This window comes from Spea bombifrons, chromosome 11 (assembly GCF_027358695.1).
Source record: "Spea bombifrons isolate aSpeBom1 chromosome 11, aSpeBom1.2.pri, whole genome shotgun sequence".
NCBI classification, from domain to species: Eukaryota; Metazoa; Chordata; class Amphibia; order Anura; family Pelobatidae; genus Spea; species Spea bombifrons.
The window spans coordinates 4,892,405-4,963,693 of record NC_071097.1 but is presented as its reverse complement, the minus strand read 5'-3'; the positions used below and the strand labels follow the sequence as shown (position 1 = coordinate 4,963,693).

Below are 71,289 nucleotides of genomic sequence, written 5' to 3'. Positions count from 1 at the left end.
TTATACAGAGGTCAGGAGGTTTTGTATAGAAGTGAGGCTGTGTGTTATTATAAAGAGGTCAGTCTATATGATCATAGATGTAAAGCTGTGTGTTTCAGGCTCAGTGTGTTATACAGAGGTCAGATTGTGTCAAGCTTTGTTTTGTTATACAGAGATCAAAACGTGTGTTATTCAGAGGTAAGATCATGTTATACAGAGGTCAGGCTTTGCTTCATAGAGGTAGAGCTGTGTTTTAATATACAAAGGTGAACCTGTGTTATATAGAGGTCAGACTGTGTGTTACTATACAAAGGTCACAATATGTGGTGCTCTCCAGAGGTAAGACTGGTTCGCAGGGGTCAAACTACTTGTTGTAATCCAGAAGTCATCATATATGTTATACAGAGAGATACAGAGAGGTCAGACTTTGTGTCTTTATATAGAGGTGCAGTTATGTGCTGCCATTCAGTCAGCTTGTGCTGTTCTTATACAGAGTCCAGCCTATGTAATGTAGAGGTCAGGTTGTGCTATTGATAGGTCAAGCTGTTTTTGTTATTATAAGAAGGACAGGCTGCGTGTGTTATACAGAGGTGAGGCTGTGTGTGTTACACAGAGGTGAGGCTGCGTGTGTTACACAGAGGTGAGGCTGTGTGTGTTATACAGAGGTGAGGCTGCGTGTGTTATACAGTGGTGTGGCTGTGTGTGTTATACAGAGGCGAGGCTGTGTGTGTTACACAGAGGTGAGGCTGCGTGTGTTACACAGAGGTGAGGCTGCGTGTGTTACACAGAGGTGAGGCTGCGTGTGTTACACAGAGGTGAGTCTGCGTGTGTTATACAGAGGTCAGGCTGCGTGTGTTATACAGAGGTGAGGCTGTGTGTGTTATACAGAGGTGAGGCTGCGTGTGTTATACAGTGGTGTGGCTGTGTGTGTTATACAGAGGCGAGGCTGTGTGTGTTACACAGAGGTGAGGCTGCGTGTGTTACACAGAGGTGAGGCTGCGTGTGTTACACAGAGGTGAGGCTGCGTGTGTTACACAGAGGTGAGGCTGCGTGTGTTATACAGAGGTCAGGCTGCGTGTGTTATACAGAGGTCAGGCTGTGTGTGTTATACAGAGGCGAGGCTGTGTGTGTTATACAGAGGTGAGGCTGTGTGTGTTATACAGAGGTGAGGCTGTGTGTGTTATACAGAGGTGAGGCTGTGTGTGTTATACAGAGGTGAGGCTGCGTGTGTTATACAGAGGTGAGGCTGCGTGTGTTATACAGAGGTCAGGCTGCGTGTGTTACACAGAGGCGAGGCTGCGTGTGTTACACAGAGGTGAGGCTGCGTGTGTTACACAGAGGTGAGGCTGCGTGTGTTACACAGAGGTGAGGCTGCGTGTGTTACACAGAGGTGAGGCTGCGTGTGTTACACAGAGGTGAGGCTGCGTGTGTTACACAGAGGTGAGGCTGCGTGTGTTATACAGAGGTCAGGCTGCGTGTGTTATACAGAGGTGAGGCTGTGTGTGTTATACAGAGGTGAGGCTGTGTGTGTTATACAGAGGTGAGGCTGTGTGTGTTATACAGAGGTGAGGCTGTGTATGTTATACAGTGGTGTGGCTGTGTGTGTTATACAGAGGTGAGGCTGCGTGTGTTATACAGAGGTGAGGCTGCGTGTGTTATACAGAGGTGAGGCTGCGTGTGTTATACAGAGGTGAGGCTGCGTGTGTTATACAGAGGTGAGGCTGCGTGTGTTATACAGAGGTGAGGCTGCGTGTGTTATACAGAGGTCAGGCTGTGTGTGTTACACAGAGGTCAGGCTGTGTGTGTTACACAGAGGTCAGGCTGTGTGTGTTACACAGAGGTCAGGCTGCGTGTGTTACACAGAGGTCAGGCTGCGTGTGTTACACAGAGGTCAGGCTGCGTGTGTTACACAGAGGTCAGGCTGCGTGTGTTACACAGAGGTGAGGCTGCGTGTGTTACACAGAGGCGAGGCTGTGTGTTATACAGAGGTCGAGCTGTGACTTGTTTGATGAAATTGATGGATCTGTTAACCCAAAGAGGACTGTGCTGATGCAGCAAAGCGTGGATTGGAAGGTATTACAGTTGAAATAAGTCTGTATGTTTTACTTTCCGCCTCTATTCTTTGAGGGCGATTTGCTGAGGTTCCGGCCGCATGAATTGATGTTTGAGGAGCCTCCACTCCCCGCTCTTTTTGTGCAGGGCCGGACTGGCCCACCGGGATACCGGGAAATTTCCCGGTGGGCCGGAAGGTCCGTGGGCTGGGCGGTCGGCAGACTAACCATGAAGACAGACGCTGAGCGGCTGCAAATGGCATTGAACGCCTCCCTCGGTGCCAGGGGCGGGCTGGGCAGGGGGGCACTTGCCCCCCAGGCTGCCCGAAATCTAATCAAAGCGGTCGCTGGGTGCTGATGCGGCCAGCCGGCATCAGCACCCAGCAGCCGTGTGCGATGGCCGTCTAGTGATGGGAGCAGTGTGAGGGGTGAAAGCTCCGCCCCCTCACACTGACCTTTCACCCCTCACGCTGCTCCCATCACTATGCGGCCATCAGATTGCTGGGAATGTAATCTGAACAGCCGATGCGTGCTGATGCCACCGACCGCCTCTGCTTTAATACTTTTTTTTTTTACTTTATATGGCGAGCCGATCCAGTTTACCATATAAATAAAAAAAAGTGTTAAAGTAGCTCCGGCCGGCGGCATCAGCACGCATCGGCCGTTTAGATTACATTCCCAGCAGTCTGATGGCTGCATAGTGATGGGAGCAGCGTGAGGTGGAAGCTCCGCCCCCTCGCACTCAGACTGCTGCAGCACCGGATGTCAGTTCAGTGGCATCCTGTCAGCATAGAGGAGAACAGTGTGCAGCTACCAGGAAGTCAAGAGAAGTAGAAGGTGAGTAAAATAATGTATTTTTTGTACTGTATAATGTTTTTTGTATTTGTTAAAAAAAAAAAAAAATCGGCATGTGTGTATGTAAGTGTGTCCCCCTATATGCCACTCTGCCTCCAGAAATGCCTTATACCCCCCTCTATGCCACTCTGTCCCATGATATGCCTTTTAACCCCCTATATGCCAGAGTTGCATATAGGGGTATAAGGCATTTCTGGATGCAGAGTGACATATAGGGGGTCAAAAGGCATATCTGGAGGCAGAGTGGCATAAAGGGGGTTAAAAGGTATATCATGGGGCAGAGGAGCATATAGGAGGGTATAAAGCATATCGGGGAGGCAGAGTGGCATATAGGGGGCATAAGGCTTTTCTGGAGGCAGAGTGCCCCATGATATGCCTTTTAACCCCCTTCATGCCACTCTGCCTCCAGAAATGCCTTATACCCCCTATATGCCACTCTGTCCCATGATATGCCTTTTAACCCCCTATATGGCAGAGTGGGCATATAGGGGGTTAGAAGGCATATCATGGGACAGAGTGGCATGTATTATTTTTATTTAATATGGCAAGCTGGATCGGCTTGCCATATAAAGTAAACAAAAATGTCCCATGATATGCCTTTTAACCTCCTATATGGCAGAGTGGCATATAGGGGGTTAGAAGGCATATCATGGGACAGAGTGGCATATAGGAGGATTGAGGCATTTCAGGGAGGCAGAGTGGCATATAGGGGGGTATAAGGCTTTTCTGGAGGCAGAGTGCCCCATGATATGCCTTTTAACCCCCTTTATGCCACTCTGCCTCCAGAAATGCCTTATACCCCCCTATATGCCACTCTGCCTCCCTGAAATGCCTCAATCCTCCTATATGCCACTCTGTCCCATGATATAAGAGCTTCACCGTGAGATAAACTATATATGGGGCTGGTCTCCAAATTTTTCCAGGGCTGCTTTTCAGTCCCAGTCCGGCCCTGTTTTTGTGTAACGGTTACAACACAAACGACATTCTCGACACACATCGGTCACTGATTTTTATATCCAACTACTGCCTGTAAATTGACAAATCACATCAATATTTCTCCTCAGCACTTTGACGCACATATGCACAATGTAACATAGCTTTCACGCACCACCTACTCGTTTAGTCAGTCATACCGCTGACTCTGGCACTCATACACAGCTATCCACTACACCTTTGGAGCACATTTTCTTGCCGTTTTTTCAGCACATGTGGTCGCTGCACCTCAGTTTTGAATAGAGCTCGCCCTCAATACAGCAGGTTATCATGAGGAACACATTACACCAGGAACAGGCTACACGACCACGTCCTGCACAGGTTAGTACACTTCACTTTATTTATTCCGTTCTAAAAAGAAGACTCGCTGAGTTCATCAACTTTAGGTTACATACCATATCTTTTTTTTATGTGTGTGTGTGTAAATAGGGGAATCGAAGGCATATCAGGGGGGCACCGTGGCATATAGAGGGGTATAAGGCATATCTGGTGGTGTGGGTTGCATATCAGGGGGCAAAAGACAAGCTGGGGGTATGTGGTATATCTGGGTGGGTGAAGTGGCATATCTGGGGGTATAAGACATATAGGGGTACAGGGCCGGCCTTTGGGGTGTGCGAACTGTGTGACCGCACAGGGCGCCACACTCCAGGGGGCGCCGCCGCGGGGTTCGACGCCACCGTAGCGTACCGCTGCCGCCAGCAGCGTACCTAGCGGGGGGGGGCGGTCATCAGGAATCCTGAAAGGTAAGTGAACATCAAAGAGGGAAAGAGTAGATAGTTAGGAGGGGGTGGATAGGGAAAAGGAAGTGAGACAGGGGAAAGGGGGTAGATAGGGCAGAAGAGAGTGAGAAGGGGTAGATAGGGCAGAAGAGAGTGAGAAGGGGTAGATAGGGCAGAAGTGAGTGAGAAGGGGTAGATAGGGCAATCATACTCCTATCATGCTAAGTCTGCGAGTACATCCTGGAATCTGGGTATGCCTGGGCTTGATAGGAATGTGATTGCTGTTAATCATATATATATATATATATATATATATATAATATTGTTATTTAATTGTTTTGTCCTATTTTGGTGTGTTACTTACTTTAAATAAAAGTGTTAGATTTTTTTATGGTGTGGGGGGCGTCATATTCGGTTTTGGCCAGGTAAATGCACTTTCGGTTTCAGTCCAGAATTCGTTTCGGTGCATCCCTACTACTAAGCCAGACCATGAAGTGGTAGGCCTACACCACATCAATGTTTGGCGTAGTATATAGTGATTGGGGTTTTGTTACAAGTTTTTATTCCTTTCTTTTTTTGGGATGGGGGGGCGCCAGAGGAGTAGTCCGCACAGGGCGCCAGAACACCTAAGGCCGGCGAAACAGCTGTCCATGAGTGGTGATCTGGCTATTGTACCTCTTCCCGAGTTTTGTCTAAAGGCTGTCTTGTACTGCGGGCAATTACTTTCAAGGGATCCATGTATAAAGTGGATATAGAGGCAAAGGTGATAATTGTTAACCTTATTTGCATGCGCCTACCCAGAATCCCTTGTGGTTGTGAAAGCACCATGAGCTGTCTAAGGGAAAAACAAGCCTTCTGGCTTGTCTGGTGTCTGTTGATGAGTGTTTAATAATACTTCTACTACCCCTTAAATTAAAGTGGAAGGGTTTCCATCACCTTTTACCCACCATAACTTATGTAATGGTACTGCAGATATCTCAAACACATGCCCCTCTATTATTTCTGAGAATATGGTACATTTTTACTGTGGAAATTTAAAGCTATAGTGCCCCAAATATCAGAACGGTAGACAGCAACTGGCATTTTTCAACATTCTACAGAGGGTTAAAAAAAATTCTCCAATTGGACCAATATATTTACACTTCACATATCTCAAACACACCCCCTTCAATTACTTCTGAAAATATGGTGCATTTTTACTGTGAAAATGTAAAGCTATAGCGCCCCAAATATCAGCCCAGAAGACAGTAACTGGCATTCTTCAACATTGTACAGAGGGTTAAAAAAAATTCCCCCATTGGACCAATACAGTTACACTGTATATATCTCAAACACATAACCCTCTATTATTTCTGAGAATATGGTGCACTTTTACTGTGAAAATTTAAAGCTATAGCGCCCCAAATATTAGCCCAATACATAGCAAATGGGATTTTTCAAAAATCTACAGGGGTTAAAAAAAATTCCCCCATTGGACCAATACAGTTACACTGCAGATATCTCAAACACATACCCCTCTATTATTTCTGAGAATATGGTGCATTTTTACTGTGGAAATTTAAAGCTATAGCGCCCAAAATATCAGCCCTGTAGACAGCAACTGCCATTTTTCAACATTCTACAGGGGCTTAAAAAAATTATATCATTGGACCAATACAGTTACACTGCAGATATCTCAAACACATGCCCCTCTATTCTGAGAATATGGTGCATTTTTACTGTGGAAATTTAAAGCTATAGCACCCCAAATACCAGCCCAGTAGACAGCAACTGCCATTTTTCAACATTCTACAGGGGGTTAAAAGAAATTCCCCATTGGACCAATACAGTTACACTGCAGATATCTCAAACAAATGCCCCTCTATTATTTCTGAGAATATGGTGCATTTTTTACTGTGGAAATTTAAAGCTATAGTGCCCCAAATATCAGCCAGGTAGACAGCAATCGTCATTTTTTTTACATTCTACATGGGGTTAAAAAAAATTCCCCCATTGGACCAATTCAGTTACACTGCAGATATCTCAAACACATGCCCCTCTATTATTTCCGAGAATATGGTGCATTTTTACTGTGGAAATTTAAAGCTATAGCACCCAAAATATTAGCCCAATTCATAGCAAATGGGATTTTTCAAAAATCTACAGAGGGTTAAAAAAATTCCTCCATTGGACCAATTCAGTTACAGTGCAAGTATCTCAAACACACCATCCTCTATTATTTCTGAGAATATGGTGCATTTTTACTGTGGAAATTTAAAGCTATAGCGCCCCAAATATTAGCCCAATTCATAGAAAATGGGATTTTTCTAAAATCTACAGAAGGTTAAACAAAATTCCTCCATTGGACCAATTCAGTTACAGAGCAAATATCTCAAACACACCATCCTCTATTATTTCTGAGAATATGGTGCATTTTTACTGTGGAAATTTAAAGCTATAGCGCCCCAAATATCATCCCAGTAGACAGCAACTGGCATTTTTCAGCATTCTACAGAGGGTTAAAAAAAATTCCCCCATTGGACCAATACAGTTACACTGCAGATATCTCAAACACATGCCCTTCTATTATTTCTGAGAATATGGTGCATTTTTAATGTGGAAATTTAAAGCTATAGCGCACCAAATATCAGCCCAGTAGACAGCAACTGCCATTTTTCAACATTCTACAGGGGGTTAAAAAAAAATTCCCATTAGACCAATACAGTTACACTGCAGATATCTCAAACACAAGCCCCTCTATTATCTCTGAGAATATGGTGCATTTTTACTGTGAAAATTTAAAGCTATAGCGCCCCAAATATCAGCCCAGTAGACAGCAACCGTCATTTTTCAACATTCTACAGGGGTTGAAAAAAATTCTCCCATTGGACCAATACAGTTACACTGCAGATATCTCAAACACATGCCCCTCTATTATTTCTGAGAATATGGTGCATTTTTACTGTGGAAATTTAAAGCTATAGCGCCCCAAATATTAGCCCAATTCATAGAAAATGGGATTTTTCAAAAATCTACAGAGGGTTAAAAAAAATTCCTCCATTGGACCAATTCAGTTACAGTGCAAATATCTCAAACACACCATCCTCTATTATTTCCGAGAATATGGTGCATTTTTACTGTGGAAATTTAAAGCTATAGTGCCCCAAATATCAACCCAGTAGACAGCAACTGCCATTTTTCAACATTATACAGGGGGTTAAAAAAAAATTCTCCCATTGGACCAATACCCTCTGTAGATTTTAGAAAAATCTCATTTGTTATGTATTGGGCTAATATTTGGGGCACTATAGCTTTATATTTCCACAGTAAAAATGCACCATATTCTCGGAAATAATAGAGGGGTATGTGTTTGAGATATCTGCAGTGTAACTGTATTGGTCCAATGGGGGAATTTTTTTCAACCCCATGTAGAATGTTGAAAAATTATGGTTGCTGTCTACCAGGCTGATATTTGGGGCACTATAGCTTTAAATTTCCACAGTAAAAATGCACCATATTCTCAGAAATAATAGAGGGGTTGTGTTTGAGATATGTGCAGTGTAACTGTATTGGTCCAATGGGGGAATTTTTTTTAACCCCACGTAGAATGTTGAAATATGTAGGGCTGCAACAACTAATCGATAAAATCGATAATAATCGATAATGAAATTCGTTGGCAACGAATTTCATTATCGATTAGTTGAATCGATTATTATCGATTATAAAATGAGGGTTTTTTCAGAGCAAACGCTCTGAAAAATCCCCCTCATTATATAATCCGTTTAGTCTGACTCACCGTCTCACAGCAGCAGCTCCTACTTACTCCCCCTCCCTGTAATCACTGTGACAACTGGCCCCGCCCCTTCCTTCTCCAGGCCAGAACCACATGGCTGTGACACTCATCTAACTGTAAGTATATGTACATTATATATATATATATATATATATATATATATATATATATATATATACACAGACAGATACACATTATATATATATATATATATAATGTGTATCTGTCTGTGTATATATATATATATATATATATATATATATATATATATATATATATATAATGTGTATGTGTGTATATATGTATGTAATATATATATATATATTTGGGCTACTGAAAGTTAGGGGAGGTGGGGGTTAATTTAGGGGCAGTTATGGTTAGTGGGGTGTTTAGGGTTAATTTAGGGGCAGTTATGGTTAATTGGGTGTTTAGGGTTAATTTAGGGGCAGTTATGTTAATAGGGTGTTTAGGGTTAATTTAGGAGCAGCTGTGGTTAATGGGGTGTTTGGGGTTAATTTGAGGCAGTTGTGGTTAATGGTGTGTTTAGGGTTAATTTAGGGGATGCTGTGGTTGATGGGGTCTTTAGGGTTAATTTAGGGGATGCTGTGGTTAAGGGGGTGTTAAGGGTTAATTTAGGGGCAGTTATGGTTAATGGGGAGTTTAGGGTTAATTTAGGGGAATCTAAATCCTGGGGGCAGTGAAGTGACATATCTGGGGGTATAAGGCATATACAGTATATAAGGCATATGTTGGGAGGCAGTGTGGCATGTCTGGGGAGGACAGAGTGGTGTATCAGGGTGTATAAGGCATATCTGGGGGTAGAGTGGCATATCTGGGGGTAGAGAAGTGGCATGTCTGGGAGGCAGGGTGGCATGTCTGGGGAGGATTGAGTGGGGTATCAGGGGATATAAGGCGTATCAGGCACAGTGGCAGATGTGGGAGGCAGCGTGGAGTGGCAGATGTGGGAGGCAGCGTGGCATATGTGGGAGGCATTGTGGAGTGGCAGATGTGGGAGGCAGCATGGCGTGGCATATGTGGGGAGGGCAGGGTGGCATGTCTGGGGAGGATGGAGTGGTGTTTCAGGGGGTATAAGGCGTATCAGGCACAGTGGCATGTGGGGGGTAGAGTGGAGTGGCAGATGTGGGAGGCAGCGTGGCGTGGTATATGTGGGAGGCAGCGTGGAGTGCTGTGGTAGGCAGCGTGGCATATGTGGGGGGGCAGCATGGCATGTCTGGGAGGCAGCGTAGCAAGCCTGGGCTCAAATGTGCATATATTGGGGGGCTGGTTGGGAAATAAAGACAAGAAATTTATTATCAAAGTTTTTTTATTCTGCTGTTTGTATTTAACATCATTTGTTTAGTAAATTATTTTAAATAAATGAAAAATTTACATTCATTTTTTTTATCCGATTAATCGATTAATCGAAAAAATAATCGGCCAACTAATCGATTATTAAAATAATCGTTAGTTGCAGCCCTAGAAATATGACATTTATCAAGTACTAGGCTGCTATTTGGGGTGCTATATCTTTAAATTTCCACAGTAAAAATGCACCATATTGTAAGATATTATATAGGGGTGTATGTGTGAGATATGTGCAGTGTAAATGTGTTGGTCCAACGGTGGAATTTTGTAATATATGCAGAAATGTTATAAAAGGTAATTTGCTAGATATGAGCGGATATTTACCTTTAATTTGTTTAATAAACGTATGTAATTTTGCAGGGAGATATATTTGTGTGAGAACTCTGCAAAATCCACTAAAATTGTAACATTATATGATTATTATCACATTTCCAGGTCTAATGCACCTTTTGCTATTCTAAAGAAAAAGTGTCTGATGGCATGACCACTGATTTGAAAGTGTCTGATGGCTTGACTCCAGTAGCTGCCAGGACGTCACTACGGCCCAAAGAGAAAGAGCCCGTGGAAGAAAAGTAGCCTAGAATCTGATAGCAGAAGCTTGCCTTGCGACAACTAGATGATGGGAGTGAGCAGACCCCTAATGGCCTTAATATAACCAGACAGGTCTGATTATAAGACAACCCTGATTATAAGACGAGGGAGTATTTTTCAGAACATTTGCTCTGAAAAAAACTTGTCTTATAATCAGGCAAATACGGTAAATTAAAACATTAAAGGTCATTTAGGTGCAACATGAGTTCAAAGTGAGTGCAATGGAAAGTATTTTTTCCATTAACCTTCTTTCTTTCGCTCTCTTTATTCTGTCTCCTCCACCGCTTCATTTCTTCCTCCTTTTCCTTTTTCTTCACAAACTCCCTCATACCTGCCGTTCCTCACTTCCAGCACACCTCACTCTAATCATACCTCATTCCAGTCACACACCACTCCTATGACCCCCGGCCAGCACATCTAATACACATTACACCATGGTACCACACATCACTACTCACTCCTATGACATCCAGGCATCACACATCAGGCCTATCGTATCCAGTTATCACACATTACACCTCACTCCCATCACACCTAGGCACCACAAATCAGGCCCATCATACTCAGCTATCATACATTACACCTCACTCCCATCACACCCAGGCACCACATATCAGGTCCATTATACCCAGCTATTACACCTCACTCCCATCACACACAGACAGCTTCTTCCTTACTACTACTACTCCTCCTCCTCCTCCTCCTTCTTCTTACCGTGAGCAGAGCTAGAATCTCCATACGGCGCAAAACTGGGCGGGCGGGCCGTCCGGAAGAGCGGAAGCAGGAATGGAAAGGAAGGGGCGTGCCAAAACAGAGACACTCAGGGGTGTGGGTGGGAGAATGAGAGAGATGGTAGTCGGCAAGATTGCCTCTCACCTATCTCTCCTTATTGAGTCTCCGTTGGAAGCCTTACCGGTCACGGCAGTATCGGGTGTTGAGGGTAGACAAGGGGGGGCGGACAGGAGCTCAATCTTTGACATATTGCTCTAATGTGCTATATATATAGAAATGCTGTTTGTTTCTCACAAATGCAGACCACAAGAAAGAGGCTTAAAGAAGGTGTTCTAATTAACGGAGCTTTTCCTCTGGATACGCCGGGTGCTCCCGGGTGACCTTTCTTCCAGTGTCAGAGCATCAACGGTGTTAAGAGCGTCGGATGAAGTGAAATATTTAATGTTTTATAACAAGAATTGTATTAATTTTTACAATATTTACTGTAACTCAAGCATATAATGTACACTAAGGCCCCATGACCTGATACTGACCCTTCCATAACTGCCATTCACACCAACCAGCAGCTTCCGCTCCCCGATACCAAAGAGCCTTAAGCGGCAGCTGAGCCCGTCAGCCATACTTCCGGTTTGTTGGGATGATGTTAACTCCCGTCAGGCCATAGTGATAGCGCTCTTCCCCGGGTAAAAATGGCCGCGCTTTTATTGAGACGCCACACAAACGCCTTCCGCTTTAACCGCGCACGCTGTCGGTTACTCGATAATGTTACAACATTATGTGCATATTATTTTTCATCCGATTAATCGAAAAGATAAAAATAATGAAAATAACCGCCAGTTGCAGCCCTAGTTACGTTAGATAGCACAATCCTTGTAGGTAGTTCTTACTGTAAAGAAGCCTTTTTGCTGCTTTAGGTAAAGTTTATTTTTTCTCAAGTCTGAAGGGATGACCTCTTGTTAATTGTACAATACTATTATTATTATTACTATTATTATCCTGTATTGTTTTGTTTTATATATCAGATTCCGCATCGCTGTACAAATGGTAGATATGACATAACAATTAGTATATAACATAACAAGATGACATCGAGAAACAACTGGTGAGTAGTGCCCCGGTCAACTGAGTTTACAATCTATTAATGAGCAAGTAATCAGGGAGCAGTTTCTAATACAATTGGCGTTGTACTGTTTGCAAAATCCAGCAAAGAGTTAACCTGTTTTTTTGGTATTGGTATTGTGAAAATAAATTTGTATTTTGCCAATTTATAGACTGAATCATAACCTAAGACAAAATAGGATACAAGATGATGTCTCAGTGACAAACACTGATAACTGCTGCAACATTCATTTTACTCCTTAGACACGTCTGAGGTTGTGATGGAGCTTCACCTGTACTAAGGGTTCTGACACCCATCTCAATGGCAGAAAGAGTCCCGCTTGGATGTGTCTGCAGACTCAGAGCTTGAATACCTGAAGTCTAGCTTTGGAGGTTTTCGCAGTTACTCCCGTACCCTTTCTTGGAGATCGGTGCTTCCACAAAAGGAAAGACTACCCGCCTCACGCATGCTGCTTTGGGAGGTAATAAGGTGAATGTTAAGGCTAAATATACTTACAAACTCTGAGAGATAATGAGGGGAAGGCAGGCGACAGCAGACTGAGGGGCAGGGACAGGCAGGTGTCAGCAGACTAGTAGGCAGAATCTGGCAGGTATAAGCAGACAAAGGAACAAACAGGGGGAAAGGCAGGCAGCAACTGACTGCAAGGGGTGGGGGCAAGCAGGTGGCAGTACACTAAGAAGAGAAATAGACAGGCTGCCCGCTACTAGAAGGTGAACAGGCAGGAATAAGCAGGCAGCAAAATAGGGGTGGACCAGGCACAAAGGAAGAGGCTGCCAACACACAAGTCAGTAAACAGGCAGTCTGTTTCAGAGTGATGGGGTTAAACAGGCAGGCGACAGTAGAATGGGCAGGAGAACTGGGTGGAAAAAAGCAGGCAGCAGCAGACTGCTATGTAGGAGAGGCAGGAGGTAGCAGCAGAAGGTGGGTAGAAGGGGATCAGACTGGAAAGGGTACAAGAAAGTGACACTTGACCGAGGGAGGTACAGCCAGGAGGCAACAGACTGGAAGGGGATTAGGCATTCTGTAGCAGGCTAGGAAGAGAACAGACAGTTGGCATCAGACTGGGAGAGCCAGAGAAAAGTGGCATTAGACTGAGGAGGAACACAGCCAGACAGCAACATACAGGGGGTGTTAGGCAGGCAGTAGCATACTGGGAAAGGGGAACAGGCAGGTGGCATCAGACTGGGAAGGGTAGAGGAAAGTGGCATTAGACTGAAGAAGGTAAACCCAGACAGCAGATGACTGGAGAAGGTGAATAGGTAGATAACAGCCAATGGGTTATTTAGGCAGGTGGCAAAAGATTGCGGGAAGTAACAGACAGGTGGCAGCAGAGTGTGTGTGTGAATAATTGGCAGCAGGCTGGAGTAACTGGCAGATAACAGACTAGGAGGGAAAAAGTAAGGCAGGAACAGGCAGGCAACAAAAGGGGGAGGAAGGTGGCAGCAACAGAATAGGTGGAGAACAGGAAGGTGGGAACATGTATGCAACAAACTGGGAGGGCAGGAATCAACCGTTGGCAGCAGTCTTGGGGGGGCAGCAGCAGACAGCAGGGGAACAGGCTAGCAGGATCAGACTGATGTGACAGGCAGACTGAAAGGGGGATCAGTCAGTCAGCAGGGGAAAAGAAATGAGGGAATATGTATGCAACAAACTGGAGGTGGCAGGCAGCAGTTTTGGGGAAAATGCATCAAAGATTAGGCAGGTAGGTGAAGAAGGGGAAGGCAGGCAGGAGCAGACTGGGAGAAGGAGGAAGAGGCAGCAGAGGGGTGCAGCCAAGTGGCGAAAGACTGGGGGAGTAGGCAGGAGCAATGGACCAAGGGGATGGTTGGCAGAAGGCATGTAATAACTTACTAGGTGGGAACAGGCATGCAGCAGAAAACTGGGGTAATAGGCAGACAAGAGACTGGGAAGTGGCAGGCATCCAGCAGATTGGGGGAACATGTAGGAAGGAATAGGCAAGCAGCAGAATGAGGGGAAACATGCAGAAATTAATAGGCAGATAGTAACTGGGGGAGGCAGGAAGTCAGCAACAGACAAAACGCAGGCAGAAGTGGACTGGCAGACAGCAAACTAGGGGTGAGATAGAAAGCTCCATCAGGGGCAGGCAGGAAAGAATAGGCAAGTGGCCTACTTGGAAGGGAACAAGAAGGCAGCAGAATGAAACAGAGAGAAGAGGCAGGTAGCAACAGACTGGGAGGGGGAAGAGGCAGGCAGTATCGGACTGGGAAAGGTAGCGAACAGCGGCATTAGACTGAAGGAGGTAAAACCAGGCAGCAACATACTGGTGAAGTAACAGGCAGCAGACTAGGGGGGGGGGGTGAATAGATAGGTAACAGCCAACGGTTCATTTATCAAACAGGTGGCAAAAGATTGTGGCAAGGAACAGGCAGGTAGGGGGCAGGGGATAGGCAGATGGCAGGAGGGAACAAGCTCCCTAGCATGCAATCACTCCCTCCGCTGCTGCACCACAAAATAGGTATAGATCAAATAAACAACACATAAAACAGCACTTGCATGTATAGATCAACTGAATAAGACATACTAACCTACATAACTACATACATAAATCATTTATGGAAACATCGCATACCTCGTGGCCCCCCTCTCCACTTCTGATGTCCCATTCTCCTCTCTGGTTGCTTTAAGGTTTTGAAGTAAATGGGAAGATTCTCAGGATTGTTACTTCAGGTTATTTACACAAGTATCAGGGTCTTGGGGTGAATATGATGATTCTGAAGGTTTTTACCCACCTCTCAGGGTATCGGGTTTAATGGGCAGTTTCTCCGGATTTTAACCCCATACTCTGAATCTAAGAGTGAAAGGGCAGATTCTAAGGGTGTTCTTAATGGGCAGAGTGTCTGGGTTTTATACCCCAGTGTCAGTCTCGGGGTGAAAGGGCAGATTCTAAGGGTGTTCTAAATGGGCAGAGTGTCTGGGTTTTATACTCCAGTGTCAGTCTCGGGGTGAATGGGCAGATTCTAGAGGTTTTTGACAACAGTCTAAGCGTATTGGAGTGAAATGGGCAGATTCTCAGGGTTTTTATCCCAGTCTCAGGGTGAATGTGCAGATTCTAAGGGTTTTTGCCCAGGTCTCAGACTCTGGTGGGAAATGGGCAGGTTTCTGTTTTGAATCCGTCTTAGATTCTCAGAGTGAATGGGCAGATTCTCACGGATGTTCCCCAGTCTCAGAGTTACGGGGTGAATGGGCAGAGTCTCGCAGTTGTTTCCCAGTCTCAGGGTCTTTGGGTGAATGAGAAGATTATTATTGGTTTTAGCCAAGTCTGAGAATCTTGAGGTGAATGGGCAGCTTCTCAGGGTTAGAACATACCCATTAAGATAAGATTAATAACTGTTTTTTTAATGCAGTCTAAGAGTCTTGGGCTCCTAATTCCTCGATTTGGCTTAGAAATAAGCCTGAGGGCATGTATAAACGCGGGAGATGTAGAGTCTGCCAATATATTAAGCCAACTCACTGTTTTAAAGACACGACGGGTTTAAAAACTTTTGGAATCAGGTCCTTCATAGATTGGCGTAGGGTAGGTGTTATATACATGACCGATTGAGCTTGTGGGAAAAAATACATTGGGAAAACTTTTAGAGAACTCGGGATAAGAGTGCTCGATTCGGTTAGAGATACGAGGGACACCCCAGTCTCCCGTCATGAAAAGCATCGTAGCTATTGAAAAGATCAAACAATCACCAAGAAAAAGCGATATTAATGTGAAATTACTAAGGAGTGAGTGTTTTTGGTAGTTACAGACCCTCTCCCCCAAAGGGCTGAATGAGGGGTTTTCGTTTGCTCCATTCATTGAATAATATAAATATACACATCCAATTTTGTGGTAATATGTGATAAACATATTACCGTATTTGCTCGATTATAAGACGAGGTTTTTTCCAGAGCAAATGCTCTGAAAAATACCCCTCGTCTTATAATCGGGGTCGTCTTCTAATCAGACCCCAAAAAAATGGCTGGGGCCATGCTGCTTACCGGTCGCGAGCAGCGTCTCTTCCGTTAGAAGCAGGAGGACAGGAAGCTTGTAGCTTCCTCACAGAACTCTATCTCCCCCTCCCTCCTCTGGGGGCGGGGCCAGAGCAGTTGTTCGTACAGCCGGTCCCCTGCAGAAGTTTTCGAGTGAGAGATCTGCAGTTCAGGTAAGGGGGTGGGGGAGGGTTTTTGGGCAAGTATGTGTGATTAATGTGTGAAGTATGTGTGATTAATGGAATGAATGAGTATTTAAATGTTTGTGAATGTGTGTTTGTGTGTGATAGCATGGATGTGTAAGGGGGGTGGGGGTTGTAGCATGGCATAGGGAGGCTGTAATCCCACTACTATCATCCCCAGGTTCCAGCATGTACTGGCTGCCTTGGCTTGATAGGAGTGTGATTGCTGTTAGCAGCAATCACACTCCTATCAAGCCAAGGCAGCCAGTACATGCTGGGTTAAAAGGCATATCATGGGGCTGAGTGGCATATAGGGGGTTAAAATGCATTTCTGGACCTCCAGAAATGCATTTTAACCCCCTATATGCCACTCAGCCCCATGATGTGCATATATACCTCCAGAAATGCATTTTAACCCCCTATATGCCACTCAGCCCCATGATATGCCTTTTAACCCCCTATATGCCAGAGTGGCATATAGGGGTATAAGGCATATCATGGGGCAGAGTGGCAAATAGGGGGGTATAAAGCATTTCTGGGGGCAGAGTGGCATAACTGGGGGGGGCAGGTTGGCAAATAAAAGGAAATTTAAAAAATATATTTACATGAATTAATATTTACTGGTAAAACTTTTTTTCCTATAGGGTCGTCTTATATTCAGGCTTTTTGTTTTTTTTCCTAAATTAATATTTTGATTTTGGGGGGTCGTCTTATAATCGGGGTCGTCTTATAATCGAGCAAATACGGTAATTTTTATTTATTTTTTCCCCCCGTATTAATAATTATGGCTCCTGGTTTCCTTTTGGGGGGTCTCCGTGGTTGCGGTACATCTATATGTGCCAAATGGGATATATACATTTTACCTGTAACTATACACAAAGATCTAGTGCAAGTATATCATTATTATGAAATTGGTACATAATGACTCTGTGAGGAAGTTGAATACATGAGTTGGGGCAGGACATAAACCATCATGATTTCCTGACTGATCTGTCATTTAAAATATCATCAGGTACGGGCTATTGATGCTCTGTTTGGGGGCATTATCAGCCACGCGATGATAAGCGTTGGTACTTCTTTTGATATGTGATGCAGAAGTGGGGAGCCCCACTCCTGGATGGAATGATGCAATATGCTGCATTTATTTTTCTTTTTTCTCTTTGATGCAGGCAGTCCTAGGATGTTTGTAGGCGAGACAGACTGACGGATTAGGGCACTGTCTACATCATCTGATACGGAGAATGTCACTATGGGAGAGTAACTTTATTAGATGTAGGCGGTCTGGGATGTAGGGAGGAGCGATAGGGTGAATAGGAATACATAGTGTCTGTCGTTAGGAGTCTCTATGTTGAGCGGTCACTGACACTGTTTAGATAATTTGTATTGATCTCATACGTTACACTTACTAATAAGAGTTACATTTTGATGGTAGGATTTATTTGTTTGACTGGATAGTTTCTCAGGATTTTTCCTCCTGGCCAGGGTCCCCATTTCCCCTCCTACTTCCCGCCCACTTATGCCTATGCACAGATACCCCCTCCCCCATGATGCCATCACTACCAGAAGGAGGAGAGCGCCTGGTACTCTACAGCAGGAAGTTCCCAGGTATGGATATAAATCAGTAAATATACCTATGTAATGATGTTTATAGCGCCATCACATTCTGCAGCGCTGTACAATGTGCATGTATATGTATTAGAACCCTGTATTATGTGTATACCATGGGAGCCACCATATTAACTTTGTGTTCTCATAATTTGCATCATTGTACTGTTACCCTTCTCTTTGTAGAAGGTTTCACTTCAAATTTATGACCCCCCCCATTTTCTGTATAATAAATGGTATGATCCATACTAGATGTTAAATTTTATTGCCAAATTGATTAATGGTTGGGAATTTGTGATTCGAGATCAATGGAAGAAATCACAGTACAGATGGAAACTTGTGATGTTCTTTGATTGGCAACTGGTGACCAAGGGAGCATCCTCCTGAAGACGGTTAAGAACATTGAAGAGATCTCAGAGGTTGCTCCATTGCCGTGGCCAGGCAAGAATCTAAGGGCTGGGTGATGGTTCCCTAGAGAGCAGCCTGCTTGGTGGTGAGGGCCACGTACAACATGAAGGGTCATCAGTTATTGGGATTTGTGTGGACCTGAAGCCTTGTGTTTCGGAGAGCAGTTGCTCCATCTTCACACGAAGTTGAGTGCTAACTGGATTGCTCAGCTGTTCATCTCTTAGAAGAGAGGCTTTCATTGCTCCAACAGCATCTTCAAGCTTCTCAAGGTATTTGGCCACATTCTCCCTGTCCTGTTTCTCAGCAGATAGCTGTTGGTGTAACTCAATGTTGTCCTCAATGAGGTCCTCATTGGCGTATTCAGCTTTGAACAGTTCAATCGTGAGGTCTTCAGCAGCATCAAGATGTTCAGATGCGGACATCTCCATGGCATAAAGTCTCTTTTCCAGGTCTTCAGTCTGTAAGTCTTTGGAATTCTTTAGTTCTTGAAGAAAAGTGACTTTTTTGCTCATGTCTTCTAGGCGCTCTATCAATTCTTCATTCTGCCTGCGAAGGCTGTTGATAACTGCCTGGAGCTCTTTTTTTCTCCTGAGACAGGCCATAGTCCTTTTCCTCAGCCAGGTTGAAATAATTCCATGATATGCGATCTGGTGACACCTGATAGCTTCTCGGGGTGGTCGCACAATGCTCTCTCAGGTGTCTCGGTGACTGGTTTTCATACCTCCGGCTGTAATCACGTTCTGGATTTAGATGTTCTTCCAGATTTGAGACTCTATCGACAAGACAAGACATAGACCGTCTGTGTTCCATCTTCATCTGGAACATGGAGTTGTTGATGTTCACCAGAGAATGCACAAGGTGCAGATGGTGTCCGGATCCATGTTGATGTCTCTCAGAGTCTTCTCTCTTTTTGCGTATTAATAATATGATACAGAGGAGTATAAAAGCTCCAATGTACCCCAAACACAATAGTTGGCTCAGATATACATTGCGCAGGGCTTTGCACATCTTCGCTGTCGCCTGCTCTGTTGAGCAATGACCAGTTTACCAGTCTCACACTCTATTGCAGGGGCGTCCAACATGCGGCCCGCGGGCCAAATGCGGCCCGCGAGACCTCGAGGTGCGGCCCGCGTAAGATCGGCAGTCAGGGCAACCGATCTTACGCGAGCCGCACCTCAAGCCCTGCTACTTACTTGTGGGAGGGTCTTCTGGACTGCACACAGAGGAAGCGGAGTTCACGTGACATCCTACTTCCTCTGTGCTTTAGCAGAGAAGGCAGAGGGAGGCCGCGCCCCCTGCTGAAGTCTGTAAGCGGCATCGAGGAGGTGCCTTGCAGGTAAGGAGGTGGGGAGGGTGTTTGAATGAGTGTGTGTGATTGAGGGAATGAATCTGTGAATGAGTGATTATATGAATAAATGAGTGTGTGTGTGTGTGTGTGTGTGTGTGTGATAGCATGGATGTGTAAGTGCTGGAACCTAGGCATGATGGGACTCTGATTGCTGTTAGCAATCACACTCCTATCATGCCAAGTCAGCCAGTACATGCTGAAACCTGGCCAGCTGCCCCCCTTGTGTATTGATGCTGCCAGCAGTATGGGGTCTGCACATCACTTACAGCCACCCTGTACCAGCATGTACTGGCTGACTTGGCATGATAGGAGTGTGATTGCTAACAGCAATCACAGCGAGCATAGTCCCATCATGCCTAGGTACCAGCATTTACTGGTTGCCTGGGTTGCCAGCATTTACTGGTTGCCAAGTCATATTGCTAATTTTGTCCAATTGTGTGTTACCTACTTTTATTAAAAATGTGAGTTTTTATTATTATTTTTAAAGGTGGGGGTCATTTTCCGTTTTGGCTAAGTGAACCCTGAATGTTTTGGTCCAGAATTTTCATTTTAGTTCATCCCTAGAATAAATCTAGGGAATCCTGAATTTGTAGTCGCAAAACTTTCTAGGCCCAGAAATCAGTGAGAGGAAGAGTAAAGGTTTTTGTGTCATTTACTTTATTTTAATCTGCCATATTTTTTGTCACAGTGAAAAATGAGTGCGGCCCGCACACGTATACAATTCTGATGAAGTGGCCCACTGCAGAAAAAACTTGGACACCCCTGACTTAGGGGCTTAAAAAGAATATCAGGGAGGCAGAGTGGTATATAGGGGGTTAAAAAGAATATCAGGGAGGCAGATTGGTATATAGAGGGTTAAAAAGAATATCAGGGAGGCAGAGTGGTATATAGGGGGTAAAAGGCGTTTCTGGGGGGCAGCGTGTCATATAGGGGGTTAAAAGAAATCTCAGGGAGGTAGAGTGGCATATAGGGGGTAAAAAGGAATCTCAGGGAGGCAGAGTGGCATATAGGGGGTAAAAGGAATCTCAGGGAGGCAGAGTGGCATATAGGGGGTTAAGAGGAGTATCAGGGAGACAGAGTGGCATATAGGGGGTGAAAAGGAATCTCAGGGAGGCAGAGTGGCATATAGGGGGTTAAAAGGAATATCAGGGAGGCAGAGTGGAATATAGGGGGTTAAAAGGAATATCAGGGAGGCAGAGTGTCATATAGGGGTTAAAAGGAATATCAGGGAGGCAGTGTGGCATGTAGGGGTTAAATAGGAATATCAGGGGGGCAGAGTGGCATATAGGGGGTTAAATAGGAATATCAGGGAGGCAGAGTGGCACATAGGGGGTTAAATAGGAATATCAGGGAGGCAGAGTGGCACATAGTTGGTTAAATAGGAATATCAGGGAGACAGAGTGGCATATAGGGGGTTAAAAGGAATATCAGGGAGGCAGAGTGGCATATAGGGGGTGAAAAGGAATCTCAGGGAGGCAGAGTGGCATATAGGGGGTTAAAAGGAATATCAGGGAGGCAGAGTGGAATATAGGGGGTATAAGGCATTTCTGGGGGGCAGAGTGTCATATAGGGGTTAAAAGGAATTTCAGGGAGGGTGAGTGGCATATAGGGGGTTAAAAGGAATATCAGGGAGGCAAAGTGGCATATAGGGGGTAAAAAGAATATCAGGGAGGCAGAGTGGCATATAGGGGTTAAAAAGGAGTATCAGGGAGGCATAGGGGGTAAAAAGGAATATTAGGGAGGCAGAGTGGCATATAGGGGTTAAAAAGGAATATCAGGGAGGCAGAGTGGTATATAAGGGGGTTAAATATGAATATCAGGGAGGCAGAGTGGCATATATGGGTTAAATAGGAATATCAGGGAGGCAGTGTGGCATATAGGGGGTTAAATAGGAATATCAGGGAGGCAGAGTGGCATATAGGGGGTTAAATAGGAATATCAGGGAGGCAGAGTGGTATATAAGGGGGTTAACTAGGAATATCAGGGAGGCAGAGTGGTATATAAGGGGGTTAAATAGGAATATCAGGGAGGCAGAGTGGTATATAAGGGGGTTAAATAGGAATATCAGGGAGGCAGAGTGGTATATAAGGGGGTTAAATAGGAATATCAGGGAGGCAGAGTGGCATATAGGGGGTTAAATAGGAATATCAGGGAGGCAGAGTGGCGTATAAGGGGGTTAAATAGGAATATCAGGGAGGCAGAGTGGCATATAGGGGGTTAAATAGGAATATCAGGGAGGCAGAGTGGCATATAGGGGGTTAAATAGGAATATCAGGGAGGCAGAGTGGTATATAAGGGGGTATGGGGCAGGTTGGGAAGTAAAAAGAGATAAAAACAAAAAAAAGCATTTTTCTCCATCATAGTTTTTATTAAAAATGAAAAAATAGTTTATGCGCGAATTAATATTTGCTGGTGAAGCTTTTTTCTTATAGGGTAGATTTATGTTTTTTCCTAACGTATTATTAAATCGTAATCATCTTATAATCAGGGCGGTCTTATAATCGAGCAAATACGGTGTTTCAATCTGCGTATTTTATTAAAAAGCAGTAAATTGTGGTTTCAGGCGTCCCGTGTATGAAGACTTTTTTAGTGCACTGATGACTCCCACTCCCATCACATAAGATTCTGTCCTATATTATCTGCCGAGCTCTGATGTCATCTTTAGCCAGCGCACATCGATGCCGAGGGGTTAATATTCTGTCCATTTTATTTATTTCCATAAAACGGCCCCCAAAACCCTCAGCACCGGGCCTGTGATGCTCTTAATCCGGCCCTGCCTCCAGTGTGCTCCATCTGAAATCCAGCGTGTGCCCACAGTGTGCTCCATCTTAAATCCAGCGTGTGCCCGCAGTGTGGTCCAGCTTAAATCCAGCGTGTGCCCGCAGTGTGCTCCAGCTTAAATCCAGCGTGTGCCTGCAGTGTCCTCCAGCTTAAATCCAGCGTGTGCCCACAGTGTGCTCCATCTTAAATCCGGCGTGTGCCCGCAGTGTGCTCCAGCTTAAATCCAGCGTGTGCCCACAGTGTGCTCCATCTTAAATCCAGCGTGTGCCCGCAGTGTGCTCCATCTTAAATCCAGCGTGTGCCCGCAGTGTGCTCCTGCTTAAATCTAGCGTGTGCCCACAGTGTGCTCCAGCTTAAATCCAGCGTGTGCCCGCAGTGTGCTCCAACTTAAATCCAGCGTGTGCCCACAGTGTGCTCCAGTTTAAATCCAGCGTGTGCCTGTAGTGTGCGCCATCTTAAATCCAGCGTGTGCCTGCAGTGTGCTCCATCTTAAATCCAGCGTGTGCCTGCAGTGTGCTCCAGTTTAAATCCAGCGTGTGCCCGCAGTGTGCTCCAGCCTTGTGCTGTTTTATGTGGCTGAACTTGGTTTAAATGGTTTGTGGACTCTGTGTTGCGGTTTAAGTCATTCAGTATTGCTAGAAAAACGCTGTATTAATATGCATTATAAAGCGAAAAAGGCCATATTTTCAGTGAAAAAAGAGTGCGGCCCTCTGCAGAAAAACTTGGACACCCCTGACATAGAGCAAAGGATCTGGAGTGTGCCAATGGTTTAAGAATATCGATTCGACCCACATGCGGGAGATGATTCGAAGTGGCTCGGAGATTCCTTCTCCTCCCAACCTCAATGATGAACGTGTACAGGAGAGACATAAATCATCCAGAGGTAAACCTGCTATATCGTAGCAGCCTAACCCTCTGAAGAAATATCTACGAGATCTCCCTGTGGAGCACTCAACCAGCACAGACACTCGGGTGCATCTTAAACAACAGAGTGGGCTTCGGAAGGAAAATAAGGATGCGTTACTCAGAGAGGAACCTGTTAAATCTCAGGAGCCTCTGGAGGGACATCTTCAAAAGCTTCCTAGAGAAAGCTTAATGAGCTTAGACAGAGGGGAATCATCAAGCAAGACTTCCCAGGCAGAGCCATTGAAAACATCTTCTCAAACGTCTTCTGAAACGTCTTCTCAAATCAGTGACTCCCTGACATCCAGACTCCTGCTTTGTCTGACGGACACCATGACGACGATGTGCTACTGCTGTTGCACTGCACTGTTTGGATCATCAAACAGTTCTGAGTGTTCAGAGGAAGATGGATTTTGAGAACAGACGGATGAAAAATATCTACCCTGTGCATGTTTCATTTTGGTTGCTGTATTCTGCTGAGAGGCTGTTCCAGTCATCCGCTCAGTAATCCAGAACCATCCAAAGCACAGAAAGTATGGCAGTTTTTCTGGATTTTCTGCCACTATTTACACTGCTATGTATATCTGTTAATAAACTGTAAATAGCATTTGAAATTCTGTTATGTGTGTTTGTAGTGCATCGGTGGCTTCACAGAACTGCCGCACCACCCAATAGGTGTCCCTTTTCATACCCTGCTCCAGGCACTCGCCCTCTGTCTATTCAGACATCCCAGACACTCCAGGTCCTTATCTTCTCTGAGGTCCTGACTCAAAAATACAAAAAACCCATGCCTGATATAAAACTAAAAACAGAGACCACGGAGATACATTTCTCTAATCAAAATAGCAATTCGTCGACACCCCCCTATCATCCCCAGTTTCGATTTGTCCTTCACTGTGCCAAATGCTCTTTTCTTTCCTCATGTAATTCACGTATTGAGCAAATAAACAACAAATTAAAACACAGCATTGCAGGTATAGATCAAATGAAAAAGAAATACAAACCTTGTGTTTGAAGGTATTAATAAGTAACACATGAAACAGGTATGATGCAGGTATAGATCAACTGAAAAATCACAAGCAAACTCAGCATTGAAGGTTTAGGGCAAATCTATAATGCATGGTAACCCAAATTGCAGACATAGATCACAGGTCACTCACCTCAAAGGCCAGCTCTGGCACGGAGAATACATCCACAGGACATGCCCAGAACCCAGATTGGATGTATAGGATTGGCCAATCTTCTCCCCAAACAGCCTGCCTGTGCTATAGACAAAAACAGAAATTAGAGACCATGGAGATACATTTCTTTAATCAAAATAAGAGTTTGTCGTCCCCCCGTCCCCCCATTAATCACCCCTAATGTCCCTTTGTCCCCTCTTTCACTGTGCCACACTTTTTTTCTGTCCTAATGTAGCTCATGTATAGATCATACCAACAAAAAAATGGAAACACAGAATTGCCGGTATAGATTGTCATGGAGCTGGCTAGTCCGACCGACTACCTCCGGTGTCTTGTGCTCCCTTAACCTGGGACACCACACACTTTCCCCGGTTCCCCAGTCACTAGCCGAGACTCAGTGTAGGGTATAACATTAAGAACACTTTATTGGACACAGACACAGGTATATATATCCATATAATCACATCAACACACAGAATGAGACGTCTGAGTAACATAACCGCCCCCTTAAGATGGAACAAGGTCTCCCAGGAACAATAGGGGAGATAACGGGATTAGCCTCTGATATCTTCCACCGATAGTCAGGCTGGAGCCCTGGCTGGGCACCCTGTGGAGATAATCCTGTCTGGTACACATAGTGGGGCAGGTGGCTATTCTAGCCGCCCAGCAGTTCCAAAAGTAAAACCTGTATGTCCTGGTACTGTGCCTGGCGGTGTGGGCGGCAGAGGGCAGCTTTTGGGCAATAGGAAAAAGGGGTAAACATAGAAACTGGGTTCCAGGGGAATGGGTGGTTGGGCTGTATAATATCCACAGCGGTGTGCCTGAAGGGACGAGTCCGTCACAATGCTCCCCCTTGTGGAACACCTCGTCCTACCCAGCGCGCCTCCAATCGGGTCCGCTTGGGATCGTTCGAAGCCCTGGCACCCATCGCCTCCCAAACACAATCACCCCGTTAGCACCGTTTGTCTGGACAGCCCATCCGCATTCCCGTTGAGCCTCCCTGGACGATACTGAATGGTGAAGTTGGAGAGCTGTAGGGCTAGGCTCCACCGTAATAACCTGCCATTGTCCCCGGCTACCCTGTTCAGCCATACTAAGGGGTTATGATCCGTAAGGACGGTGAAGGATCGCCCGTACAAATAGGGTTGAAACTTGCGGAGAGCCCAAACCAAAGCCAGGCATTCTTTTTCAATGGCGGCGTAGCTCACCTCCCGGGGAAGTAGTTTGGGGCTGATGTATGCCACTGGGTGTTCGTCGCCATCGTCTCTGACCTGGTTTAGTAGTGCTCCCAACCCGAACGTAGAAGCGTCTGTATGGACGGCAAAGCCTTTGGATGCGTCTGGTGCAGCTAGTACAGGAGCTTGCACTAAAGCCTGTTTGAGTTGTCTGAACGCCGCCTCGCACTCCGGAGACCACAGGACTTGTCGGGGCAAACTCTTTTTGGTCAGGTCAGGGATTTTGCAATAGTGCTATAGTTGGGGACAAACTTACGGTAATAACCCGCAGTCCCTAGGAACGCTAGGACCTGTGTTTTAGTACGTGGTACTGGCCAGTTGGCAACCGCCTCTACTTTAGCGGGCTCTGGTCTCTGTCTCCCACACCCCACCCGGTGTCCTAGATATTGGACTTCAGACAGACCAATGTGGCACTTGTCTGGCTTAATTGTCAGCCCTGCATCGCGGATTCTGTCTAGCACTGTCCGTAGATGTTCGAGATGTTCCCCCCAGGTGGCACTATGGATGGCTATGTCATCTAGATAGGCGCAGGCATACTCCTGCAACCCATCCAGCAGGCAGTCTATCATCCGCTGGAAGGTAGCCGGTGCATTCTTCATCCCAAACGGCATGACTTTAAACTGGTACAAGCCGTATGGGGTGATGAATGCAGACTTCGGCCTAGCTTCCGCGTCCAGAGGTATCTGCCAATAGCCCTTGCATAGGTCTATAGTGGTGAGGAACCTTCCCCCTACGATCCGGTCTAATAAGTCGTCTACCCGGGGCATCGGGTACGCATCAGTCACGGTGCGGTCATTCAGTCGCCTATAGTCAACACAGAATCTGGTGGTGCCATCCTTCTTAGGTACGAGAACGACTGGGGAAGCCCAGGGGCTTACAGAGGGTTCGATGACCCCGAGATTTAGCATCTCCATGATCTCCTGACGCATGCTTTCTCGGACAGCATCAGGGACGCGGTAAGCGGGTTGCCTTAAGGGATGGGGTCTGTGGTCTCCACTTTATGAACCGCTGGGTGTAGCCAGGTAGAGATGAAAACATGGCTCATCGTTCCTCTAAGATCTGGGTGAGCTGGTCCTTTTCTGAGGGGGGCAGCCCTTCTCCTAGCCTAACACTTTCTAACTTTTCTGGGTTTCAATATCCCCTGGTAAGCCGGGCAGGGGCAGACCCTCCCATTCCCCTACAGCGGGGCCGCATATGGCGACCACCGCCTCCTCCCTTTCCAAGTACGGCTTCAGCATGTTCACGTGGAAGGTCCGCTGGACCCGCTCATCTGAACATCTGGCCACAATATAGGTGGTGTCACAGAGTCGTTGTGTTATCTTGTAAGGACCCTGCCAGGCTGCCTGCAGTTTGTTTTGCTTGACCGGACGGAGAGCCAATACTTTTTGCCCTATCTGGAAGGTGCGATCCCTAGCCGTCCTGTCATACCACTTCTTCTGTCTGCCCTGAGCTCTCTGGAGATTGTCCTTCACTGGGGTCGTGTATCTCTGGAGCCTATCTCGGAGCCCCAATACATAGGTAACTACGGACGGGTCGTCTGTTGGTACCGTGCCTTCCCAGTGTTCCCGTAGGAGGTCTAAGGGGCCTCGAACCCTCCGGCTGTATAACAGCTCAAAGGGGGAGAACCCTGTGGATTCCTGTGGGACTTCCCGGTAGGCAAACAAGAGATGGGGCAGGTGGCGCTCCCAGTTCTTGTGCTCTGCAGGCAAAGGTCCGAAGTATCTGCTTCAGAGTGCCATTAAATCTCTCGCATAACCCATTGGTTTGCGGAGCAATAAAGGGGTTTAATGCCGCACAACTTGAAGAGCTGTTGGGTTACCTCTGCGGTGAACTGTGTCCCTTGATCGGACAGCAGCTCCTGGGGAAACCCCACCCGGGAGAATATTTGCAACAGCGCCTCCGCTATGGTTTTGGCTTGGATGTTGCTTAATGCTACAGCCTCAAGGTACCGGGTGGCATAGTCCACCACGGTAAGTATATATTTCTTCCCTGTGGGGCTTGGCTTAGCTAACGGGCCAATAAGATCGACTGCAACCCGGCTGAAGGGTTCTTGCACTATGGGCAGGGGTCTTAATTTAGCTTTCAGATGATCCCCTCTCTTGCCTACCCGCTGGCAGATCTCGCAAGTGCGCCAGTAGTCCCTAATGTCCCCGGAGATACCAGGCCAAAAAAAGTTCTGGGTGATTCTATACCTCGTTTTTCTCTGTCCTAAATGTCCGGCCAAGGGAATGACATGTCCGATGCGTAGTATGTCTGCCCCATATTTCTGGGGTATCACTAGCTGTGGCCTGGGCGCTTTACCAGTCTGTTTCCCCCCATCCGCGGCACTACGATAGAGTCTGTCCCCTTCCCAATGGAACCAGTAGTCGTCCATCCCCCCAGGCTTACTGAGAGCCTTCTGTCGGTACACTGCTAGGGTGTCGTCCTGTTGTACTTCCTTACTGGAGTCTGTCGGGGAGTCCCAGGTGAGGAGGTCGGGGCCAGAGTCAAGGTCAGTGGGTCTTACCTGGGTCTCTTCGGAGGGAGGTGGCTTGGTTTGTTGGGCTTGTAACCGGGTGGTTACAGGGTGTGCTTCCGCAGGCTTGGAAGGGCCAAATGTGGAGGTGAGATGGCCTAAGTCGTTGCCCAGTAGAATTTCCTCTGGAAGCCCAGTCATGAGTCCAGATGCACCTGAGCCGTGGGGATTCGATATACTTTGCCCCCTGCGACTTGTACTGCCACAAATTTTCCAGTTGTTACCGGGTACTGGTACCCTCTGGGGATCCACCATGGTTAAGGTGGCTCCGGAATCACGGAGCCCCCTGGCCGCTTTTCCATTGAGTAACACAGGCTGGCAGTGATGATGGCGGTTGACCCCCGCAATGGCTTGTATGATGTCAGCATCGTGTAAAATTCCCCAGTCTTCTTCCTGACCAACACCTTGAACCACTTTGCGCCGGGGCCTTCCTCGATATGGTCCCGATGGCTGGGTGTGAGGTTCGTCTTACCAGGAGGAATCCGAAATGCAGGACTGGAACACACTTGCTCAGAAACAGAACACACACAAGGGGCCTGGTGAGGTTAACAGGGCACTTGGCAGTGAACTGTAAGCACGAGTGGTCAGAGAGAAGCCGTTTAGCAGACCAGGGTCGGGACGTCAGAGATACACAGGAACCGTTTAGATAGCCAGGGTCAGGAAGCCAGAGGTACACGTAGTCGGTATGGATAGCCAGGGTCAGGATGCCAGAGGTACACAACGTTGCAGGGAGAGCCAGAGTCAGGAAGCCAGAGATAACACGAGAGCCGTTTAGCAGACCAGGGTCGGATACCGGGAAACGAGAGAAGTAAATATACACACTGGAGGAGCTCACGATATACAGAAGGGATCAGTATAACTGAGCACTGGACACACCGAGAGAGAAGTTTAAATAGCCCGGGGGGGCGTTCCCCGACGTCTGGGACGTGATCGCGTCCTGCGTCGCCATAGCGACGCAGCGGAATCCAGTCGGCGGTCAGCCTCATAAATATGCATGAAGCGGCCGCACGCGCGAGCGGCTGCTTCATACTCCAGCGAACGGTGCCGGCGTTTCAGCCGGGAGGGAGAAGAGGACGTCCGGGAGCCACTTAAGGTAGGTGCCTTACACTGGGGTTGCTGGGACAGTTCAACATAATGTGTCCCGTTTGGTTGCACGAGAAACACCTCCGAGCGTCGGCTGGTGGGGGGTAGCGAGGACTTCCCATGGCTGTAGCTTGCGGTGGGGAATGGGCTGGCAGATACCGAGGGGCTGGCCGGGTGTTGGTCGAGTTAGCCCGGCGCGTGTCCTGGTACTCATCTGCCAAGCTAGCGGCTTGGGCTAGGTCTCGGGGGTGACGGTCCCGGACATCAGGGGGAGTGTAGTTAAAAAACTGCTCCAGAAGGAACAACTGAGTCACCTCTTGGGCAGTCACTTCTCGGCTCCCTGTGAGCCAGTTTTGCACTGCTTTCTGCATCCGAAGCCCGCATTCTTGGTACGTGTCTTTCTCCATACTCCGCAGGCTATGGAACTTGAGTCTTTGTGCCTCCGGGGTGATGGCGAAACGAGCTAGTAATTGTTCTCGCACTCGCTCATAGCTGTTACAGTCCTCGTCGGCCACTGCTCGGTAGGCTTCAGCCGCCCGGCCAGTGAGCTTGCTGGCAAGGATGGTTACTTTATCTGCGTCTCTCACTTGTTGCAACAGACATTGCCGCTCGAAGTCTTGGAGATATCCTTCGATGTCCCCCTCCGCCTCGATGAAGGATTTGAAAGCTGCATAGGGGAGCATTCGGCGGTTACTCGCCTCAAAGTGAGAAATCTCATCACTTTCCCCTGAAGAACGTGCTTGTTGGGGATACCTTAGCGCAGTCACCTCTGCTATCACCCGGTTCACTATCTCTGCGGGTGGATGGGGCCCGTAGCAGGACAGGCGGAACAGAAAATCCCTCTGGAACTCATCCTGGTCTGCTGGGGTAACAGGGCCAGCTTTAGCCTGGTTGTCCTCGATAAGTTCCGCAATGAGGGTATCCCTGGTTTTGTTGCTGGCAACCTTTCCACGAGCATCCAGGAGCTCTTTCAAAGTATTCTGCTTACGTTTTAGTACCGCTGGTCCATACCCTCGTAGGGTGCTCTCCGTCTCGGCTTCTTGGTCCTGGTAGTGGTTTGGATGTCCCGCTTAGCTAGGAGCAAATCCCAAATCACGGAGCTGGCTAGTCTGACCGACTACCTCCGCTGTCTTGTGCTCCCTTAGCCTGGGACACCACACACTTTCCCCGGTTCCCCAGTCACTAGCCGAGACTCAGAGTAGGGTATAACATTAAGAACACTTTATTGGACACAGACACAGGTATATATAATCATATAATCACATCAACACACAGAATGAGACGTCTGAGTAACATAACCGCCCCCTTAAACTGGGGGATTCAGGTCTCCCAGGAACAATAGGGGAGATAACGGGATTAGCCTCTGATATCTTCCACCGATAGTCAGGCTGGAGCCCTGGCTGGGCACCCTGTGGAGATACTCCTGTCTGGTACACATAGTGGGGCAGGAGGCTATTCTAGCCGCCCAGCAGTTCCAAAAGTAAAACCTGTATGTCCTGGTACTGGGCCTGGCGGTCTGGGTGTAAACATAGAAACTGGGTTCCAGGGGAACGGGTGGTTGGGCTGTATAATATCCACAGCGGTGTGCCTGAAGGGACGAGTCTGTCACATAGATCAAATGAATAAGACATATAAACCTTGTGTTTGAAGGTATTAATAAATAACACACAAAACAGCATTGCAGGTATAGATCAACTGACAAATCACAAGCAAACTCAGCAGTGAAGGTTTAGATCAAATAAATAATGCATGGCAACCCTAAATTACAGACATAGATAACAGGTTACATACTCCAAAGGCCAGCGCTGGCACCCAGAATACATTCACAGCACCTACCCAGGACCCAGATTGGACGCATAGGGCTTGCCATCTTCCTCCCCAAACAGCCTGCCTGTGCTATCTTTGCCCCAAACAGCCTCCCTGTGCAATCTTTGGCCTAAACAGCCTCTCTGTGCCATCTTTACGACAAACAGCCTCCCTGTGTTATCTTTGCCCTAAACAGCTTCCCTGTATCATCTTTACCCCAAACAGCCTCTATGTGCCATCTTTGCGTTGCTCTCCCACTCTGAGAACAAGTTCTCTTTTACCACCTGGGGAACCAGGAACCCAGCAGGGTCACGTGACGTGACATAACTTAACATGACCCTACTGCGTTTCTACTTCCTCTGTGCGGTACAAGACAGCAACACAGAGGTAAGGTGCCAGCCAGTGCAGAAGTAATTGCAGAGGTCGTCCAGGTCTTCTAAAGTGGCAGGCCTGGTCGTAGTTTCTGCTGGCTCAAAGGGCAGCTGTTATGGACCCCCCTGGAATAACTGGGCCCTGTTTCTGCAAAATGGTCCCAGTAACTGATCACAGTGTGGATATCAATATGATTCGGCTAGGGAGATAACACTGGAGCTGTAGCTTAAGTCTCACAAGTCTCTGTACAGTAGGATTTGCTCAGACATAAGAACATACAGCAGAGTGAGACATACAAAGTCTTGTGTCTGACCCAATCCTACGGCACAGAAAGCCCCCTCAGAGCTGAGCTATAGCTCGTATTTATACCCCAAACTGAAACAGAAAGCCATGGTGCAGCCATTAGCATACCGTATTTTCTGGCGGCGACTTTTTAACCCGTGAAAATCTTCTCAAAAGTCGGGGGTCGTCTTATACGCCGGGTACTAAAACTTACCGAGCCGGACTGGAGAATCTGCAGAGAATCTGCGGCGCGGTGCCCAGAAATACACGCCTCTTTCATCCGTCTGGCCCGTCCCTGTATCCTATTACCTCCTTCTCTGCCTCTCAGATCCTGTACATGCGCGCCTGCGCCGCTTCACTGCGTTCCTCAGGAGGACAACAACCAGCCAATCACCGGTAAGGTACATCGCTTGCCGTGATTGGCTGGTTGTTTACAACTTTAAGTTTGAAACTGTTTGAAAGTCCAAAAACCAGCCAATAGAGACCCCATGCTCTGTTACCTGCTCTTTCATGGCTCAGCTCAGAATCTCCAGAATCTCAGCCATTGCTGAATGGTGCAGCTGTAAGCTAGATCTTTCACTCTTATATCCAGTGAATGCAGTGAGAGGTGTATGGGAAACATGGCGGACAGATAACATGATATAAAGGTGTGGAGGAGGGGGATTGATATTAGTTACATTTCATTAATACGAGATCCCACCACTGTCACAGTGTAACCAGCGCTGTCGCTACCACCTACCCTGTGCCAAAGCAGGCAACAAGATTGGTAGTCACTCTGGGTTCTCAGAGTAAATGTGCTATACCGGGGAAGAAGGATCTCATAAAGAACCATACCATCAGTCACGGCACACCAGTCAGGATGCAAGAGGAAACTTTGTTGGGACTGGGCAGAGTTTATATAGGGGATACTGACAAAACACAGGAAACTAGAAATGATTCGCATAGTTAACACATAACACAATTCCAGGGATTATGCAGACAACATCAGCACCAGGCTACTCCCCTTACACATTTACCGATGGTGAATATGAACCTTCCCGGCAGCTTGGCACACCGGCAACAACGCCCTGGTCTGGCTAGATTTCTAGGAACAATGGTAGACGTTTGCAATGAAGCCAGGTGGTTTAACAAGGAAAACAGAAGTGCTGATAGACTCTCCTGGTTAGAGGGCTAGGCCACGCTGAATGTTTTGGTCAGAGTGTCCATGCAGGCAACTCTGATCTACTTGGGACTGGAAAGGGGAGGGTTGGTGTTAACAGGACAAGTAGATCACGTACACTCACAGAGCGGGGCTGCGGAGTGCTGAAGCTTGTACAAATTGCCTGTACTCTGTAGCATTGCTCAATTCAGAGTTCTAATCTGCCTCTGGAAGGAACATCAGCACAAACGCTGTGTGTCTGTGCTTTATGAAATGGGTCCCCATGGCCAAGCAGCTCCACACTAGCCGAGGATTACTGGGTGAGGTTTGATGGACGGATTTGGGTTGGATTGTCAGGAGAACGCTACCTACCGAAATGCAAAGTGCCTACTGTAACGTTTGATGGGGGAAGGATAATGTTCTGGGGCTGTTTTCCAGCAAAGGGTAATGTTAATGATACAGCATTCAAAGACATTTTAGACAATTGTTTGATTCCAACTTTGTGGGAACAGCTTGGGAAAGACCCTTTTCAATTCCAGTATGACTGTCTCTCAGCTCACAAAGCAAACGTGGTTGGATGAGTTTGGTGAGGAGTAACGTAACTGGCTACACAGAGCCCTGACCTCAACCCCATCAAACACCTTTGGTGTGTGTATAAAATATATCTGTATGTGTACCTATGTGTGTGTATAAAATATATCTGTATGTGTATCTATTGTGTATAAAATATATCTGTATGTGTATCTATTGTGTATAAAATATATCTGTATGTGTATCTATTTGTGTATAAAATATATCTGTATGTGTATCTATTGTGTATAAAATATATCTGTATGTGTATCTATGTGTGTGTATAAAATATATCTGTATGTGTATCTATTTGTGTGTATATATAATATGCCTGTATGTGTATCTATGTGTATGTATAATATATATCTGTATGTGGATCTATGAGTATGCACATATATAATATATCTGTATGTGGATCAATGTGTGTGTATATATAATATATCTGTATGTGTATCTATGTGTATTTATAATATATCTGTATGTGTATCTATGTGTATATATATATATCTGTATGTGTATCTATGTGTATATATAATATATCTGTATGTGTATCTATGTATATATATATAATATATCTGTATGTGTAATTATGTGTGTATATACATATATATATATATATATATATATCTGTATGTGTATCTATGAGTGTATATAATATATCTGTATGTGTATCTATGAGTATGTGTATATATATATATATATAATATATGTGTATGTGTGTTATGACGTAATGATGCAATGACCATTCCAATATGTAACTGATGCTTTTATTATACTGTCTAACTGTTACAAAGAAAAACAACCGTCAACTGTCTTTTCATGTACCTGCCAGCCCCGCCCAGGTGATGACATCATGCTGGTACAGAAGCCAGCGTCACCCATCCAAGCAGGCAGCAACAAACACTACATATATCTATGTGTGTATATATATATATGCGTATCTATGTGTATATATATATATATATATATATATATATATATATATATATATATATATATATATATGTATTTATGTGTGTATATAAAGCTTATAGAAATATATATTTGTTGGTGATAGAAAGCTGTAGATATAATACAGAGCATTTAAACAAGATACCTTTATGCACTTTATTGGATCCATGAGAAAGAAACCCCCTTGTTTGTGTAATAATATAATACATTAATGGTGGTGACATTTATAATTATGATTAAAGAAAACACAATTCCATCAGACTTCTCTTTTAAGGTATAGGTGATGATGCCACAAAGTGGTGAAGATTCTGGATGTGTCTAGTGATGATCATAAAGACATTTGAAGCTCTCAGCTGTGCTTTGTAATACTGTCACAGAGATTTGAAGATTCTGGCTGTGCCTAGTGATGATGTCACAAAGACATGAAGATTCTGCCTGTGCCTAGTGATTATGTCACAATGACATGTGAAGCTATGATGTCACAATGGGGCACAGGCTATATGAACACAACATTCTGAGAGTAAGCCAGACACACGGATACTCACAGGTAAGTCACATCACCCTGAACGTAAGGCTGGGGAGTCAATGAAGGTTTAAGGTCATAGAGCAAGAGAAAAATGTGCCGGCCCCTCTCACCTTTTATTTGTACATACCTCACCTTTCTTTGTATTTTGTATTTTATTTTGACTTCTGAATCTCGCTTCCAAGGCAGCTGCTTTTTGGGCAAGAAATTTGAATTTCATTATTTGTGAGCCTCTATATAGATAGAGCAGCTGCTAGATCGGCCGTGCCCCTGTGTAACATTATTGTCTATGGAGAACCAACATCCTGAATTCATTGTTTCTTTCTTTATAGAGTTGGCCGTGTATCACACGACGTACAAAACGTCAGCGACGATTTTACTCACCTTGGTGAAGTAGAAGCCAAAGACAACATTATGTCAGAGATGACAAACAGAGACGTGGAGGGAAATATCCCAGCGTTCTTACAGGAAGTTCCTGAAGCTCCTGAAGAGCTAAAGCTGGATCCCGAGAGACGGGAATTTTTTATTACCCACATGCGGGAGATGATTCGAAGTGGCTCGGAGATTCCTTCTCCTCCCAACCTCAATGATGAACGCGTACAGGAGAGACGTAAATCATCCAGAGGTAAACCTGCTATACAGGAGAGACTGGAGACCCTCCCCCGAAGACCAACTTTACAGCAGCAGAGTGGGGAGAAATTGACACATAAATCATCCAGAGGTAAACCTGCTATATCTCAGCAGCCTTACCCTGTGAAGAAACACCTACGAGATCTCCCTGTGGAGCCCTCAACCAGCACAGACAGTGGGGTGCTTCTCAAACAACAGAGTGGGCGTGGGAAGAAAAATAGGGATGCGTTACCCAGAGAGGAACCTGCTATATCTCAGGAGCCTTCCCCTCTGGAGGAACATCTTCAAAAGCTCCCTAGGGAACGCTTAAAGAGATTAGACAGCCGTCAATCTTCAAGCAAGAAAATCCCAGCGTTCTCACAGGAAGTTCCTGAAGCTAAAGAACAGCTAAAGCTGGATCCCGAGACGAGGGAATGTTTTAATACCCACATGCGGGAGATGATTCGAAGTGGCTCGGAGATTCCTTCTCCTCCCAACCTCAATGATGAACATGTACAGGAGAAACTGCAGATCCTCCACCGAAGACTAGGTTTACTGCACCAGAGTGAGGAGAAATTGGGACACAAATTATCCAGAGGTAAACCTGCTATATCTCAGCAGCCTACCCCTCTGAAGAAACACCTACGAGATCTGCCTGTGGAGCCCTCAACCAGCGCAGACAGTGGGGTGCTTCTGAAACAACAGAGTGGGCGTGGGAAGAAAAATGGGGATGCATTACCCAGAGAGGAACCTGTTATGTCTCAGGAGCCTTCCCCTCTGGAGGAACATCTTCAAAAGCTCCCTAGGGAAAGCTTAAAGAGCTTAGACAGCCGTGAATCTTCACGCAAGACACATATGAGGTTCCACCCAACTCCATTATTGGATCCCGAGACGGGGGAATATATTCATAGCCACATGCGAGAGATGCTTCATAGTTGCTCAGATCGGCCACTTCTGGTCCAGAACTCTATAAATGCAACTGTAGTGCCCCCTGAGATACCTTCCCCTCCAGCAACACGTTCCATCAGCACAGAACAACCCAACCCCAATGATGAACGTGTACGGGAGAGTGGGAAGAAATTGAGGCATAAATCATCCAGAGGTAAACCTGCTATATCTCAGCAGCCTTACCCTCTGAAGAAACATCTGCGAGATCTACCTGTGGAGCCCTCAACCAGCACAGACAGTGGGGTGCATCTCAAACAACAGAGTGGGCGTGGGAAGAAAAATAGGGATGTGTTACCCAGAGAGGAACCTGTTATGTCTCAGGAGCCTTCCCCTCTGGAGGAACATCTTCAAAAGCTGCCTGGAGAAAGCTTAAAGAGCTTAGACAGCGGTGAATCTTCACGCAAGACTTCACGGGCAGGACTGATGAAAACATCCCCGTCTCCTAATACCCACATGCGGGAGATGATTCGAAGTGGCTCGGAGATTCCTTCTCCTCCCAACCTCAATGATGAACGTGTACAGGAGAGACATAAATCATCCAGAGGTAAACCTGCCATATCTCAGCAGCCTAACCCTCTGAAGAAACATCTACGAGATCTCCCTGTGGAGCACTCAACCAGCACAGACAGTCGGGTGCATCTCAAACAACAGAGTGGGCTTCGGAAGGAAAATAAGGATGCGTTACCCAGAGAGGAACCTGTTAAATCTCAGGAGCCTCTGGAGGGACATCTTCAAAAGCTTCCTAGAGAAAGCTTAATGACCTTAGACAGAGGGGAATCATCAAGCAAGACTTCCCAGGCAGAGCCATTGAAAACATCTTCTCAAACGTCTTCGGAAACGTCTTCTGAAACGTCTTCCAAAACGTCTTCTCAAACGTCTTCCGAAACGTCTTCTCAAATCAGTGAGTCCCTGACATCCAGACTCCTGCTTTGTCTGACGGACACCATGTCGACGATGTGCTACTGCTGTTGCACTGCACTGTTTGGATTTGGATCATCAAACAGTTCTGAGTGTTCAGAGGAAGATGGATTTTGAGAACAGACGGATTAAAAATATCTACCCTGTGCATGTTTCATTTTGGTTGTTGTATTCTGCTGAGAGGCTGTTCCAGTCATCCGCTCAGTAATCCAGAACCATCCAAAGCACAGAAAGTATGGCAGTTTTTCTGGATTTTCTGCCACTATTTACACTGCTATGTATATCTGTTAATAAACTGTAAATAGCATTTGAAATTCTGTTATGTGTGTTTGTAGTGCATCGGTGGCTTCACAGAACTGCCGCACCACCCAATAGGTGTCCCTTTTCATACCCTGCTCCAGGCACTCGCCCTCTGTCTATTCAGACATTCCAGACACTCCAGGTCCTTATCTTCTCTGAGGTCCTGACTCAAAAATACAAAAAACCCACGCCTGATATAAAACTAAAAACAGAGACCACGGAGATACATTTCTCTAATCAAAATAGCAATTCGTCGACACCCACCTATCATCCCCAGTTTTGATTCGTCCTTCACTGTGCCAAATGCTCTTTTCTTTCCTCATGTAATTCACGTATTGAGCAAATAAACAACAAATTAAAACACAGCATTGCAGGTATAGATCAAATGAAAAAGAAATACAAACCTTGTGTTTGAAGGTATTAATAAGTAACACATGAAACAGGTATGATGCAGGTATAGATCAACTGAAAAATCACAAGCAAACTCAGCAATGAAGGTTTAGGGCAAATCTATAATGCATGGTAACCCAAATTGCAGACATAGATCACAGGTCACTCACCTCAAAGGCCAGCTCTGGCACGGAGAATACATCCACAGGACATGCCCAGAACCCAGATTGGATGTATAGGATTGGCCAATCTTCTCCCCAAACAGCCTGCCTGTGCTATAGACAAAAACAGAAATTAGAGACCATGGAGATACATTTCTTTAATCAAAATAAGAGTTTGTCGTCCCCCCGTCCCCCCATTAATCACCCCTAATGTCCCTTTGTCCCCTCTTTCACTGTGCCACACATTTTTTCTGTCCTAATGTAGCTCATGTATAGATCATACCAACAAAAAAATGGAAACACAGAATTGCCGGTATAGATTGTCATGGAGCTGGCTAGTCCGACCGACTACCTCCGGTGTCTTGTGCTCCCTTAACCTGGGACACCACACACTTTCCCCGGTTCCCCAGTCACTAGCCGAGACTCAGTGTAGGGTATAACATTAAGAACACTTTATTGGACACAGACACAGGTATATATATCCATATAATCACATCAACACACAGAATGAGACGTCTGAGTAACATAACCGCCCCCTTAAGATGGAACAAGGTCTCCCAGGAACAATAGGGGAGATAACGGGATTAGCCTCTGATATCTTCCACCGATAGTCAGGCTGGAGCCCTGGCTGGGCACCCTGTGGAGATAATCCTGTCTGGTACACATAGTGGGGCAGGTGGCTATTCTAGCCGCCCAGCAGTTCCAAAAGTAAAACCTGTATGTCCTGGTACTGGGCCTGGCGGTGTGGGCGGCAGAGGGCAGCTTCTGGGCAATAGGAAAAAGGGGTAAACATAGAAACTGGGTTCCAGGGGAATGGGTGGTTGGGCTGTATAATATCCACAGCGGTGTGCCTGAAGGGACGAGTCCGTCACAATGCTCCCCCTTGTGGAACACCTCGTCCTACCCAGCGCGCCCCCAATCGGGTCCGCTTGGGATCGTTCGAAGCCCTGGCACCCATCGCCTCCCAAACACAATCACCCCGTTAGCTCCGTTTGTCTGGACAGCCCATCCGCATTCCCGTTGAGCCTCCCTGGACGATACTGAATGGTGAAGTTGAAGAGCTGTAGGGCTAGGCTCCACCGTAATAACCTGCCATTGTCCCCGGCTACCCTGTTCAGCCATACTAAGGGGTTATGATCCGTATGGACGGTGAAGGATCGCCCGTACAAATAGGGTTGAAACTTGCGGAGAGCCCAAACCAAAGCCAGGCAAGCCAGGGGAGAACCCTGTGGATTCCTGTGGGACTTCCCGGTAGGCAAACAAGAGATGGGGCAGGTGGCGCTCCCAGTTCTTGTGCTCTGCAGGCAAAGGTCCGAAGCATCTGCTTCAGAGTGCCATTAAATCTCTCGCATAACCCATTGGTTTGCGGAGCAATAAAGGGGTTTAATGCTGCACAACTTCCAGAGCTGTTGGGTTACCTCTGCGGTGAACTGTGTCCCTTGATCGGACAGCAGCTCCTGGGGAAACCCCACCCGGGAGAATATTTGCAACAGCTCCTCCGCAATGGCATAGTCCACCACGGTAAGTATATATTTCTTCCCCGTGGGGCTTGGCTTAGCTAACGGGCCAATAAGATCGACTGCAACCCGGCTGAAGGGTTCTTGCACTATGGGCAGGGGTCTTAATTTAGCTTTCAGATGATCCCCTCTCTTGCCTACCCGCTGGCAGATCTCGCAAGTGCGGCTGTAGTCCCTAATGTCCCCGGAGATACCAGGCCAAAAAAAGTTCTGGGTGATTCTATACCTCGTTTTTCTCTGTCCTAAATGTCCGGCCAAGGGAATGACATGTCCGATGCGTAGTATGTCTGCCCTATATTTCTGGGGTATCACTAGCTGCGGCCGGGGCGCTTTACCAGTCTGTTTCCCCCCATCCGCGGCACTACGATAGAGTCTGTCCCCTTCCCAATGGAACCAGTAGTCTCCATCCCCCCAGGCTTACTGAGAGCCTTCTGTCGGTACACTGCTAGGGTGTCGTCCTGTTGTACTTCCTTACTGGAGTCTGTCGGGGAGTCCCAGGTGAGGAGGTCGGGGCCAGAGTCAAGGTCAGTGGGTCTTACCTGGGTCTCTTCGGAGGGAGGTGGCTTGGTTTGTTGGGCTTGTAGCCGGGTGGTTACAGGGTGTGCTTCCGCAGGCTTGGAGGGGCCAAATGTGGAGGTGAGATGGCCTAAGTCGTTGCCCAGTAGAATTTCCTCTGGAAGCCCAGTCATGAGTCCAGATGCACCTGAGCCGTGGGGATTCGATATACTTTGCCCCCTGCGACTCGTACTGCCACAAATTTTCCAGTTGTTACCGGGTACTGGTACCCTCTGGGGATCCACCATGGTTAAGGTGGCTCCGGAATCACGGAGCCCCCTGGCCGCTTTTCCATTGAGTAACACAGGCTGGCAATGATGATGGCGGTTGACCCCCGCAATGGCTTGTACGATGTCAGCCTCGTGTAAAATTCCCCAGTCTTCTTCCTGACCAACACCTTGAACCACTTTGCGCCGGGGCCTTCCTCGATATGGTCCCGATGGCTGGGGTTGCTGGGACAGTTCAACATAATGTGTCCCGTTTGGTTGCACGAGAAACACCTCCGTGCGTCAGCTGGTGGGGGGTAGCTTGCGGTGGGGAATGGGCTGGCAGATACCGAGGGGCTGGCCGGGTGTTGGTCGAGTTAGCCCGGCGCGTGTCCTGGTACTCATCTGCCAAGCTAGCAGCTTGGGCTAGGTCTCGGGGGTGACGGTCCTGGACATCAGGGGGAGTGTAGTTAAAAAACTGCTCCAGAAGGAACAACTGAGTCACCTCTTGGGCAGTCACTTCTCGGCTCCCTGTGAGCCAGTTTTGCACTGCTTTCTGCATCCGATGCCCCCATTCTTGGTACGTGTCTTTCTCCATCCTCCGCAGGCTGTGGAACTTGAGTCTTTGTGCCTCCGGGGTGATGGCGAAACGAGCTAGTAATTGTTCTCGCACTCGCTCATAGCTGTTACAGTCCTCGTCGGCCACTGCTCGGTAGGCTTCAGCCGCCCGGCCAGTGAGCTTGCTGGCAAGGATGGTTACTTTATCTGCGTCTCTCACTTGTTGCAACAGACATTGCCGCTCGAAGTCTTGGAGATATCCTTCGATGTCCCCTCCGCCTCGATGAAGGATTTGAAAGCTGCATAGGGGAGCAGTCGGCGGTTACTCGCCTCAAAGTGAGAAATCTCATCACTTTCCCCTGAAGAACGTGTTTGTTGGGGATACCTTAGCGCAGTCACCTCTGCTATCACCCGGTTCACTATCTCTGCGGGTGGATGGGGCCCGTAGCAGGACAGGCGGAACAGAACATCCCTCTGGAACTCATCCTGGTCTGCTGGGGTAACAGGGCCGGCTTTAGCCTGGTTGTCCGCCATAAGTTCCGCAATGAGGGTATCCCTGGTTTTGTTGCTGGCAACCTTTCCACGAGCATCCAGGAGGTCTTTCAAAGTATTCTGCTTAAGTTTTAGTACCGCTGGTCCATGCCCTCGTAGGGTGCTCTCCGTCTCGGCTTCTTGGTCCTGGTAGTGGTTTGGATGTCCCGCTTAGCTAGGAGCAAATCCCAAATCACGGAGCTGGCTAGTCCGACCGACTACCTCCGCTGTCTTGTGCTCCCTTAGCCTGGGACACCACACACTTTCCCCGGTTCCCCAGTCACTAGCCAAGACTCAGTGTAGGGTATAACATTAAGAACACTTTATTGGACACAGACACAGGTATATATATCCATATAATCACATCAACACACAGAATGAGATGTCTGAGTAACATAACCGCCCCCTTAGGTCTCCCAGGAACAATAGGGGAGATAACGGGATTAGCCTCTGATATCTTCCACCGATAGTCAGGCTGGAGCCCTGGCTGGGCACCCTGTGGAGATAATCCTGTCTGGTACACATAGTGGGGCAGGAGGCTATTCTAGCCGCCCAGCAGTTCCAAAAGTAAAACCTGTATGTCCTGGTACTGGGCCTGGCGGTGTGGGGGTAAACATAGAAACTGGGTTCCAGGGGAACGGGTGGTTGGGCTGTATAATATCCACAGCGGTGTGCCTGAAGGGACGAGTCCGTCACATAGATCAAATGAATTAGACATATAAACCTTGTGTTTGAAGGTATTAATAAATAACACACAAAACAGCATTGCAGGTATAGATCAACTGACAAATCACAAGCAAACTCAGCAGTGAAGGTTTAGATCAAATAAATAATGCATGGCAACCCTAAATTACAGACATAGATAACAGGTTACATACTCCAAAGGCCAGCGCTGGCACCCAGATTACATTCACAGGACCTACCCAGGACCCAGATTGGACGCATAGGGCTTGCCATCTTCCTCCCCAAACAGCCTGCCTGTGCTATCTTTGCCCCAAACAGCCTCCCTGTGCAATCTTTGGCCTAAACAGCCTCCCTGTGCCATCTTTACGACAAACAGCCTCCCTGTGTTATCTTTGCCCTAAACAGCTTCCCTGTGTCATCTTTACCCCAAACAGCCTCTATGTGCCATCTTTGCGTTGCTCTCCCACTCTGAGAACAAGTTCTCTTTTACCACCTGGGGAACCAGGAACCCAGCAGGGTCACGTGACGTGACATAACTTAACATGACCCTACTGCGTTTCTACTTCCTCTGTGCGGTACAAGACAGCAACACAGAGGTAAGGTGCCAGCCAGTGCAGAAGTAATTGCAGGGGTCGTCCAGGTCTTCTAAAGTGACTGCCTCGTCCCTTCAGGCACACCGCTGTGGATATTATACAGCCCAACCACCCGTTCCCCTGGAACCCAGTTTCTATGTTTACCCCCACACCGCCAGGCCCAGTACCAGGACATACAGGTTTTACTTTTGGAACTGGTGGGCGGCTAGAATAGCCTCCTGCCCCACTATGTGTACCAGACAGGATTATCTCCACAGGGTGCCCAGCCAGGGCTCCAGCCTGACTATCGGTGGAAGATATCAGAGGCTAATCCCTTTATCTCCCCTATTGTTCCTGGGAGACCTGAATCCCCCAGCTTAAGAGGGCGGTTATGTTACTCAGACATCTCATTCTGTGTGTTGATGTGATTATATGGATATATATACCTGTGTCTGTGTCCAATAAAGTGTTCTTAATGTTATACCCTACACTGAGTCTCGGCTAATGACTGGGGAGCCGTAGCCTGATGCCCCCATTCTTGGTACGTGTCTTTCTCCATCCTCCGCAGGCTGTGGAACTTGAGTCTTTGTGCCTCCGGGGTGATGGCGAAACGAGCTAGTAATTGTTCTCGCACTCGCTCATAGCTGTTACAGTCCTCGTCGGCCACTGCTCGGTAGGCTTCAGCCGCCCGGCCAGTGAGCTTGCTGGCAAGGATGGTTACTTTATCTGCGTCTCTCACTTGTTGCAACAGACATTGCCGCTCGAAGTCTTGGAGATATCCTTCGATGTCCCCTCCGCCTCGATGAAGGATTTGAAAGCTGCATAGGGGAGCAGTCGGCGGTTACTCGCCTCAAAGTGAGAAATCTCATCACTTTCCCCTGAAGAACGTGTTTGTTGGGGATACCTTAGCGCAGTCACCTCTGCTATCACCCGGTTCACTATCTCTGCGGGTGGATGGGGCCCGTAGCAGGACAGGCGGAACAGAACATCCCTCTGGAACTCATCCTGGTCTGCTGGGGTAACAGGGCCGGCTTTAGCCTGGTTGTCCGCCATAAGTTCCGCAATGAGGGTATCCCTGGTTTTGTTGCTGGCAACCTTTCCACGAGCATCCAGGAGGTCTTTCAAAGTATTCTGCTTAAGTTTTAGTACCGCTGGTCCATGCCCTCGTAGGGTGCTCTCCGTCTCGGCTTCTTGGTCCTGGTAGTGGTTTGGATGTCCCGCTTAGCTAGGAGCAAATCCCAAATCACGGAGCTGGCTAGTCCGACCGACTACCTCCGCTGTCTTGTGCTCCCTTAGCCTGGGACACCACACACTTTCCCCGGTTCCCCAGTCACTAGCCAAGACTCAGTGTAGGGTATAACATTAAGAACACTTTATTGGACACAGACACAGGTATATATATCCATATAATCACATCAACACACAGAATGAGATGTCTGAGTAACATAACCGCCCCCTTAGGTCTCCCAGGAACAATAGGGGAGATAACGGGATTAGCCTCTGATATCTTCCACCGATAGTCAGGCTGGAGCCCTGGCTGGGCACCCTGTGGAGATAATCCTGTCTGGTACACATAGTGGGGCAGGAGGCTATTCTAGCCGCCCAGCAGTTCCAAAAGTAAAACCTGTATGTCCTGGTACTGGGCCTGGCGGTGTGGGGGTAAACATAGAAACTGGGTTCCAGGGGAACGGGTGGTTGGGCTGTATAATATCCACAGAGGTGTGCCTGAAGGGACGAGTCCGTCACATAGATCAAATGAATTAGACATATAAACCTTGTGTTTGAAGGTATTAATAAATAACACACAAAACAGCATTGCAGGTATAGATCAACTGACAAATCACAAGCAAACTCAGCAGTGAAGGTTTAGATCAAATAAATAATGCATGGCAACCCTAAATTACAGACATAGATAACAGGTTACTGTGACGGCCCCGGGTTAATCGGTACCGTCTGTACTAATTATTGTTTGTGATACCTGCATTTCCCAGTATATGTTGTGATTATGGTGTGTGCTTTTGTTCCCCTTGTTTGCTACCCTGTCCCGGTGCCACATGTCCTGCCCCCTCCCTCCTTACACAGACTACAGTAGAGACACCCTACTGTGCTGAGTGCTAATGCTCAGTCATATGCAAAGGAGGGCAGGATGTAATTCCCTTGTGTCTATTGGACGCAATTCCCTTGTGTCTATTGGACGCAATTCCCTTGTGTGTCTATTGGACGTAACTCAATCCCTTGTACTGTTTAAATGCCCCTGTGTTCCCAAATAAAGAGAGTTCCTGTTTTACCTCACTACGAGTCCTGTCTTGTTATTGAGGTAAGCCTCGGCGCTGCCCTTATCAGGGCGGTAGGGTGCTGTATTGCTATACTTCGGTATACTACAGTACGGCCGAGGTTCCTGAAGAGCTGTGTTCTCTGCTATGATCGCGTATTGTCCTTTTCAGGACGATAGCCACCCTGTGTAGCTCAGTTTCGGCTAGCCACATACAGTGAAGGGGTCAATCTCTGGTGCCCCGGTGGCCATGGGGCGAAGGAAGCAACGTTCGGCGGGCGTACCCAGTCGGGGTACAGGTCGGTCCCGTCACATTGGTGGCAGCGGTGGGATGCTTCCTCAGTACAGAGACAGCCCAACCACTACTGGGACTAACAGGCTTGCTGACCACGGAGGTACAGCCACATCGGCGGCAGCTATGGCAGAAGAACTGAGCCGGTGTCGGGAACAGGCAACGAAGAAGTTCCGCAACAGATTACAGAGGAGGATGGCATTCTACGGAGCCACTCCATCTGCAGAAACAGTCTGTAGGACGGTAATGGAAATGGATCGGCAGTTCAAGGTGGACCTGGATCTACAGAGGAATGCGTCACGAGGAGCTGATAAGTATAAGTGGGAAGCTCCGTTATGGGACTTTGAGACTCGAGTTAAGGTCGCCCTGACGATACAGGGAGGGCCGATTCCAGAGGAAGTACGGCTGGAATGGAGAGCCCTGATTCGGCTAGAGCTGTGGGAAGATGCCATGGAAAACTGGTACAACTGCAGAAGCGAGAACCTGCCTACCCCAGAACAACGCTTCGGGGAGCTGTTTAAGCTGCGGCGTCGCCGGATGAGATGGCAGCCCACCGAGGAGGAAGTAGCCACACTGGAGAAGTTGGTGGCGAAGGAGCTCGAGCTCGGGGACCTATACCGAGCATTATATTGGGCTGCAGCCCAGCAGGAGTGGGGGTCCGGAAATCACTATTCTCCGGAAGGTGAGGACCTCTATGTCCCTGGCTTAGATTGGGAAGCTTTTGAAGCAGAAGACGACTTTGGTAGTTCGGAGAGCTATAGGTTCTGGGACCTGTACAAGGACCGCGAGGAAATGCTGCCGCTTTCCCAAGAACTGACCCTGGCAGCTGACTTAGAAGGGCTAGTCTACAGGGAATGGTGCCTGGAGATGGAATACTTAGGGCTGCTGGAAGGCGGTCTTTCCATGACACGGGAGTCGATGGATCCTGCAGTTCCAGCTGAAGCACTGACAACAGGGCAGAGGGACGCTGTTCTCTGCCCAGCACCATGCGCCCCTCCTACTCCGGCTGAAATGCTTGCAGCGGGGCAGAGTGCCGCTGGCCTCTGCCTGCCCCACGGTGAAGGGTCCCCGCCTGCTAGCAGGGACCCACCAGGGCAGAGCAACGAGATCCTCTGCCCAGCACTGCAAAATGCCAGACCGGCAGAAGAGCCGGCCACAGGGCAGAGTGCTTTTGGCCTCTGCTCATCCCCCAGCACGGTGTCCCGGCCGGCTAACGAGGACACACCAGCAGAAGCGCTGGCAACTGGGCAGAAAGTTGCTGACCTCTGCCCTGCCTCGCCTACATCCCCATCATCTGGATTTCCCCAACAGCCGTCACCAATCATGGGAGGAAGGACAACTGGCGTTCCTCCCCAGCGGCTAACAGATATCCAGGGAGATGCGGCAGCCGGCCCATCTCCCCAGCGGCAGAAGGAGCACCAGGGAGGGGGTGCAGGTGGCATCCCTCCCCAGCGGCTGAGTGAGGACCCGGGAGATGGCACAGCTGGTCAGTCTCCCCAGCGGCAGCTCACAGACACTGGAGCGGAGGAACCGGTCCTCCCTCCCCAGCGGCTGATCCCAATGATGGGAGCTGAGGGTATTGTCCCTCCTCCCCAGCGGCTGGCAAATATCCCGGAAGATGCGGCAGCCGGCCCATCTCCCCAGCGGCAGAAGGAGCACCAGGGAGGGGGTGCAGGTGGCATTCCTCCCCTGCGGCTGAGTGAGGACCTGGGAGATGGCACAGCTGGCCAGTCTCCCCAGCGGCAGCTCACAGACCCGGGAGCGGAGGAACCGGTCCTCGCTCCCCAGCGGCGGATCCCAATGATGGGAGCTGAAGGTATCGTCCCTCCTCCCCAGAGGCTGGCAGATATCCCGGGAGATGCGGCAGCCGGCCCATCTCCCCAGCGGCAGAAGGAGCACCAGGGAGGGGGTGCAGGTGGCACTCTTCCCCAGCGACTGAGTGAGGACCCGGGAGATGGCGCAGCTAGTCAGTCTCCCCAGCAGCAGCTCACAGACCCGGGAGCGGAGGAACCGGTCCTCGCTCCCCAGCGGCTGATCCCAATGATGGGAGCTGAAGGTATCGTCCCTCCTCCCCAGCGGCTGGCAGATATCCCGGGAGATGCAGCAGCCGGCCCATCTCCCCAGCGGCAGAAGGAGCACCAGGGAGCAGGCAGCATTCCTCTCCAGCGGCTGAGTGAGGACCCGGGAGATGGCGCAGCTGGTCAGTCTCCCCAGCAGCAGCTCACAGACCCGGGAGCGGAAGAACCGGTCTGCGCTCCCCAGTGGCTGATTCCAATGATGGGAGCTGAGGGTATCGTCCCTCCTCCCCAGCGGCTGGCAGATATCCCGGGAGATGCGGCAGCCGGCCCATCTCCCCAGCGGCAGAAGGAGAGCCAGGGAGGGGGTGCAGGCGGCATCACTCCCCAGCGGCTGATTGCATACTCGGGAGATGGCACAGCCAGCCAGTCTCCCCAGCAGATGGTAGCAAGGGACACCGTTCCCTCCCCCCAGCTGCAGGCCGGACCCGAAGATCCCTTAGCCCCAGCAGAAGCGCTGGCAACAGGGCGGAGCACCTCTGGCCCCTGCCCAGCACCTACAACAGGGATCCAGGGAGATAAGGCAGTTGGCTCATCTCCCCAGCGGCAGAGGGAGCAACAGGGAGGGGGTGCAGGCGGCATCCCTCCCCAGAGGCTGGGTACCCTCCAGGGAGAAGGGGCAGTCGGCACTTCTCTCCAGCGAATGGTATACGTACCGGGAGAGGCAGACGTTGGCCGGGTAAGCGCTACCTTTCTAGGAGCAATCGAGCTAGGGGACTGTCACAGAGGCCTCCATGCCATGGGTTTCTGGAGGGGCCTGAGTGCCAGCCTTCTCCCTACAGACTATGGGCCCGGGTGCAGAGCGCCACACTCCAAAGACTGGGGAGCAGAGACAACCTAATGCCCACCTATCTTTCCCGGACAGCCCCAAGCCGACCCGTTAGGGGTCTAGCCGGGTCTGCCGGACTATGGGGGGGAGATGTGACGGCCCCGGGTTAATCGGTACCGTCTGTAATAATTATTGTTTGTGATACCTGCATTTCCCAGTATATGTTGTGATTATGGTGTGTGCTTTTGTTCCCCTTGTTTGCTACCCTGTCCCGGTGCCACATGTCCTGCCCCCTCCCTCCTTACACAGACTACAGTAGAGACACCCTACTGTGCTGAGTGCTAATGCTCAGTCATATGCAAAGGAGGGCAGGATGTAATTCCCTTGTGTCTATTGGACGCAATTCCCTTGTGTCTATTGGACGCAATTCCCTTGTGTGTCTATTGGACGTAACTCAATCCCTTGTACTGTTTAAATGCCCCTGTGTTCCCAAATAAAGAGAGTTCCTGTTTTACCTCACTACGAGTCCTGTCTTGTTATTGAGGTAAGCCTCGGCGCTGCCCTTATCAGGGCGGTAGGGTGCTGTATTGCTATACTTCGGTATACTACAGTACGGCCGAGGTTCCTGAAGAGCTGTGTTCTCTGCTATGATCGCGTATTGTCCTTTTCAGGACGATAGCCACCCTGTGTAGCTCAGTTTCGGCTAGCCACAGACAGTGAAGGGGTCAATCTCTGGTGCCCCGGTGGCCATGGGGCGAAGGAAGCAACGTTCGGCGGGCGTACCCAGTCGGGGTACAGGTCGGTCCCGTCACAGGGTGTGTAAGCCATATCAGCCTCAGATGAAGCGTAATCCATGCCTGACCAGATCAGGGTCGCCCGACATGGCCTGGAGATCCTCTGACATGGCTTCAGATGTCGTGGGTTCCTCTGGTGCTGTGACATAAGAAGTCTCTGGTTCACCGGGCTGAGGAGACGGGGTGTGCTCCAGCTGTGACAGGTTGCTGGTGTCATATACAGGTTCCTGGGCACGGGGATTGTCAGTGTGGGTTGCAGGTGGCTTAACAGGTTTCCACGGACAATATGTTATCCTATGACCAGCCTCTCCACAATAATAGCATAGGTTGTCCTCTCGTCTTTTCTGTTTTTCCTCCTTGGTGAGTGGTTCACGCTTGAAGCTCTTCTTTGGAGCTTTCTTACTTGCGGTCACAGTCTTTGGCTTCGGTTTGGTGCCATCACATTCCAACACAGTCCGTACAGAATTACAGATCTGGAGAAGACACTCCGCCAGTACTTCCAGAACTGCGGTTATCCCCGCGGACTCCTTGGTATGGCCTTGGCATTGTGTCAGGACCCGGGCGAGCAGGTCTGGTAGGAGTCCATGTGCAGGGGATACGGGGAACTCTGTCTGTACCCCTTTATGCATGGTGACCGATAGGTACAGACAGAATAGCAGGACTGGAAAGGCAGAGAGACAGGAGCTGAGGCAGGTACAGGCTCGGGAGTTGAGGCAGAGAAACGGGAGCTGAGGCAGGTACAGGCTCGGGAGCTGAGGCAGGTACAGGTAGGTACAGATACAGGCTCAGGTTCAGGCACAGGTTCAGGCACAGGCGAGGCCCACTGGCAGGGGGCGGACGAGAACGGAGGCCCACTGGCAGGGGGCGGACGAGAACGGAGGCCCACTGGCAGGGGGCGGACGAGAACGGAGGCCCACTGGCAGGGGGCGGACGAGAACGGAGGCCCACTGGCAGGGGGCGGACGAGAACGGAGGCCCACTAGCAGGGCGGACGGGAACGGAGTAGTACCGGGCCAGACACGTGTACAGGTTCGTGCACGGGTACAGGCTTAAGCTCAGGTAGTGGATCATGCACGAGTACCAGCTCAGGCACGGGCACAGGCACAGGCACAAACGGGCACAGGCACGGGTTCAGGCTCAGGGCAAAGCAGTCCTTCAACGTTAATGCCAAGGCCCTGACGGAAGGGCAGGACAGGTCTTACAAAGACAGGGCTATACTCAGTCAATGAGGCGCAGCTGTACCGGTTAATGAGCTCCAGAGCACTCCAGAGGGAGGAGGGTGGCCACTAGAGGAAGCAGATGGAACAACCACCTGTATGATACAGCCAGGTTTCAGGCAGCAGAGAGTGGATCCTAACAGATTCTTCCTATATTTCCCCATCCTCTAGGGATTCGGGATCTTACATCTGCCATTCCTTTTCAGTATCTAAAGTGTAAGGATCCTGACCACAGGGCCGGAACCCAGGCCGTGGGTCGGGGCCCACAGATCTAGGCTGAGGTAAAGAATCCATAACAGAGGTTTTAATCTGCTGAAAAGTGGACTGAAGCTCAGCCTTCATCCATTCCTTGAATTCTGAAATGGACTCCTCTCTGGCTTTGAGGCAGGATGAGCAAAATTTCCTAGAGGCGTCAGACATTGTTGCCTTGCAGTTTTTACAGGCAAAATGTTTCGTCTTGGATGCAGCCTTCCTAGGAGCTTGGTGATTCTTCAGGGAGGTCTGGCTTATCTAGTGACATCCTAATAATAAAGGATAGGAGATGGTTAAAACAAAAAGAAAAAGCAAACGCAGACAAATTCCCATAGACTCATAACCTACTTGGGTTAAGAGGCAGAAAATACCAGAACAGAAAATCTCAAGAAGCCAGGACTCTTCATCAGAAGAAAACTGCAAACTAAAAGCAGTACAAGCTAATAAAAAACCTTACCAAACCGAGGGAAAAAGGTCCAGAAAACCGCCAAAAAACCTTCTCTGACCTGAGAGCTGCTTACAGATCTGCCCCCTTCCTGACTTCAGATGCCTCCTGGCAGACTGAGATGAAACTGGAAGCACGCCACCGCAAAGATCAGACGCTTCCTGGCTGAAATCGTCGGCAGACTGAATCAACGTCCCGGCGTTCTGCTTCTAGTTAGCCCGCCCAAGGGCTGCTAAACGTAAGTAGGCTACAGTCCTACCAAGGACCCTGAGTGAAGGAGCCTTTTCCTGCTCAGGTAAACAGGTTCCTACCGAGGACCGGATCGGAGAGGGCTAAAACGGCCGAAAAACGCTTGCCCGCTACCCAAAGCAGGACTGCAGCGCTGGACAGGAGAGCTCTGCCACGAGCTATGAAAACAACAAATGGGGGATGTACCTACCCGGATAGGGCAGGAAAGAACTGTGGGTAAAGGGGGGGTTCTGGGGGTTTAAATCTTCCCTGCCCTATTCGGATAGGCGGAGCTATCTCCTATGCTACCAGGAGTAACAAGGGAAATATATCCTCACTGTCCTGGACTATACCACCCGTTACCCCCCTAGATTTGCTTAGAGAGCACTGGCAGGGACCGAAGGGCCGACCATAGTAGAGTACGTGTTGGCCTTCTGGGATAGATTGAAGAACCACACGGACATGGTCCGGGAAAACCTTCAAGTGGCGCAAGGTTGGCAGAAACGGTGGTACGACCGGACCGCCCCGGAGCCGCGCCTTTGAAGTAGGGCAGAAGGTCCTAGCGCTTAAACCATCCCGTCAGGATAAGCTGCAGGTGGTGTGGCAGGGATCGTATCGGGTGGTGAAGCAACTGTGCAACACCACCTACATGGTAGCTAAATGTGCAGACGGAAGGATCCAGCGAACCTTCCGTGTGAACATGTTGAAAGCCTACCAGGAGCGTCCCGAGGAAGTAGCAGTTATTTGCACCCCGGCGATAGATGACCCTGAGGGATTACCGTTGCCCCAGGTAGCGTCAGGGACGAGGGAACTTGGCGCGATATAGTTAGCAGTGCAGTTAGGGGAATCCCAGAAGGCCCAAGTTCGCCAGCTGTTAGACCAGAGAGGCGGCTTACTCTCTGCCCTCCCCGGATGCACCACCGCGTGGAGACTCCAGGGCAGACCCCGTTATGCCAAGCGGCGCACTGAGTTCCTGAGTCTGTACGAGAAGGGATGTTAATGGAGATTAGGGAGATGCTCGATCTGAGAGTGATTGAGCCGTCCGAGAGCCCCTTGGGTTTTCTGGTAGTCCTAGTGGCTAAGAGAGATGGGACGACACGGTTCTGTGTAGTCTACCGCAGGCTCAATGACCGGACTGTGACTGACACGTACCCCATGCCCCGTGTAGATGATTTGTTACACCGCATCTCTCGTGGTAAGAGAGATCGGCCTTCATCACCCCATTGGGACTATACCAATTTAGGGTAATGCAGTTTGGGATGAAGAACGCTCCGGCGACGTTCCAAAGGATGGTAGATCGACTCGTCGATGGCCTCCAGGAATATGCTTGCACGTTGCAATCGGAGTTAGCCACCTAACCAAAGAAACAGCCCTAAGCCGACCCGTTGGGGTCTAGCCGGGTCTGTCACTGGAAACAAAGGGGGGAGTAATGTGATGGTTCCTAGAGTCACCCTACCCCTCAGTTAATGTTATCCAGTGACATGAAACTCTTTAATGTGTTATTAATAAAAATGTATATTATTGCCTTATTTTGTAAAAGTTTGCACACGGCACACTAAGGTCTGAGAGATAATCTAATAAAGATAATGTGTGCTCTTTATCTCCCAGACTTAGTGGTGCCGGTGTCCTGTTGTATTGCTCCTCCTCCCCTCGTGGTGTCCCTACCTATAAAAGGCGACGCCTGTCCCATAATAAACAGTTATTCCTTTTGTTGTACCTAAAGACTAGTCTTGCCTGGTTATTTGGGTACCGGATAGCGATATCCCTTTACTTTGCTTGGGGCTATTGCCTACAGATTGCGGGGAATTATTGTCCTGAAGGGAGAAGTCACTCTTGGTGGAGAATGAGAACCTGAGGTCCCTGGTCGGTCCGTCACACCGACACTAGCGGAGCAGGGCTCACGAGCTGGTCCGGTGACCCTAGCTTCATGGCACCGCAGCCCGCCGAGGTGTAGCTGAGTACAGTGCCGTAATTGTCCTGAAAATGACAATTAGTGATCCAGCGGGTCCCTGAAGCATTAGACAAAACTAACGTTCCAGGGAAGTAACAGACTTTATTGGGGAAACACACAGGCTTATATACAGGTTAGGTGATAAAAAGGTCATAAATCAGGCACACATCTTCCCTCCCTGCCCAGACGGTCCGGCGCCACGCTTAGGCAACCGAGCCCCGCAATATCCGTAGGGACCCCGAGCGGCAGCAAATCGAAGTTTCCCCGGGACAGCCGGCGTTTGTACGATAGCTGCACGGCCTGATCGCCACCCCTCTAGCGGCTCCAGTGACAAGGGATCCCCAGCAGGTGATACATGGATGAGGTAGGATGGGAAGGGGAGCCAAGCGGCAGTAGGTTGAAGCTTCCCCGGGATGGACCGCGGGACAGCCGGCGTGGGTCCGATAGCCGCGCTGGGGCAGTTATGGTGAATGAGGGTCTTTAGGGTTAATTTAGGGGCAGTAATGGTTAATGGGGTGTTTAGGGTTAATTTAATGCTGAGGACTGAGGGTTAATTTAATAAACTTAACTAAAGGTGCAGTTAGAGGTAAAGCAATCTAAAGGTGGGTAATCTAAGGGGAGTCTAAATCCTGGGGGCAGTGAAGATTATTAATGTATTTATTTATAAAAGTGTGGTGTCAGTGATATTCTCTGAATGGTTTGAATCTCTGAACGATTCTCTTCCTTCAGTGACATCGCTAGAGTAGGCAGCCAGGAGGGTTCATTGACGCTAATGAAAGGGGCGGGGCCAATCGTTAGTTTGACTGCAGGGAAGGACTGGGCAAAAGATTCGGATCATGAATCGGATCATTTCAATGACCGACTCGAAATGATCCGATTCACTTTACTGATCCGAACTTCGCATCACTACTTTGGGGTATATGAAGGGTTAATTCCTTCTTGGCAATTAAGCTTTCAGAGGCAAGGGAGATGTCTACAGTGGAGCTACTCACGGCTCTCTCTCAGTGATTATCAAATTCATTAATACGCTCCCCAGACCATTGCCAGCTACACGATCATCACACAGCTGAGGGATTCCCCGGCTTCTGCCACATTAATTTGCGGTAAACCACAATTTCTTATGCAATGCTGCCACCGTGTGGTAGCACTTGCCCACCCACCTTTCTTGAGAAGCATATTTATCCGTGTAAGTGCTGGCAGCTTTGCCTCGAATTTTAGCCCTGAAACGGGGTAGGGTGTATGGTGTAGTTTGTATGAATGGTGTTTAGCCACCGTGAAGCTCAGCAACTAAACATCAGGCTGAAAAACTGCAGTGGAAAGCAGTTGCCTATAAAGAAGTTTGCAGCAAGTTTATAGCAAGACAGATATAGCTTGTTCCAGAGATTATGGGTGGCTCTGAAAAGAGCCTTTGGTGGTGTTGGCCAATTGCCCTGTAGTTACCGATTACCGCACTCACTTGCTCTTGGCAGGCTTGTGGCTCTCTGTCTTCTTGGGCAAGAGCACCGCCTGGATGTTGGGTAGAACACCTCCCTGAGCAATGGTGACCCCTCCGAGCAGCTTATTGAGCTCCTCGTCGTTACGAACGGCGAGTTGCAGGTGGCGAGGAATGATACGGGTCTTTTTGTTATCGCGTGCAGCGTTACCAGCCAACTCCAATATCTCAGCAGTCAGATACTCCAACACCGCTGCCAGATACACGGGTGCGCCGGCTCCTACTCTCTCGGCATAATTACCCTTGCGAAGAAGCCTATGCACACGGCCGACAGGGAACTGCAGACCAGCTCGAGAAGAACGTGTCTTCGCCTTAGCACGAACTTTTCCGCCTTGTTTTCCTCTGCCAGACATATCTCGACTCAACAAATGACCGCGCAGATACTTGCCTAAGTAGTATGGTACAAAGAAACGCCGCTCACTTACCCAGCTATTTGTAGCTTCCCCCGTGACGCTATTCGTCACTGATTGGTTCCTTTTCAAAACAGCCAATCGGGTGGAAATAGTCTGAGACACCAATCGGTGTAGGCACTGCGGTTTATGGGCGGCCGCATCTTCACACGTGACAACCTCATCGAATCGGAAGCGAGACAGCAGAACGGCCTTATTTGCATGCGGTGCCTATAAAAGGAAGGGCCCGGCGCAGTAACACTTCAGTATTCATCACGTTTACTTGTGTTAGGTGTTAAAAGGAAAGCAGACGCGATGCCTGATCCAGCGAAATCTGCCCCTGCTCCGAAAAAAGGCTCTAAGAAAGCCGTTACGAAGACCCAGAAAAAAGATGGGAAGAAACGCAAGAAGAGCAGAAAGGAAAGCTACGCGATCTATGTCTATAAGGTACTGAAGCAGGTGCATCCCGACACTGGCATTTCCTCCAAGGCCATGGGCATCATGAACTCGTTTGTCAGTGATATATTTGAGCGCATTGCTGGGGAAGCTTCACGCCTAGCCCATTACAACAAGCGCTCCACTATCACTTCTCGGGAGATTCAGACTGCTGTACGCCTCCTCCTTCCTGGAGAGCTGGCCAAGCACGCTGTGTCAGAGGGCACCAAGGCTGTTACCAAGTACACCAGCGCCAAGTAAAGTTCTTTGTTCTCTCTCTTTAAACAAAGGCTCTTTTGAGAGCCACCCACACGGTCTGTCTCAGAGCTATGTGAATTATGTAGCCTCTTTTGTTGGACTGCTAGCTCTGGGAAGAGCATTTGTGAGCATTGAAATGTGCTCCTCCCTCCTCCAGATCAGCTGGGGTGTTGTGCCCATCGACCAGACTGCTTGGCAAGAGGAGCCCAAGGTGAAGGGGCTCCTGTAATGGCAACGATCTGTACTCTGATTGGGTATTCCAGCTAATCGCTGATTTCTCCTGCTGGGACCCAAGAGATTAACCCCTTCACAGTCAGACAGAACCAGCGTTGCAGAGAGAAGGGGCTCCTTTAACACTGCGGCTGGCCTAAGCTGAGCTACATCGTGGGTCTATTGTCCTGAAAACAGGATAAGACATGAGGGGACGACAAAGTCATAATAACAAACACACACATACTGGGACATACAGAATTCAGATAACTACCACATACGGCGCCTATTACCCCTGGGACGTGTCAGCCCCCATTCAAGCGAGGCCAGCCTTTGGAGGACACCAGCTGCCGATCTCAGCACATGTTCTGCCAGTAGCTCAATCTATAGCCAGACCCAGCCACTGCCAAGCTGGTAATTTCAAGGCGTGCATAGAAAAGCGCGGGCAGACTCTGGGACAGCATGATCATAGCCTAAGAGAGGGTGTGGGTGGCTCTGAAAAGAGCCGTTGGGTGTTTCAGGGTCACGAGTGAACAAGCTTAACCTCCGAAACCGTACAGAGTACGGCCTTGGCGTTTCAAGGCATACACCACGTCCATAGCGGTAACGGTTTTCCTCTTGGCATGCTCAGTATAAGTGACCGCGTCACGAATCACATTCTCCAAAAACACTTTGAGCACACCACGGGTCTCCTCATAGATCAGCCCAGAGATACGCTTTACACCTCCTCTGCGAGCCAAACGGCGGATAGCAGGCTTTGTGATCCCCTGGATGTTATCCCGAAGCACCTTCCTGTGCCTCTTTGCGCCACCTTTCCCGAGTCCCTTACCTCCTTTGCCACGGCCAGACATTATCGCGTTTACTCCACGAGCTCCACAGCACAATACTCGCCTACGGCCGGCCCGCTTTCTTTTATGCGTACTGGACGGACCTGATGGGGAACCGCACCATGCTGCCTCAAGGGGGTGTTGCTTTTTGAATATATGCTTCTCATTGGTTGGCTGGAGAAGCTTCCAAACGTGCCTCAGCCACCGATTGGCTATTTAGGAATATCAAAAACCTTAATGCTTTTGCCTCCCTCACCGCCACGTGATCGCTTTCGACGATCCCTCATTTACCACTAGGTGGCAGCATATCGCTGTAAATAAACGCCAAACGGAGACCAAGATAAAGGCGGGCTTTTAGCTTTCGCCGTATCACTGTTAACGGTCAGCCAGTACACAGGTTCACTAGGTAGGAGGCTGACCAAAAGATAGGAGAAGAACTAAATAAAAAAAGAACCGCAGCTAACGAATAAATGACCGATTCGAGCATTTAATTTAAATAAATAAAAAAAAAAGATAACTCTCCACACCGAAGCCTCTTGATCAAAGGCTGGCTTTTTCAAACCATCGTCCTAGCCTATGAAAAAGAGGGGCGTGATTAAGCGTATCCAATCACATTCACCTCTACTCTATAAAGGGCTTGAGTTGTTCGCAGAATCGTTACAATTACGTTGTATTTGACGGTGAATCAGATCTGCACGCACCAGCATGGCTCGCACCAAGCAGACAGCCCGTAAGTCCACCGGAGGAAAAGCTCCTCGGAAGCAGCTGGCGACCAAAGCTGCGAGGAAAAGCGCTCCAGCTACCGGTGGTGTGAAGAAGCCACATCGCTACCGCCCGGGCACCGTAGCTCTTAGGGAAATCCGCCGTTACCAGAAGTCTACGGAGTTGCTTATCAGAAAGCTGCCTTTCCAGCGGCTGGTCCGTGAGATTGCTCAAGATTTCAAAACCGATCTACGCTTCCAGAGTTCTGCTGTTATGGCTCTCCAGGAAGCCAGCGAGGCTTACCTCGTGGGGCTTTTCGAAGACACCAATTTGTGCGCTATTCACGCTAAGCGGGTTACTATCATGCCAAAAGACATTCAGCTGGCTCGCAGGATCAGAGGTGAACGTGCTTAAATAAACGTGGTGTTGGCGAACGCGATTTCCCCCTCACCCTCCCACAAAGGCTCTTTTAAGAGCCACCACATTGTCACTCAAACGAGCTTGTGTTTTGTGTTTCCCTTCGCATGCATGAAATTAACCCTGTTGCTCGCGCCCAAGCTTGAAATATCTCACACCGTTATCCCACTATCGAGCGAGCCGTTAAGCGGCCGAGTCCCCGGCTGGGCATAGCGAGTAACGGCAAAGCACAATCTTTAAGCCCGCCCTTATCTCTATTATGTTACGGACAGGGCTCCGAGCGAGAGCGCTGGCCGAATATGTGAATCCATGCATAACACACAAGTATGGGGCTAGGCTTTCAGCGGGTGGCCCACATAGCCGCGGCCGGTGATTAAACGCTTTTTCTTTTTTCGGAGGATATGATGGTTCTGAAAAGAACCTTTTGTGTGAAGAATTAAGTGGGAAAGCACACACCAGAGGCGCTGCAAAACCCACGCCCCCCCTTCTCACTTTTTGGAGGCTGCCTTTTTAGCCTTGGGCTTAGCGGGGCTTTTGGCTGCCTTGGGCTTAGCGGGGCTTTTGGCAGCCTTGGGTTTAGCGGGGCTTTTGGCAGCCTTGGGCTTTGTGGCCTTCTTAGCTGGGCTCTTGCCAGCTTTCTTCGCTTTAACAACCTTAGGCTTCTTGGGACTCTTGGCAGCGGCCGACGGTTTCTTGATCTTTTTCGGGCTTTTCTTCACTCCTGCAGGGGCTTTCTTGGGCGACTTCACAACCTTCTTAGGGGCTACTTTTTTAGGCTTTACGGAAGTTTCCTTCTTCTTTGATGTCTTCTCTCTGCTCTCCAGCTGCTTCTTGTTCAGCTTGAAAGAGCCAGAGGCACCGCTTCCTTTCAGCTGGATCAGGGTCTCTTTAGACACCAGACCCTTGAGAGCGAGCTTCAGGCGGCTGTTATTCTTTTCTACGTCGTAGCCGCCAGCAGCGAGTGCTTTTTTAAGAGCTGCGAGAGACACTCCGCTGCGCTCCTTGGACGCAGAGACCGCTTTCACAATCAGCTCGGAGACACTGGGACCGGACTTCACAGGACGGCTTTTTGCAGCTGCCGGCTTCTTCGGCTGTTTCTTCTTGGAAGAGGTTTCTGCCGGCGGAGGCGCCGGGGAAGGAGCTGTCTCGGCCATCTCAATGCCTGGATCCCACCACAAAACAGTTCAAATCGCACTTAAACACGGGGTTAAACCGCCAGAAGTTTGGCTTTTATAGACGAGCTGCCGCACATTCATTGGTTCATGAGCAGTAGCCTGCGAGCCTATGATTGGACGCCGTTTCTGAAACCTCCCCATGCTGCCGATCGCCGGGGCATCGCTGGATTTGCAGTCAGGGAGAGGGGGGTTTGAAAGGAAAATATATTTCCCGTTTGCGCGTAAACGTCTCATCACACTTCTAATTATAGAATCTAACTCCAAAGCAGTTGAATTTCTTTCACCGTGCAGCCCCCCCCCCCAAAAAAACCCCAAAAAACTGCCAGGGAACAGCACCCAAGAGGTGTGAAATAATAAATAAATAAAATAATGAATACAGATAATTAATACAATAAATTATTTAATACGGTATCACCTATTAAAGATTAATTTACCCTTAAACTTAATCTATAAATTTATATAACCCAATCATTTATTATTATTTAAGAATAGCCTAATATTTATACAGGACTGCCGAAAGGTAAGTACAAGGGGGGGAGGGACGGAGGGAGAGGAAGGGTAGATAAGGGGGGGGCGGCATTTTGCCTTGGGCCGGCCCTGCGCGTGAGCATACGTTAGTGAGGAAAGGGTTAAGCGTGAGAATGTGTTTGTGTGCATGCACCACTGTGTATTAATGATGTATATACTATTTCTTTAACGTGAGTGCGAGTGTATAGAACTAGAAAGGGGAAATAACAGGAAAGATCCTTGTGAATTGTGTGTGTGTGTGAACTCTGTAAAACACAGCTTTACATCTATGATCATATAGACTGACCTCTGTATAATAACACACAGCCTGACTTCTATACAAAACCCCCTGACCTCTGTATAAAACACACACCATGACCTCTGTATAGTAACACACAGACTGACTTATGACTATACGTTAATATTGGGGGCCCAGAGCAGCAGAGTTGACAAGGACTAGCGTGCCCCCCTCCCCCTGCCCTGTAATCAGCCCTTCGAAGCCTGTATATTTGTGAAAGGGGGAGCCGGCACCAGACTTACTGAAGAGGGCGGGGCTTCCTCTTCAGCAGCCGGCACCAATACAGAGACAGGGGAGGGACTATCTAGCCGTATACTTCCTCTCTCATTCTCCTAGCCCCTCCCCCGAGTGTCTGTTTGGATCAACCCCTTCCTTTCTTGTGTCTTCTGGAGATCCCAGATCTGCTCAAGGCAAGAAAAAGTTGGAGGAGGGAGAGAGCGGATGGACGTGAAATTACATTTTTAATATATTTTTTAAATAACATTTTAAATGGATTCCTGCCTTGAATAGGGAGCCGAGTCCCGCTCCTTAGGTATTTAATTTCTTGTTGTTCTTGTTGAGTACTTTGATGGCTTTGGCAGCAGTCCCGGTGTTCTTGTTGTGGTTTGGCAGCAGTCCCGGTTTCTTGTTGCGGTTTGGCAGCAGTCCCGGTGTTCTTGTTGCGGTTTGGCAGCAGTCCCGGTCTATTGATTGGTTGCGGTTTGGCAGCTGTCCAGGCGTTCATTGACTTGGTGTTGTGATAAATGAATGCCGGCGAGGAGAGGGTGCCGAACGTTCCTTTAATTGTCAGTAACAGGAGGGGATGCTTCTCCGTGCGGATTGAAAAAGCTCACACAGCTCCCTGACTGCGACTCGGATGATTGACTGCCACGCGGGGGCCACTCTCCCACAGCTTCCTGACGGCCACTCGGCCCCCCCCTCCAGAAGGCCACTCGGGGCCCCCACCCACAGCTTCCAGACTGCCATTTGGGGGCCCACATCCCAAGGATTCCAGGGGGCCACCCGGGGCCCCCTCCAAACGGCCAATGGGGGGACCCCCTCAAACTGCTTTCGGACTGCCACTCGGGGCCCCCCTCCCAAGGATTCCAGACTGCCACTTGGGGGCCCCCCTCCCACAGCTTCCGGACTGCCACTCAGGGACCCCCCTCCCACAGCTTCTGAACTGCCACTCGGGGGCCCCCTCCCACAGTTTCCTGATGGTCACTCAGGGGCCCCCCTCCCAAGGATTCCAGACTGCCACGTGGGGGCCCACCTCCCAAGGATTCCAGACTGCCACGCGGGGGCCCACCTCCCACTCCCAAGGATTCCAGACTGCCACTGGGGGACCCCCTCCCACAGCTTCTGGACTGCCACTCATGGGCCCCCCTCCCACAGCTTCTGAACGGCCACTCGGGGGCCCCCTCCCAAGGATTCCAGACTGCCACTTGGGATCCCCCCCTCCCAAGGACTCCAGACTGCCCCTCGGGGGCCCCCCACCCAAGGATTCCGGACTGCCACTCGGGCCCCCCCTCCCAAAGCATCCAGACTTCCACTCAGGGCCCCCCCCCCTCCCAAAGCATCCGGACTTCCACTCAGGGGCCCCCTTCCCACCGCTTCCTGGCCTCATAATGTGTATTTATACCAGCAATGTATTATATATATAAATAAAGTTAGTTCCATTTATATGTGATGGCTCAGAGTAGTAGTATTGTTCGACAACTAAGTAATGGATAATAAATTACACTGACATACTATATACAGTGCTGCAGAGTATGTTAATGTATTCTGTTACAGTATTATATAATTGTGGCATATTTGTCATATATATATTCATTGTCGCTTCCCAATGGTATTTCTTTGATTTACTGTAAAAGTTATGCCATAGTTAGTGTGACGGAAGCCTCCATCACTGGGGCCACTGGAGAAGCCTGACTGCCAGCCTCCTCCCTATTGACTATGGGCCCTGGGTTTGTAGAGACTTCTGTGGCTACCCCCAGCAGTATCATCCATCACTGGCTGAGGGGATTATCTCCAGCAGACAGCCAGGATCTGCCACCAGGGAGTGACCACCATTCTTTGATGTTTAATGTTGTATAAATCAGTCTCCCCCCCACCTATTGTATTGTTAATCCCGTTACTGCCCCTGTTTAAGGCAGATTAAGAGGGCGGTTTGTTTCCCAATATCTTGTTTTATGTAAATGTGTGTTTTGCTGGATATATCCAGTCCTGTGTGTGAGAAATAAATCAGTCTTCGTTTGGTTTTACCCTACACTGAGTCTCGGCGAGTGACTGGGGAACCGGGGAAAGAGTGTTGTCCCAGGCTAAGGGAGCACAAGACAGCGGAGGTAGTCGGTCGGACTAGCCAGCTCCGTAACAGTTAGTAAAGGCAGACAGATGCCCAGACTCTTCTTTAATTCTCTGATCAGGCCCCAGTTACCCCTGCATTCCTGTGAAAATATTTTGTCGTTCCATGTCAGTAATGTCACAGAGCTGGCTAGTACGACCGACTACCTCCGCTGACTTGTGCTCCCTTAGCCTTGGACAACTCGCCCTTCCCAGATTCCCCAGTCACTAGCAGTGTAGGGTATATAAAAATGAAGAACACTTTATTTTTTACACACATGGCTAGATATAGCCAGCAAAGCGAACATTAACATAAACAGTCAGGTATTGGATTACAACGGCTACAGAACCGCCCCCTTAATCTGGGTAATTTGGACTCCCAGGGGCAATAGGGCCATTAAAGTGATTAACAATACAATGGGGTCCCCACCTCCACTATATATTACTGGCCAACATTTCCAGGGAAAAGAATGGTTTGGCCGGTGTCAGACAATGATTGCGTGGAAAGAGTTAAAATGCTAGCATGTTAAATGTCCATGGGTTATCTAGTGTTTTTTTTAAAACATATGATTCGATGGGTAAATTGAATTGGCCGGGTTCAACAATGTCCCAGATAACACGGGGGGCAGCGACCACACGTCACATTTCCAATTTGAAAAATGCACACCTCTCAAATGTGGCCTTTTAACCCCCCAGACGAGGACAACAGTCCCACTCGCCAGGGGAGGGAGGCAGGGTCCATAATCTGTGGGTAGCACTCCATCACACTGTTGAGGTGAAAATATACTAAGTGTGACGAACCATGTCTGGTCTTCACTGTTATTATTATTATTATATTTATGTGTAGCCGGTTTGAATGTGGCTGCAGCTCCAGCCTTCAAAGAGACGATCCTATAATCCGGCTGGGGCTCTTAATCAGCCAGCACAGCCCTATCTGCCCAGACGGCACCCGCACTACAGGGGGGGATAACACAGGTGGGGGAACCCATTGTATCCCTTAATCCCCTCACCTGATACATCCCCTGTGTACCGATGGGATTTGTGATGGGATGTGACTGATGGGATTGGGGGTTGGGTTTGGTGCACAGTGAATGGAGATTGTATATAAGTTCTGTGTGTTTGTAATAAAGGGAGTTCTGTTTTTAACCTCAAAGCATGAAGTTCTGTCTCATGATTGAGGGAAGTGCTGGTCTGTGACTGCTTTCTTCGGACAGCCACAGCGTGTCCGCTTACTGGGAGAGGGAAGGAGCTGACGGGCGGATGTGTCCAGTCTGGGGCACAGGACGATCCGTCACACTAAGTATGCACTGAGTTCAGCCTTTGGAAATTGAGAAACAATTTCTTTTTAGTGCCTGGATTAACTAGCAAATCCGGCAACACTGAAATCTGGTACAGAAAAAGATGGAAAATCTTTTAGTTATCCCACCACTGACACCACATTTGTCACGGTCAGGACTGCTTGCCAAGCTGTGACGGTGTGGAGGGTGTGGGCATGAACAGAGCCGGCCTTAGGTGTTCCGGCGCCCTGTGCAAACTACTCCTCTACTATTTAACATAGAACAAAAAAAAACAACGTTTTCATTTAGGTGCAGAGGGGGCGGAAGCGGACCCCGCGGCGGCGGCGGAGGAGGACCCCGCGGCGGCGGCGGAGGAGGACCCCGCGGCGGCGGAGGAGGACTCCGCGGCGGCGGAGGAGGACTCCGCGGCGGCGGCGGACCCCGCAGCGGCGCCCCCTGGAGTGTGGCGCCCTGTGCGGTCGCACACCCCAAAGGCCGGCCCTGGGCATGAAGTGGTTAATAGCACCAGGCCTCTGTATTTACTATCTTCACCACTTAACAAGGCATCAGTTATACCAAATGAACCCCCAAATCCTGCCTTTATCCCCTCAGGTAGTCTGCCACCACTCACGATTTTGATACCGGATTTGTGAGAAATCCGAACTAGAACATTTATCTCTCTATGTATATAACAACCCACCACGTATTTGCCGGCTTAGGTGTTCTGGCGCCCTGTGCGGACTACTCCTCTGACGTCCCCCCCATCCCCCAAAAAGAAAGGAAAACAAATCTTGTCACGAATCTCCCCTTTCTCACTATCTATCCCCTCTCCCCCTTTATCACTATCTACCACCTCTGCCCCTTCACACTATCAACCACCTCTGCCCCTTCTCACTATCTACCACCTCTGCCCCTTCTCACGGCCTCCCCCCCGCCCCATCTCACTGCCTTCCCCTCCCCCCCATCTCACTACTTCTCATTATCCTTACTTACCTTGTTGAGTCCTGCGGTGGGAGCGGGAGGCGTCCATCTGCCGCGGTGCATGTTCACAGCTGAGCGCTGGAATATGACATCATATTTTGGTGCTCAGCATGAAACGCCGGCACCGGACGGAGTCACGGAGAGTGAGGGGCACCGAGCGGTTGCTGAAAACTTCACAAGAGTCGCTCGGCGCCCCTGCCCAGGACTTAAATTAAAAAATTGGGGTTTTTTTTTGTTGTTAAATATGTTAAATAAAGTTAAAAAGTGTATTTAACATGGAGGATGTTAAATAAAGTTAAAAAAAAAACAAACAAACTAAAAAAACAATGGTTTAATTTAAGTCCCGGCCACAGAGGTCGCACACCCCTAAGGCTGGCCCTGACTAGAGCCCAAAGACAGACTTGGATTATGAATATTTTAATAACAAAAAGACAAAGATTACACAGTGCTGCAATTACAAAAAAACAAGAAGTACAAAAGAAAACCAAAATGGCAAACAGTTCTTAAAACGATGGGACTTAAACACAGAACCCTCATGTCACACCAACCGGTGTAGTACGTACACGGACTGGCTACCCGGTAGAGATGGCACAGCCAATTTCAGTATGTGAGGGGTTAATTCGATTGTATAGGCATGTGGCGCCAAAAGGTCTTTTTAGATAAATTGGTCTTTTGAAGCTGGGACTCCAACCAAGGCCCTCTGCAAGGTGTGAAATTTCACAGGGAGGCAGTGCCTTTAAATCTGCTAGCCGAGTCCTTCACCATATGCCTGTATCCCCTCATAGATACTGGATTCTTTGATATGCTAAGTGACCACTAGCAGTCAAGAAAACCATTTCATATCCAGGTCATATCTGTGACGGGACCGACCTGTACCCCGACTGGGTACGCCCGCCGAACGTTGCTTCCTTCGCCCCATGGCCACCGGGGCACCAGAGATTAACCCCTTCACTGTCTGTGGCTAGCCGAAACTGAGCTACACAGGGTGGCTATCGTCCTGAAAAGGACAATACGCGATCATAGCAGAGAACACAGCTCTTCAGGAACCTCGGCCGTACTGTAGTATACTGAAGTATAGCAATACAGCACCCTACCGCCCTAATAAGGGCAGCGCCGAGGCTTACCTCAATAACAAGACAGGACTCGTAGTGAGGTAAAACAGGAACTCTCTTTAGTTGGGAACACAGGGGCATTTAAACAGTACAAGGGATTGAGTTACGTCCAATAGACACACAAGGGAATTGCGTCCAATAGACACAAGGGAATTGCGTCCAATAGACACAAGGGAATTACATCCTGCCCTCCTTTGCATATGACTGAGCATTAGCACTCAGCACAGTAGGGTGTCTCTACTGTAGTCTGTGTAAGGAGGGAGGGGGCAGGACATGTGGCACCGGGACAGGGTAGCAAACAAGGGGAACAAAAGCACACACCATAATCACAACATATACTGGGAAATGCAGGTATCACAAACAATAATTATTACAGACGGTACCGATTAACCCGGGGCCGTCACAATATCAAACACATATCAATAATAACTTATATATTCATTATCATACCTCCTTGTGTGCAAACCTAGAACGGGGAAAGCGCACCCTACAAAAAGAGTACAAACATGGCAGCGCCACTTAACCAGTTTGGAAGGAATTGTGAAGTCTATGATGTTTAGTCATAAGTAGCTAGTGTGACATATCTATGGACTTCACAATTTACAGGAAATTCATAAATGTATGAATTATGGCTGTGGCGAGCACAGGAGGGACGATAAAATGAATATAAATTATTTGGACTGATATGTTTCCACCACACAAGGGGGAGGTCACTTATGGTACACCTTCCCTCCGCTTATACCACCTCTGGGCCGGCTTGGAAACTCGAGATGAACTGGGAAAGTGTATAAAATTAACGAGAGAAGATGGGTCATTGTGCTTACTAGGGGCCAAGATCTAATTTTGAGTAAGTTGCCATCTTTCCTTGCCGGAGCCCTACGGACAGAAAAACTGTTACTTGACCATCTAAGTGAGTAGTTAGGTTTTCTGTAATTTTCTCCTTTTTATTTGTATCTGTTGGTGTAAATAATCTGTTTATCATCTTTTTGTGTATGCACTGTGATTTTTTGTTCATAATAAATATTCCTTTATTAAGTTCTGCCTTTGTCTGGTAAAGACTCACGTTACCTGTTTTGACCATTTTATTGGTAATTTTAAATCACGTAATTTTTGTGTTAAAATATACTGTGTGGGTTTTTTTAGTCTGGTTCGCTTGGGGTACCAAGGCACCCCATTTCTAAATTGTCTTGGTGGTGGCAGCGTTATTTTGATATTTGTTATATCATTATAGTTAAGTGCGGGTGGTAGTAAGGGTGGATATTTGTATTTTTATCACTATTTTCGGTCTAGTGCAGACAGATAGTGAATTTTAACCCTTTTACCACCAGAACCAAGTCACGCGCACGCTTGGAGTAGAGTGCGTTCGTGACAAATTGGTGGCATAGCGGTGGGATAGTTAAAAAGATTTTTCCATCTTTCTCTGTACCAGATTTCAGTGTTACTGGATTTGCTAGGTAATCCAGACACTGAAAAGAAATTGTCTCTCAATTTCCAAAGGCTGAACTCAGTGCATACTTAGTATATTTACACCTCAACAGTCCCCCCCCCTTTTGTTTTCTTTTCTTTTGCTATCATTTGTTTGGGCCGGTGTGATAAATGGAATACCAAACACAGTCCAAGAGTGCTCTGGAGCAACGTTGCCGTGAACAATGTATTCCCATCCGGGGAAAATCAAAGGATGAACTTATCCAAGCGCTTGTGGACTATGATATGCAACAAGCAGCGCAAAGTGATGCTGCAAACACTTCTGAGGGAGGCATGGTCACGCTGGAGATACCTGCAGCTTATGTCGGTGATGTGCCAAGATCTGGAGATCCCTTGGACTCTTATCTGCAAACTGTTTTCAAATACGTGGACCCAGCAGATGCAAACCTCAGACTGCAGCTTATCCTTAAATATCAGGAAGCTGCAGAGCGCCAGGCTGAGAGAGAGACTGCAGAGCGCCTGGCTGAGAGAGAGAGGGAAGCTGCAGAGCGCCAGGCTGAGAGAGAGACTGCAGAGCGCCTGGCCGAGAGAGAGAGGGAAGCTGCAGAGCGCCAGGCGGCAAGAGAGCATGAACTAAAACTGGCAGAGTTGGAGAGGTTAAGTGCCTCACCTATCAGTGTGGTTTCAAGAGACTCTTCTGCACCCAAACCACGTGCAGAGAATTTTCCCACTTTGGACAAAGATGGGGATCTGGATGTTTTTCTGCGCAGTTTTGAAAAGGTTTGCAGGCAGTACCAATTGCCAAAGGACCAGTGGGCAAAGTACCTCACCCCTGGTCTCAGAGGTCCTGCACTGGAAGCATTTGCAGAGCTACCAGCAGAATCTGACCAGGACTATGAGGCAATTAAGGCTGCACTGCAGAGACGGTACAACCTTACCCCTGAGGTGTACCGAAAGAAATTCCGGACTTTGCAAAAGCGTTCCACAGAGAGCTACACTGCAGTTGTGGGACACCTGACGACGGCCTTCCGGCAGTGGACTAGAGGGCTGGAGATTACAACCTTAGAAAGTTTGGAAGATCTGATCATCAAGGAACAGTTTTTGCAGCTGTGCCCAGCCAATGTACAAGAATGGCTACTGGACCGGGAGCCCAAGACAGCACTGGAAGCGGGTGAGCTGGCGGATTTCCACACTGCCAACCGAGCACAATCGGACCGGAGCAGAGGTTTTTCTACAGGAGCATCCAGCTGGAAGACCACTACACCACGGCTTCCCACCACCCAGTCTACTGTACCATCTTCTGTGTCAGTTTCTACCTCAGGGAGAGGGGGAGCTAGTGCCATTTCTACGTATGGGGATAGCCGCAGGTGTTTTATTTGTAATAAAGTGGGGCACATTAGCGCTACTTGCCCGGAGAAAAGAAATCCTACTCCATCCACAGGAGTGGGTCACCCCTCAGAATCACCATCTTCGGTGTTGTTCGTCTCCAGCGCTGAGAACACCCCCAATGTGAATATGCAACCTGTGACTGTGGGAAACAAGGTAACTGTGGGGCTCAGAGACACGGGGGCAGAAGTGACTCTTGTGCGTCCAGAGCTAGTGAGCTCTGAGGACTTCATTCTTGGCAAGAACTTAACAGTGCGGGGAATTGGGGAAGTACGTCATGCAGTGCCAATGGCACGAGTATTTTTGGATTGGGGAGCGGGGAAGGGTGTAAGAGATGTGGGGGTATCAGATAACATTCCTACTAATGTGTTACTGGGTACTGATTTGGGTAGGCTGTTGTCAAAATATATGCCGGAGGATGACACTTTTGATTTATCCAGGTATTCTAGGGGCCCTACCATAGAAAGGGCAGTGTATCAAAATGTACCAGGGCAGCCTCATGGGGAGAGTGGGCAGAAAGGTTGTGCGTGTCTGCCTGTGCTAGAACCCAGAATGTCTGAGGTGCTGTGGGAGAATGTGAAGGTTTTGCATCACTGGGAGGGAGGGCAGAGCGAATCTGTGCCAGAACCAGGGGTGTCTGAGGTACTGTGTGAGAATGTGGAGGTTTTGCATCACTGGGAGGGAGGGCAGAGCGAATCTGTGCCAGAACCAGGGGTGTCTGAGGTACTGTGTGAGAATGTGGAGGTTTTGCATCACTGGGAGGGAGGGCAGAGCGAATCTGTGCCAGAACCAGGGGTGTCTGAGGTGCCGTTTGAGAATTTGAAGTTTTCGCATCACTGGGAGGGAGGGCAGAGTGAATCTGTGCCAGAACCAGGGATGTTTGAGGTGCTGTGCGAAAATGTGAGGGGGCCACCCTGTGAAGAAGGGCAGAGGGTGAGTGAATGTTCTTCTGTGTCAGGATTAGCTGGTTCCCAGGGTCCTGTATGTATGCATCCTTGGAGCGGAACAGGTGGAGTGACAGATGTTTCAACCATAGCTGTGGTAACCTGGCAGCAGAATAGGGGACAAAGAGAGGGCTTTTGTGCACCTGTGCCCGTATTCTGTGGGACTACGATGTCAGGACACAAGGGAGAGGGTGAAACTGGTGACCATTCTGTTATCCCTCACGTAGGGCCTACATGGTTTGGGAAGCCAGGGCGAGACACCCTAGCTACCCATCAAGTAGACTTGTTGGGGCTTGTAGCTATACCGAGCCGCATGGAGAACCAATCTGTTACTAGGGGGGTGGACTATGCCCCTGGGTACCCTGAGACCATGGCCTTATCCTGTAACAGAGGAGACAACGTAGCCGATGCTTTGAAAAGTACCTTCTGTAGGGTGGGTGTGACGAACCCTGTCTGATCGTCACTGTTATTATTATTATTATATTTATGTGTACCCGGTTTGAATGTGGCTGCAGCTCCAGCCTTCAAAGAGACGATCCTATAATCCGGCTGGGGCTCTTAATCAGCCAGCACAGCCCTATCTGCCCAGACGGCACCCGCACTACAGGGGGGATAACACATGTGGGGGAACCCATTGTATCTCTTAATCCCCTCACCTGATACATCCCCTGTATACTGATGGGATTTGTGAGGGGATGTGGCTGATGGGATTTGTGATGGGATGTGGCTGATGGGATTTGTGATGGGATGTGGCTGATAGGATTGGGGGTTGGGTTTGGTGCACAGTGAATGGAGATTGTATATAAGTTCTGTGTGTTTGTAATAAAGAGAGTTCCTGTTTTACCTCACTACGAGTCCTGTCTTGTTATTGAGGTAAGCCTCGGCGCTGCCCTTATCAGGGCGGTAGGGTGCTGTATTGCTATACTTCGGTATACTACAGTACGGCCGAGGTTCCTGAAGAGCTGTGTTCTCTGCTATGATCGCGTATTGTCCTTTTCAGGACGATAGCCACCCTGTGTAGCTCAGTTTCGGCTAGCCACAGACAGTGAAGGGGTTAATCTCTGGTGCCCCGGTGGCCATGGGGCGAAGGAAGCAACGTTCGGCGGGCGTACCCAGTCGGGGTACAGGTCGGTCCCGTCACATTGGTGGCAAGCGGTGGGATCTACTCCTTCCAGACCAGAGCGGACCAAAGCAACTAGCCGCAGAACAAAGTTATACCCTGGCGAGGAAGAGCCAAACGGATCCACAGATGGAGTGGATTGAACAGTCACCGGGATGCGGGGTGACTTGGAGGGGAGTCGAGACCCTCGAATCGAAGACTCCAGTATGGGAGTTTGAGAGACGGACCCGAGCCCGGCTCGTGAGATGGAGAGCGGCCCTAGAAAAGTGGAGCGCCCACCAAGGTACACAGCTGCCCACCCTAGAACAACGAATCAGGGACCAGGTGAATGGGAGGCTCTACTTGTTCGGGGGACCTGCGTCTCCAGTTGAGGTTGCAGAGCTAGAGAGGCTGGTCCGACAGGAGATTGGGCTCGAAGAGGAGTACCGAGCCATATACTGGGAAGCCCGAGGCCCGCAGCGAAAATCCAGAAAGCCCCATTCTCCGGAAGGGATGGATGTTGGCGGGCCTGGCCTGTTGTGGGAAGCATTCGAGGAAAGGGGTGTCTTTGGCAATGGCAACATGGACCGATGGTGGGACATTAGTGACAAGCGCCGGAGAGCCCTGCCGCCCACTGCAACAAGTGAACTCAGCCAAGACCTTGAGAGACTAGTAGACAGAGAATGGTGCCTCGAGGCAGAATACTTGGCGCTGTTCGAGGGGAGCTACGCCCGGCAGTGTGAGCCGAC

The 71,289-nt window shown here is 48.7% G+C and overlaps 5 protein-coding genes across 5 annotated transcripts; 2 read left to right on the top strand and 3 right to left on the bottom strand.

Annotated features, from left to right (window-relative positions):
* Nucleotides 1-54,622: 54,622 nt before the first annotated feature.
* LOC128469308 (histone H2A type 2-B-like) lies at nt 54,623-55,145 on the bottom strand. Its single transcript, XM_053451127.1, has one exon. The coding sequence runs from the start codon at nt 55,127-55,129 to the stop codon at nt 54,737-54,739; it is 393 nt and encodes a 130-aa protein (XP_053307102.1). The 5' UTR covers nt 55,130-55,145; the 3' UTR covers nt 54,623-54,736.
* A 289-nt stretch (nt 55,146-55,434) lies between these two features.
* On the top strand, nt 55,435-55,898 carry LOC128468623 (histone H2B 1.1-like). Its single transcript, XM_053450374.1, has one exon. The coding sequence runs from the start codon at nt 55,481-55,483 to the stop codon at nt 55,859-55,861; it is 381 nt and encodes a 126-aa protein (XP_053306349.1). The 5' UTR covers nt 55,435-55,480; the 3' UTR covers nt 55,862-55,898.
* Nucleotides 55,899-56,597: 699 nt separating this feature from the next.
* Nucleotides 56,598-56,945, bottom strand: LOC128469442 (histone H4). The gene has a single exon (XM_053451263.1). The coding sequence runs from the start codon at nt 56,917-56,919 to the stop codon at nt 56,608-56,610; it is 312 nt and encodes a 103-aa protein (XP_053307238.1). The 5' UTR covers nt 56,920-56,945; the 3' UTR covers nt 56,598-56,607.
* A 651-nt stretch (nt 56,946-57,596) lies between these two features.
* Nucleotides 57,597-58,125, top strand: LOC128469437 (histone H3). The gene has a single exon (XM_053451259.1). The coding sequence runs from the start codon at nt 57,601-57,603 to the stop codon at nt 58,009-58,011; it is 411 nt and encodes a 136-aa protein (XP_053307234.1). The 5' UTR covers nt 57,597-57,600; the 3' UTR covers nt 58,012-58,125.
* Nucleotides 58,126-58,416: 291 nt separating this feature from the next.
* On the bottom strand, nt 58,417-59,211 carry LOC128469433 (histone H1B-like). Its single transcript, XM_053451256.1, has one exon. It carries the CDS (start codon nt 59,166-59,168, stop codon nt 58,503-58,505), a length of 666 nt encoding a protein of 221 aa, XP_053307231.1. The 5' UTR covers nt 59,169-59,211; the 3' UTR covers nt 58,417-58,502.
* Nucleotides 59,212-71,289: the final 12,078 nt, after the last annotated feature.

Excerpts from the sequence above, each read along its gene's own strand:
- LOC128469308 (XM_053451127.1), bottom strand. The coding sequence starts at position 55,129 with ATGTCTGGCAGAGGAAAACAAGGCGGAAAAGTTCGTGCTAAGGCGAAG.
- LOC128468623 (XM_053450374.1), top strand. The coding sequence starts at position 55,481 with ATGCCTGATCCAGCGAAATCTGCCCCTGCTCCGAAAAAAGGCTCTAAG.
- LOC128469442 (XM_053451263.1), bottom strand. The coding sequence starts at position 56,919 with ATGTCTGGCCGTGGCAAAGGAGGTAAGGGACTCGGGAAAGGTGGCGCA.
- LOC128469437 (XM_053451259.1), top strand. The coding sequence starts at position 57,601 with ATGGCTCGCACCAAGCAGACAGCCCGTAAGTCCACCGGAGGAAAAGCT.
- LOC128469433 (XM_053451256.1), bottom strand. The coding sequence starts at position 59,168 with ATGGCCGAGACAGCTCCTTCCCCGGCGCCTCCGCCGGCAGAAACCTCT.